A 72,089-nucleotide genomic window follows, 5' to 3' on the forward strand; every position below is an offset into this window, starting at 1 on the left:
TGGATATATATATAGTTAACATGATACTATGATAAGTAAACATATCATTAAGTATATTAACAATGAACTACATATGTAAAAACAAGACTACTAACTTAATGATTTTTAAATGAGACATATATGTAACGATTATCGTTGTAAAGACATTTAATGTATATATATCATATTAAGAGATATTCATACATGATAATATCATGATAATATAATAATTTAAAATCTCATTTGATATTATAAACATTGGGTTAACAACATTTAACAAGATCGTTAACCTAAAGGTTTCAAAACAACACTTACATGTAACGACTAACGATGACTTAACGACTCAGTTAAAATGTATATACATGTAGTGTTTTAATATGTATTTATACACTTTTGAAAGACTTCAATACACTTATCAAAATACTTCTACTTAACAAAAATGCTTACAATTACATCCTCGTTCAGTTTCATCAACAATTCTACTCGTATGCACCCGTATTCGTACTCGTACAATACACAGCTTTTAGATGTATGTACTATTGGTATATACACTCCAATGATCAGCTCTTAGCAGCCCATGTGAGTCACCTAACACATGTGGGAACCATCATTTGGCAACTAGCATGAAATATCTTATAAAATTACAAAAATATGAGTAATCATTCATGACTTATTTACATGAAAACAAAATAACATATCCTTTATATCTAATCCATACACCAACGACCAAAAACACCTACAAACACTTTCATTCTTCAATTTTCTTCATCTAATTGATCTCTCTCAAGTTCTATCTTCAAGTTCTAAGTGTTCTTCATAAATTCCAAAAGTTCTAGTTTCATAAAATCAAGAATACTTTCAAGTTTGCTAGCTCACTTCCAATCTTGTAAGGTGATCATCCAACCTCAAGAAATCTTTGTTTCTTACAGTAGGTTATCATTCTAATACAAGGTAATAATCATATTCAAACTTTGGTTCAATTTCTATAACTATAACAATCTTATTTTAAGTGATGATCTTACTTGAACTTGTTTTCGTGTCATGATTCTGCTTCAAGAACTTTGAGCCATCCAAGGATCCATTGAAGCTAGATCCATTTTTCTATTTTCCAGTAGGTTCATCCAAGGAACTTAAGGTAGTAATGATGTTCATAACATCATTCGATTCATACATATAAAGCTATCTTATTCGAAGATTTAAACTTGTAATCACTAGAACATAGTTTAGTTAATTCTAAACTTGTTCGCAAACAAAAGTTAATCCTTCTAACTTGACTTTTAAAATCAACTAAACACATGTTCTATATCTATATGATATGCTAACTTAATGATTTAAAACCTGGAAACACGAAAAACACCGTAAAACCGGATTTACGCCGTCGTAGTAACACCGCGGGCTGTTTTGGGTTAGTTAATTAAAAACTATGATAAACTTTGATTTAAAAGTTGTTATTCTGAGAAAATGATTTTTATTATGAACATGAAACTATATCCAAAAATTATGGTTAAACTCAAAGTGGAAGTATGTTTTCTAAAATGGTCATCTAGACGTCGTTCTTTCGACTGAAATGACTACCTTTACAAAAACGACTTGTAACTTATTTTTCCGACTAGAAACCTATACTTTTTTTGTTTAGATTCATAAAATAGAGTTCAATATGAAACCATAGCAATTTGATTCACTCAAAACGGATTTAAAATGAAGAAGTTATGGGTAAAACAAGATTGGATAATTTTTCTCATTTTAGCTACGTGAAAATTGGTAACAAATCTATTCCAACCATAACTTAATCAACTTGTATTATATATTATGTAATCTTGAGATACCATAGACACGTATACAATGTTTCGACCTATCATGTCGACACATCTATATATATTTCGGAACAACCATAGACACTCTATATGTGAATGTTGGAGTTAGCTATACAGGGTTGAGGTTGATTCCAAAATATATATAGTTTGAGTTGTGATCAATACTGAGATACGTATACACTGGGTCGTGGATTGATTCAAGATAATATTTATCGATTTATTTCTGTACATCTAACTGTGGACAACTAGTTGTAGGTTACTAACGAGGACAACTGACTTAATAAACTTAAAACATCAAAATCTATTAAAAGTGTTGTAAATATATTTTGAACATACTTTGATATATATGTATATATTGTTATAGGTTCGTGAATCAACCAGTGGCCAAGTCTTACTTCCCGACGAAGTAAAAATCTGTGAAAGTGAGTTATAGTCCCACTTTTAAAATCTAATATTTTTGGGATGAGAATACATGCATGTTTTATAAATGATTTACAAAATAGACACAAGTACGTGAAACTACATTCTATGGTTGAATTATCGAAATCGAATATGCCCCTTTTTATTAAGTCTGGTAATCTAAGAATTAGGGAACAGACACCCTAATTGACGCGAATCCTAAAGATAGATCTATTGGGCCTAACAAACCCCATCCAAAGTACCGGATGCTTTAGTACTTCGAAATTTATATCATATCCGAAGGGTGTCCCGGAATGATGGGGATATTCTTATATATGCATCTTGTTATTGTCGGTTACCAGGTGTTCACCATATGAATGATTTTTATCTCTATGTATGGGATGTGTATTGAAATATGAAATCTTGTGGTCTATTGTTACGATTTGATATATATAGGTTAAACCTATAACTCACCAACATTTTTGTTGACGTTTTAAGCATGTTTATTCTCAGGTGATTATTAAGAGCTTCCGCTGTCGCATATTTAAATAAGGACAAGATTTGGAGTCCATGCTTGTATGATATTGTGTAAAAACTGCATTCAAGAAACTTATTTTGTTGTAACATATTTGTATTGTAAACCATTATGTAATGGTCGTGTGTAAACATGATATATTAGATTATCATTATTTGATAATCTACGTAAAGCTTTTTAAACCTTTATTGATGAAATAAAGGTTATGGTTTGTTTAAAAATGAATGCAGTCTTTGAAAAACGTCTCATATAGAGGTCAAAACCTCGCAACGAAATCAATTAATATGGAACGTTTTTAATCAATAAGAACGGGACATTTCAGTTGGTATCAGAGCGTTGGTCTTAGAGAACCAGAAAATTTGCATTAGTGTGTCTTATCGAGTTTGTTAGGATGCATTAGTGAGTCTGGACTTCGACCGTGTTTTCTTTAAAAATGATTGCTTAACATTTTTGTTGGAAACTATATATTTTTAACATATGAATATTATGTGATATATTAATCTCTTAACGTGTTTGATATTATGTGATAGATGTCTACCTCTAGAACAAGTCCCATTGACTCACCTAATAATAATGAAGAGTCAAATGTAAATTGGAATGATTCGTGGACTGATTCACAAGTTCCCGAAGAGGAACCGGAAGAAGAGTCGGAACCGGAAGAAGAATCGGAACCGGAAGAAGAATCGGAACCGGATGAAGAAATAGAACCGGTGGGGGAAATAATAAAACGGTTAAGTAAAAGAAAATCCTCAACCAACCGACCAAGGTTAATTATGGTCAATGGTGTTTCCGCCAAGGAAGCAAAATATTGGGAGGATTACCAATTCTCCGATGAATCGGATTCCGACGAGAATTCCGATGATGTTATAGAAATTACCCCAACTGAATTTAAAAAGGCAAAAGAAAATAATAAGGGAAAGGGCATAAAAATAGAGAAATCTAATTCCAACCCCGATGAACTTTATATGTATCGTCACCCCCCGAAGTCCTTAAGTTGTAACAATGACCCGGGAACCTCTAAACCACCCGGTTTTTCTAAACCAATGTGGATAACGACGGCTCGTATTAGGGGAACATCATATATCCCTAGAAACTTGGCAAAACGAACCAAAACCGAAGAAGAAGAAACGAGCGAGTCGGAATAAGATAGTTGTATTCGTGTGGTGTAATATATGTAATATAGTGTTCTTATGCTTTATGATATATGTAAAAATTGCTTGTATTAATAAGTATTTTTTTTTATGAATCTAACTCTTGTCTATTTTACAGTTTAAAAACACAAAATGGATAGACAACCCAATATTTTAAGAGACCTACCCGGAGACATGATTGATGAAATCTTGTCTAGAGTCGGCCAGAATTCTTCGGCACAACTATTTAAGGCGAGATCAGTTTGTAAGACATTCGAAGAACGTTCCAAGAATGTCTTGGTTTATAAGAGACTTTCGTTTGAAAGATGGGGGATATCACATTGGGAAACCCATAAGTTACGATGTGTTTACTTTGACGCATATATTGCGGGGAACCCAAATGCTATTTTACGCAACGGGTTAAGAAATTATTTTGACTCAATATATCCGAATATTGGACTTCGTGATTTAGAAAAAGCGGCTAACATGCAACATAAAGAAGCATGTTATGCTTACGGATTAGTAATGTTCGCTTCTCACCAAAGTGAGAACAAGAACATCGGGCTACAACTATTAAACAAAACGTTTCCACAAGTGACGGAGTCAGTAATTGGGGTAAGAAATGAGGTTTTTAGATTATTACGGGACTGTTGGACATTACGTAACCCTCATCCCTTTGATGACGTTACAACACGCTGTCTTATCAACGGCCATAACGGTTATGTTGCACAAGACCAAGGATGGGAAGTAGTCCTAGTAAAACCAGAATGCATGACTTGTTCTGGACGTATGAATTACGTGTATTTATTGCCTTTGCTGAACGACTTGTGTACTAGCTAGAATTATCTTCACAACTATCTTGTATCAAAGTTATTGTGTGCTATATTTCATGCTTTATGTAAAATAAGCGGTATTGTAAGTTTGTAAAATATTGTATAAAAGTTTGAACGCGAAATATTATTATAATCTGTTTTTCATATAGAATTGTAGTAGTTGAATTGTATATTAGCTACTAAGTATGAACTTAACGGGTAGGTACTACCCGAATTTAAACTTATAAAACGCTAATATGAAGAAAAAGCTTTTATAAATGAGTTCATATTATGCTACGAAATACTATTAACTACTCTTAATATTCTGTATGATTAACTTGTTCCATTTAACTATTTTGAAGGAAATGGCACCGACTACTCGACACACCGTGAATATGAATGAAGAGGAATTCCGTACTTTTCTAGCTTCAAACATAGCCGCAGTACAGGCTGCGCTACATACCAACAATAACCTTGGATCTAGCAGTACAGGAAATCGTGTAGGATGCACCTACAAAGAATTCACTGCCTGCAAACCTTTGGAATTTGATGGAACCGAAGGACCGATCGGATTGAAACGGTGGACCGAGAAGGTTGAATCGGTGTTTGCCATAAGTAAGTGTACTGAAGAGGACAAAGTGAAGTACGCTACGCATACCTTCACAGGTTCTGCGTTAACATGGTGGAATACCTATCTAGAGCAAGTGGGACAAGACGATGCGTACACACTACCGTGGTCAGCATTCAAGCACTTGATGAACGAGAAGTACCGTCCCAGAACCGAGGTCAATAAGCTCAAGACAGAACTTAGAGGGTTACGAACCCAAGGATTTGATATTACCACGTACGAAAGACGATTCACAGAATTGTGCCTATTGTGTCCGGGAGCATTCGAAGATGAGGAAGAGAAGATCGACGCGTTTGTGAAAGGATTACCGGAAAGAATCCAAGAAGATATAAGTTCACACGAGCCCGCCTCCATACAACAGGCATGTAGAATGGCTCACAAACTCGTGAACCAAATTGAAGAAAGAATTAAAGAACAGACTGCTGAAGAGGCCAATGTGAAGCAAGTCAAAAGAAAGTGGGAGGAAAACGGTGATAAGAATCACCAATACAACAACAACAGCAATTACAACAATAATCGCAACAATTATCCCAACAATCGCAACATCAATCGCAACTACAACAAACGGCCCAACAACAACAACAACAACAACAACAACAACAACAACAGCAACTACAACAATCATCCCAACAACAATAATAACCGCAACAACAACAACAATCAGAAGCAGCTATGCCAAAGGTGTGAAAAGAATCACTCGGGGTTCTGCACCAAATTTTGCAACAAGTGTAAAAGAAATGGTCATAGCGCGGCGAAGTGTGAGGTCTACGGACCAGGGGTTAATAGAACGAAAGGAACAAATGGTGTCGGAATGAGTAATGGCGGAGCAAGTAGTGTCGGAGCAAGTTATGCCAATGTAGTTTGTTATAAATGTGGAAAACCAGGCCACATTATTAGAAATTGCCCGAATCAGGAGAACACGAATGGACAAGGCCGTGGAAGAGTTTTCAATATTAATGCGGCAGAGGCACAGGAAGACCCGGAGCTTGTTACGGGTACGTTTCTTATTGACAATAAATCTGCTTACGTTTTATTTGATTCGGGTGCGGATAGAAGCTATATGAGTAGAGATTTTTGTGCTAAATTAAGTTGTCCATTGACGCCTTTGGATAGTAAATTTTTACTCGAATTAGCAAATGGTAAATTAATTTCAGCAGATAATATATGTCGGAATCGAGAAATTAAACTGGTTAGCGAAACATTTAAGATTGATTTGATACCCGTAGAGTTAGGGAGTTTTGATGTGATAATCGGTATGGACTGGTTGAAAGAAGTGAAAGCGGAGATCGTTTGTTACAAAAATGCAATTCGCATTATACGAGAAAAAGGAAAACCCTTAATGGTGTACGGAGAAAAGGGCAACACGAAGCTACATCTTATTAGTAATTTGAAGGCACAAAAACTAATAAGAAAAGGTTGCTATGCTGTTCTAGCACACGTCGAGAAAGTACAAACTGAAGAAAAGAGCATCAATGATGTTCCCATTGCAAAAGAATTTCCCGATGTATTTCCGAAAGAATTACCGGGATTACCCCCACATCGATCCGTTGAATTTCAAATAGATCTTGTACCAGGAGCTGCACCAATAGCTCGTGCTCCTTACAGACTCGCACCCAGCGAGATGAAAGAACTGCAAAGCCAATTACAAGAACTTTTAGAGCGTGGTTTCATTCGACCAAGCACATCACCTTGGGGAGCTCCTGTTTTGTTTGTCAAGAAGAAAGATGGTACATTCAGGTTGTGTATCGACTACCGAGAGTTGAACAAACTTACCATCAAGAACCGCTACCCACTACCGAGAATCGACGACTTATTTGATCAACTACAAGGCTCGTCTGTTTATTCAAAGATTGACTTACGTTCCGGGTATCATCAAATGCGGGTGAAAGAAGATGATATTCCAAAGACTGCTTTCAGAACACGTTACGGTCATTACGAGTTTATGGTCATGCCGTTTGGTTTAACTAATGCACCAGCTGTGTTCATGGACCTTATGAACCGAGTGTGTGGACCATACCTTGACAAGTTTGTCATTGTTTTCATTGATGACATACTTATTTACTCAAAGAATGACCAAGAACACGGTGAACATTTGAGAAAGGTGTTAGAAGTATTGAGGAAGGAAGAATTGTACGCTAAGTTTTCAAAGTGTGCATTTTGGTTGGAAGAAGTTCAATTCCTCGGTCACATAGTGAACAAAGAAGGTATTAAGGTGGATCCGGCAAAGATAGAAACTGTTGAAAAGTGGGAAACCCCGAAAACTCCGAAACACATACGCCAGTTTTTAGGACTAGCTGGTTACTACAGAAGGTTCATCCAAGACTTTTCCAGAATAGCAAAACCCTTGACTGCATTAACGCATAAAGGGAAGAAATTTGAATGGAATGATGAACAAGAGAAAGCGTTTCAGTTATTGAAAAAAAAGCTAACTACGGCACCTATATTGTCATTGCCTGAAGGGAATGATGATTTTGTGATTTATTGTGATGCATCAAAGCAAGGTCTCGGTTGTGTATTAATGCAACGAACGAAGGTGATTGCTTATGCGTCTAGACAATTGAAGATTCACGAACAAAATTATACGACGCATGATTTGGAATTAGGCGCGGTTGTTTTTGCATTAAAGACTTGGAGGCACTACTTATATGGGGTCAAAATTATTATATATACCGACCACAAAAGTCTTCAACACATATTTAATCAGAAACAACTGAATATGAGGCAGCGTAGGTGGATTGAATTATTGAATGATTACGACTTTGAGATTCGTTACCACCCGGGGAAGGCAAATGTGGTAGCCGATGCCTTGAGCAGGAAGGACAGAGAACCCATTCGAGTAAAATCTATGAATATAATGATTCATAATAACATTACTACTCAAATAAAGGAGGCGCAACAAGGAGTTTTAAAAGAGGGAAATTTAAAGGATGAAATACCCAAAGGATCAGAGAAGCATCTTAATATTCGGGAAGACGGAACCCGGTATAGGGCTGAAAGGATTTGGGTACCAAAATTTGGAGATATGAGAGAAATGGTACTTAGAGAAGCTCATAAAACCAGATACTCAATACATCCTGGAACGGGGAAGATGTACAAGGATCTCAAGAAACATTTTTGGTGGCCGGGTATGAAAGCCGATGTTGCTAAATACGTAGGAGAATGTTTGACGTGTTCTAAGGTCAAAGCTGAGCATCAGAAACCATCAGGTCTACTTCAACAACCCGAAATCCCGGAATGGAAATGGGAAAACATTACCATGGATTTCATCACTAAATTGCCAAGGACTGCAAGTGGTTTTGATACTATTTGGGTAATAGTTGATCGTCTCACCAAATCAGCACACTTCCTACCAATAAGAGAAGATGACAAGATGGAGAAGTTAGCACGACTGTATTTGAAGGAAGTCATCTCCAGACATGGAATACCAATCTCTATTATCTCTGATAGGGATGGCAGATTTATTTCAAGATTCTGGCAGACATTACAGCAAGCATTAGGAACTCGTCTAGACATGAGTACTGCCTATCATCCACAAACTGATGGGCAGAGCGAAAGGACGATACAAACGCTTGAAGACATGCTACGAGCATGTGTTATTGATTTCGGAAACAGTTGGGATCGACATCTACCGTTAGCAGAATTTTCCTACAACAACAGCTACCATTCAAACATTGAGATGGCGCCGTTTGAAGCACTTTATGGTAGAAAGTGCAGGTCTCCGATTTGTTGGAGTGAAGTGGGGGATAGACAGATTACGGGTCCGGAGATTATACAAGAAACTACCGAGAAGATCATCCAAATTCAACAACGGTTGAAAACTATAACGACCCTCATTTTTCCATTCTATATTTTTCCAATATTAAATGCCCAAACAATATAATCAAAACTTAATGATTAAACTTTAATCAACAATTGTTAAGTATTAAGAGTTAGAAAACATATTAATTAACTTTGTGCAATAATTGACAAGTTAATAAAAGATGAAAATAATAAACTGTTAGTCGACACTCACTGCTAATTAAAATTTATGCATTTATGTAATATTATAACTGATAACCTATAAGTAATAAATAAAAATTGACATTTATATAAATAATAAAACAATTGAGAACTAAATATATACAAGTCATGAATTAGTAAAAAGAAAATAATACTTATCATGTAGTAAATGTAAAAAATAATAATAGTAATAATAGTAATAATAATGAGACTAAAGAATCTTAAACAATTACATCCTTATGTTGACTAAAAATTAAAATAATACATATATAAACTAGTACCACCTATTGTTGACTAAAAATTATAAAATAAAATAAAATCATTAATTAGAACATCCTTATGTTGACTAACACTCTAATACTTGCACTATATAAACTCCTAGTTTCTCATTCACAAATCACACCAAAATCCTCTCTCAAAAACAATCTCTCCCTCTCCCTCTCTTGTGGTATTCGGATCTTCAAGCTTGTTCTTCGTGTTCTTCAAGAATCTTCAAGGAGTTCTTCAAGATTTTCAAGGCTTTGATCTTCCATCTTCATCGTGTTCATCTTTTCTTTGTTAATTATCTTGAATCTTCAAAGGTATAACATAAACCCTAAACTATTTACATAAACTTTAATCTTTGTTAATTCATATTCATATTATAAACTTGTTATCCATAAACACACCTAGATTTATATATACATATATACATGTAAAAAAAAAAAAATATATATATATTTTTATATATACATATACATATTAAAACCTTAAACCCTAATACTACTTATACTAGTACTTAACATGTATATACTATTACTATTACTAGCACCTATAACCTACTACTTATATTGTAGCACACAAACATTTTGGGATATGTATTAGAGATGTATAGATCTTCGAACTTTCTTGACGAATGGTTTCTACGAGATTCTAGGCAGAGGGTTTGGACTTCCGATTTAAAGGGTCCTATGGCTCAAGCCCCTAGATCTAAATTAGCCATTCGAAGGGAAAGGGGTGATTGGAAGCTTATCTAATACGGCAAGTATCCTAAAATGGAAACACTCATAAAAGTAGAAACTCTCTAGTCATAGAAACTTAGTAAAATAAGAAACTTTCTAAAAATAGAAACTTTATAAAAATAGTAACTTACTAGGAATAGAAACTTAGTAAAACAAACTATACTTAAACACATACTTAAACTTAAACATGGGCAAAACACTTAACTACTCTTAAATGTCAATAGGTTGACTTTCCTGCTCACTCGTTCAACTCTCTATTCTGAGGAATAACTCTCTCTCTACTTACTAAGGTGACTTTCATAGCCCCACTCTTATTGCTATAGCACTTTTTATACTTATTGGGGTGAGACACATGCTGCTTTTACTATTTACAATTTAGACACAAGTACCAACTAAAACTATGCTATACCCGGCTATGTCCGACTAAGTCCCTACAGTGATATTTTTAGGTGCTGCGGCATGCTTAGTTATTGGGGGTAGGCCTATCGGGAGTAACGTCCCCGATACATTTGACTCAGTCTTTGTATTACTTGATAATGAAATTTAAACCGACAAGGACAGACACAACTTGTCATGGGGCAAACTTGAACGTTTAGTCTAAATATCACGCACTGGCATAACTTTTTGATCCTGCGGGAGATCAACCTTACAAATTAAATCTTGTGGTCTAAAACAAACGGTCAAACTTATTTGTTAAACCTATGAACTTCACTCAACCTTTTGGTTGACACTTTAGCATGTTTTGTCTCAGGTGCTGTTTGATTCAAGCTCTTATACTTACTGCTTATGTGATGCTACTTGGACATAGGATCAAGAGATATCGCATTTATTACTTCTGCATGTGAACATTTCCATTATTGTTACTCCTATCATTGTAACTACGTTTCATTTTCCGCTGCGTGCTCAATAAAGTTTGTTTTATCATTTAGTATTATTCTCGTATATTATAATATGTTGGTTGATTTGATATTAAGTCACATTTCACCCAGGCCCTAACTGGGGGTGTGACAGATTGGTATCAGAGCAAACCAGGCTGTTATAGAGAACCAGGATTGCATTTTTATGTGTGCCTTACTTGTTAGCTAGGGTGCCTTAGCAATCTAGGAAACTATAACCTTTCCTGCCTTGGACTTAAAGCACTTAGGATTGTCGTATAATCTTAACAATTATGCTTTAATAAACTTGACTCAAAGATTCTAATCAAGGTCTCTTTCCTAATGATAGGATGTCAAGCTCAAGCGTTAACAAGTCCAACAAAGCAACTCACAACCCTACCACCGAAGTAGGTGTTGGACACTCTTCAACTTCGAGACCAGTTCGAAGTCCTCTTTATAGTCCTACTTCACCACCACTGAATTATAGCCCGAATACTATTTTAGATTCACATGGGTCTCCTCAATACTACCCAACTCCGAGAACCCAAGATAAGGGAAAACGGCATGAAGAAGTTGGTCCATCAAGGAAGAGAGCCCGATCTCCTTTTTATGATGGTCCTAAGTATGAAATCATGAGATTACGAAACGATACCGAGAGAAACATTGGAGGTCTACTTCGCCACATGGAAAGAGTGGATCGTCGAATGAAGAAACTTATGAAAGAAAACGTCGAGCTAAGAAAGGAGTTGCTGATGCTAAAGTGCGAGGAAGAACGAAACACTCGCTGGGGAAAGCAATCACTTGCTTACCTCAAGGAGGATGTTGATGTCCGAATGAAAATGGAGAAAGGTCGAGTCGACGAACAACTTGCCATAAGAGAGTACAACACTAATGCCTTAAACAGTCGTGTTACCAACCTTTATGACAACTTCGAGTATCTCTATGAGAAACAAAAGTCGAAAAATGAGAAAGTTGAGGAGTTTATGAAGAAGGTTGGAGACGAAATATGAAGACTACTTCAATCTTAATATTTCCTAGTTATTTTTCCTATTTTCCATCTATGTAAAGGCTGTGCCTTAAACAATTTCTATTTCCGAATCGTGTAATAAAGGCTTATTTAATGCCTCGTTCTAATAATATAAAGTGTTTTATTAATATCATGCGATATCAATACTTTAGTTTATTCATACTTGTGATTACTTAAACTTATAACTTGTTAAACTTATCAAACATATGTTCACTTTTATGTAGTGACATCATGGTTCGTCCAGCTGCACCTACCGTTAACAACGTTGTGTTAACTACTGAGCAATTCCAACAGTTACTCGCTGCTGCCCAAGGCAACGCCCAAGCTAATCATGCTAATACTCAACCAAAACCTTGTTCCTACAAGGACTTTACAAACTGTCACCCTCCCGCTTTTAAGGGAAACGAAGAAGCTGTCGAACTAGTTCGTTGGTTCGAAAAGATGGAATCTATTTTCCGTATTTGCAACTGTGGTGATGATGATCGAGTAAAGTATGCCACTAGCTCGTTGGGTAGTAATGCTTTAACTTGGTGGACTGCTTATGCCAAGTCCGTAGGAATTGATAATGCTAATGCAATTCCATGGGACGAACTCAAAAGTATGATGGTCAACAAATTCTGCCCAAGGAGTCAAGTTCAGAAGCTTGAAGCTGAGTTCTGGGAACTCAGGGTCAAGGGTACTGACATTGAGAATTATACCAATCGTTATCTGGAGCTTTCTACTCTATGTCCTGAAATGTTTCCTACTGAAGCTAGAAGAATTGAGCGGTATATTGAAGGTCTTCCCGAGGATGTTCAAGGGAATGTTATTGCTGCTGAGAAGGTTACTTTGGATGCTGTGATTCTCATGGCACAAAATCTCATGTTGGCCAAGAGAAGAAGGGCGTCGGCCAATAAGCAAGTTGAAACCAAGGGTAATGATGGTAAGAGGAAGTTTGAGCCGTCTCAAGGTTCAAATCAGAATGTTAGTAAAAAGCTTATGGATAGTACAAGTACGAATTATAAGGGCACTTATCCTTTTTGTGTTCGTTGTGAAAGGCATCACCCGGGGCAGTGCACTGCCACTTGTTCGTTGTGTAAGAAAGTGGGACACGTAGCTAAGACGTGTAGGACTCCTCCAAAGAATAAATCTATTGTTCCTGCCAAAGCTCCTCCTACTTGTTATACTTGTGGGGAAAAGGGACACATTAGTCCAAATTGCCCTAAGAAGAGAGATAATCCTGCTACTGGAGCCAATACTACTGCTGCAAAGGGTCGTGCATTTGTTATTACTGCTGCTGAAGCCCGAGATGAAGATGAGGTCATCACGGGTACGTATCTCGTCAATAATTGCTACGCAACTATTTTATTCGATACTGGTGCCGACCGAAGTTACGTATCTAATGAATTTTGTACCCTATTTACTGAAAAGCCTCAACCCTTAGAAACTAAACGATTAGTAGAAGTAGCCAATGGAAAGATCATGAAAGTTGATAAAATTTATAAAAACTGCAACCTAATCTTAGCCAGCAAAGAATTTAAGATAGACCTTTTGCCGGTCGAGCTAGGAAGTTTCGATGTCATAGTTGGAATGGATTGGTTACGTCCATTAAGAGCTGCGATCATGTGTTACGATAAAACCGTTCATGTTCCATTAGGAAATGGAGAGACTCTTATTATCCAAGGTGAAAAGAGTGGTTCCAATCTCAATATTATCTCCTGTATTAAAACCCGCAAATACCTTATGAAAGGTTATCCAGCTATTCTAGCCCACGTTAATCTGATTGAATCGAAAGAGAAGCGAATTGAAGATGTACCAGTAGTTAAAGACTTTCCCGATGTGTTTCCCGAAGATCTTCCGGGTATTCCACCTCCTCGACAAGTTGAATTCCAAATTGATTTAACTCCTGGTGCTGCTCCTGTTGCTAAAGCACCATACCGTTTAGCACCTTCCGAAATGAAGGAATTATCCAACCAACTCCAAGAACTATTGGATAAAGGTTTCATTCGTCCAAGCTCGTCCCCTTGGGGAGCTCCTATTCTGTTTGTTAAAAAGAAGGATGGTACATTAAGGATGTGCATTGATTACCGCGAACTTAACAAGCTTACTATCAAGAACCGTTATCCGTTGCCACGTATTGATGATCTATTTGACCAACTTCAAGGGTCAAGTGTTTATTCAAAGATTGATTTAAGATCCGGTTATCACCAACTCAAGGTCAAGGAATCCGATATTCCTAAGACTGCTTTTCGCACTCGTTATGGGCACTATGAATTCTGTGTCATGCCTTTTGGTTTAACTAATGCTCCTGCCGTGTTCATGGACCTCATGAATCGTGTTTGTAAACCGTATCTTGACAAATTTGTCATCGTATTCATTGACGACATCTTGATCTATTCGAAGAATGAGAAAGAGCATGAGCAACATTTGCGCATGATTCTTGAACTCTTACGAAAGGAACAACTTTATGCTAAATTTTCTAAGTGCGAGTTTTGGCTCAAAACCGTACAATTTCTCGGACATGTTGTTGATAGAAACGGAATACATGTCGATCCAGCTAAGATTACTGCTATTCAGAACTGGGAGATACCAAAGACTGCAAAGCATATTCGTCAATTTTTGGGACTTGCCGGTTACTATCGAAGGTTTATAAAAGATTTTTCTCTCATTGCCAAACCTCTTACAAAGCTGACTCAAAAAGGGAAGAAATTTGAGTGGTCCGAAGAACAGGAATCTGCTTTCAAGATTCTGAAGGAGAAGTTGACCACAGCCCCGATTCTTTCTTTACCTGAAGGTACCGACGACTTTGTTGTTTACTGCGATGCCTCAAAGCATGGCTTTGGTTGTGTTTTAATGCAACGAGAGAAGGTTATCGCCTATGCATCTAGACAGTTGAAGAAACATGAAGTAAACTATACCACACATGACCTAGAGTTAGGTGCCGTGGTATTTGCATTAAAGATATGGAGACATTATCTCTATGGTAATCACTTTACGGTGTACACTGACCATAAAAGTCTTCGACACATCTTTGATCAAAAACAGCTGAATATGAGGCAAAGTCGATGGCTCGAGACATTGAACGATTATTATTGTGAGCTGAAATATCATCCTGGCAAGGCGAATGTAGTTGCCGATGCCCTTAGTCGAAAAGACGATATTAAACGTGTTCGTGCTTTAAACCTAAAAATCAAATCGAATCTTATTTCACGAATCTGTGAAGCTCAATTGGAAGCTATTAGACCGACACTTATCGAAGGTGAAGGACCTATTGGTTTTGAGAACCAACTTCAAGTGAAAGCTAATGGTACACGGTACTTTGGCAATAGAATCTGGGTTCCTCGTTTTGGTAATCTTCGCGAACTAGTCTTGGATGAAGCACATAAGACTAGATATTCTATCCATCCCGGTTCCAGTAAGATGTATCACGATGTGAAGGAATTCTACTGGTGGCCTAACATGAAAGCCGATATTGCTACTTATGTTAGTAAGTGTCTCACTTGTTTGAAAGTCAAGGCCGAACATCAAAAGCCTTCTGGTCTGTTGACACAACCCGACATTCCGCAGTGGAAGTGGGAAGGTATCACTATGGACTTCGTTACTAAGTTACCTAAGACTTCGAACGGTAACGATACTATTTGGGTCGTAGTTGATCGTCTTACTAAATCTGCACATTTCATACCAATCAAGGAAACCGACAAGATGGAGAGATTAGCACAGCTTTATATTAAAGAAATCGTCTCACGTCATGGTGTTCCTATCTCGATCATTTCTGATCGCGATAGTCGATTTGTTTCTAGATTTTGGAAAACTTTACAATCTGCTCTTGGAACTCAACTCGACATGAGTACAGCTTATCATCCGCAAACCGATGGTCAAAGTGAACGAACCATTCAAACTATGGAGGATATGCTACGTGCTTGTGCAATCGATTTCGGCAAAGGATGGGATAGACATCTACCTTTGGTTGAATTTTCTTATAATAACAGTTATCACTCCAGCATTAAGGCTGCACCTTTTGAAGCTTTATATGGACGGAAGTGTAGATCCCCTTTGTGTTGGGATGAACTTGAGGACAGACATTTAACTGGTCCTGAAATTATTCACGAAACTACCGAAAAGATCGTTCAAATCAAGCAACGTTTAGAAACTGCCCGTAGCCGACAGAAAAGCTATGCCAATAAGAAACGAAAAGACATCGAATACCAAGTTGGAGATAAAGTCATGTTGAAAGTATCCCCTTGGAAAGGTGTTGTCCGCTTCGGTAAGCGAAGTAAACTCAGTCCACGATATGTTGGACCATTCACAATCACTGAAAGAGTCGGTCCCGTGGCATACCGATTAGAACTGCCAACCGAACTTAGTCAAGTACATGATGTGTTTCATGTCTCAAATCTTAAACGGTGTCTTGCCGATGACACACTCGTTATTCCTCTGGATGATGTCCGCATTGATGAGCAAATGCACTTCGTTGAAGAACCTATAGAAATCATGGAAGGAGAGGTCAAACAAACGCGTAAAAGCAATATACCTATCGTTAAAGTCCGGTGGAATTCGCGTAGAGGCCCCGAATATACCTGGGAACGCAAAGACCATATGAAACGGAAATATCCCCATCTCTTCTCAACTGCTGATGCAAACGAGAAAACTACCTAAAAACTTCGGGACGAAGTTTTCAATAACGGGGAGGTACTATAACGACCCTCATTTTTCCATTCTATATTTTTCCAATATTAAATGCCCAAACAATATAATCAAAACTTAATGATTAAACTTTAATCAACAATTGTTAAGTATTAAGAGTTAGAAAACATATTAATTAACTTTGTGCAATAATTGACAAGTTAATAAAAGATGAAAATAATAAACTGTTAGTCGACACTCACTGCTAATTAAAATTTATGCATTTATGTAATATTATAACTGATAACCTATAAGTAATAAATAAAAATTGACATTTATATAAATAATAAAACAATTGAGAACTAAATATATACAAGTCATGAATTAGTAAAAAGAAAATAATACTTATCATGTAGTAAATGTAAAAAATAATAATAGTAATAATAGTAATAATAATGAGACTAAAGAATCTTAAACAATTACATCCTTATGTTGACTAAAAATTAAAATAATACATATATAAACTAGTACCACCTATTGTTGACTAAAAATTATAAAATAAAATAAAATCATTAATTAGAACATCCTTATGTTGACTAACACTCTAATACTTGCACTATATAAACTCCTAGTTTCTCATTCACAAATCACACCAAAATCCTCTCTCAAAAACAATCTCTCCCTCTCCCTCTCTTGTGGTATTCGGATCTTCAAGCTTGTTCTTCGTGTTCTTCAAGAATCTTCAAGGAGTTCTTCAAGATTTTCAAGGCTTTGATCTTCCATCTTCATCGTGTTCATCTTTTCTTTGTTAATTATCTTGAATCTTCAAAGGTATAACATAAACCCTAAACTATTTACATAAACTTTAATCTTTGTTAATTCATATTCATATTATAAACTTGTTATCCATAAACACACCTAGATTTATATATACATATATACATGTAAAAAAAAAAAATATATATATATTTTTATATATACATATACATATTAAAACCTTAAACCCTAATACTACTTATACTAGTACTTAACATGTATATACTATTACTATTACTAGCACCTATAACCTACTACTTATATTGTAGCACACAAACATTTTGGGATATGTATTAGAGATGTATAGATCTTCGAACTTTCTTGACGAATGGTTTCTACGAGATTCTAGGCAGAGGGTTTGGACTTCCGATTTAAAGGGTCCTATGGCTCAAGCCCCTAGATCTAAATTAGCCATTCGAAGGGAAAGGGGTGATTGGAAGCTTATCTAATACGGCAAGTATCCTAAAATGGAAACACTCATAAAAGTAGAAACTCTCTAGTCATAGAAACTTAGTAAAATAAGAAACTTTCTAAAAATAGAAACTTTATAAAAATAGTAACTTACTAGGAATAGAAACTTAGTAAAACAAACTATACTTAAACACATACTTAAACTTAAACATGGGCAAAACACTTAACTACTCTTAAATGTCAATAGGTTGACTTTCCTGCTCACTCGTTCAACTCTCTATTCTGAGGAATAACTCTCTCTCTACTTACTAAGGTGACTTTCATAGCCCCACTCTTATTGCTATAGCACTTTTTATACTTATTGGGGTGAGACACATGCTGCTTTTACTATTTACAATTTAGACACAAGTACCAACTAAAACTATGCTATACCCGGCTATGTCCGACTAAGTCCCTACAGTGATATTTTTAGGTGCTGCGGCATGCTTAGTTATTGGGGGTAGGCCTATCGGGAGTAACGTCCCCGATACATTTGACTCAGTCTTTGTATTACTTGATAATGAAATTTAAACCGACAAGGACAGACACAACTTGTCATGGGGCAAACTTGAACGTTTAGTCTAAATATCACGCACTGGCATAACTTTTTGATCCTGCGGGAGATCAACCTTACAAATTAAATCTTGTGGTCTAAAACAAACGGTCAAACTTATTTGTTAAACCTATGAACTTCACTCAACCTTTTGGTTGACACTTTAGCATGTTTTGTCTCAGGTGCTGTTTGATTCAAGCTCTTATACTTACTGCTTATGTGATGCTACTTGGACATAGGATCAAGAGATATCGCATTTATTACTTCTGCATGTGAACATTTCCATTATTGTTACTCCTATCATTGTAACTACGTTTCATTTTCCGCTGCGTGCTCAATAAAGTTTGTTTTATCATTTAGTATTGTTCTCGTATATTATAATATGTTGGTTGATTTGATATTAAGTCACATTTCACCCAGGCCCTAACTGGGGGTGTGACAAAAACCGCCCAAAGTCGACAAAAGAGCTACGCTGACATTAAAAGAAAAGATATAGAATTTGAAATTGGAGAGATGGTCATGCTTAAAGTTGCACCTTGGAAAGGCGTTGTTCGATTTGGTAAACGAGGGAAATTAAATCCAAGGTATATTGGACCATTCAAGATTATTGATCGTGTCGGACCAGTAGCTTACCGACTTGAGTTACCTCAACAACTCGCGGCTGTACATAACACTTTCCACGTCTCGAATTTGAAGAAATGTTTTGCTAAAGAAGATCTCACTATTCCGTTAGATGAAATCCAAATCAACGAAAAACTTCAATTCATCGAAGAACCCGTCGAAATAATGGATCGTGAGGTTAAAAGACTTAAGCAAAACAAGATACCAATTGTTAAGGTTCGATGGAATGCTCGTAGAGGACCCGAGTTCACCTGGGAGCGTGAAGATCAGATGAAGAAGAAATACCCGCATCTATTTCCAGAAGATTCGTCAACACCTTCAACAGCTTAAAATTTCGGGACGAAATTTATTTAACGGGTAGGTACTGTAGTGACCCGAACTTTTCCATGTTTATATATATTAATTGAGAGTGATATTTACATGATTAAATGTTTCCAACATGTTAAGCAATCAAACTTGTTAAGACTTGATTAATTGAAATATGTTTCATATAGACAATTGACCACCCAAGTTGACCGGTGATTCACGAACGTTAAAACTTGTAAAAACTATATGATGACATATATATGGATATATATATAGTTAACATGATACTATGATAAGTAAACATATCATTAAGTATATTAACAATGAACTACATATGTAAAAACAAGACTACTAACTTAATGATTTTTAAATGAGACATATATGTAACGATTATCGTTGTAAAGACATTTAATGTATATATATCATATTAAGAGATATTCATACATGATAATATCATGATAATATAATAATTTAAAATCTCATTTGATATTATAAACATTGGGTTAACAACATTTAACAAGATCGTTAACCTAAAGGTTTCAAAACAACACTTACATGTAACGACTAACGATGACTTAACGACTCAGTTAAAATGTATATACATGTAGTGTTTTAATATGTATTTATACACTTTTGAAAGACTTCAATACACTTATCAAAATACTTCTACTTAACAAAAATGCTTACAATTACATCCTCGTTCAGTTTCATCAACAATTCTACTCGTATGCACCCGTATTCGTACTCGTACAATACACAGCTTTTAGATGTATGTACTATTGGTATATACACTCCAATGATCAGCTCTTAGCAGCCCATGTGAGTCACCTAACACATGTGGGAACCATCATTTGGCAACTAGCATGAAATATCTTATAAAATTACAAAAATATGAGTAATCATTCATGACTTATTTACATGAAAACAAAATAACATATCCTTTATATCTAATCCATACACCAACGACCAAAAACACCTACAAACACTTTCATTCTTCAATTTTCTTCATCTAATTGATCTCTCTCAAGTTCTATCTTCAAGTTCTAAGTGTTCTTCATAAATTCCAAAAGTTCTAGTTTCATAAAATCAAGAATACTTTCAAGTTTGCTAGCTCACTTCCAATCTTGTAAGGTGATCATCCAACCTCAAGAAATCTTTGTTTCTTACAGTAGGTTATCATTCTAATACAAGGTAATAATCATATTCAAACTTTGGTTCAATTTCTATAACTATAACAATCTTATTTTAAGTGATGATCTTACTTGAACTTGTTTTCGTGTCATGATTCTGCTTCAAGAACTTTGAGCCATCCAAGGATCCATTGAAGCTAGATCCATTTTTCTATTTTCCAGTAGGTTCATCCAAGGAACTTAAGGTAGTAATGATGTTCATAACATCATTCGATTCATACATATAAAGCTATCTTATTCGAAGATTTAAACTTGTAATCACTAGAACATAGTTTAGTTAATTCTAAACTTGTTCGCAAACAAAAGTTAATCCTTCTAACTTGACTTTTAAAATCAACTAAACACATGTTCTATATCTATATGATATGCTAACTTAATGATTTAAAACCTGGAAACACGAAAAACACCGTAAAACCGGATTTACGCCGTCGTAGTAACACCGCGGGCTGTTTTGGGTTAGTTAATTAAAAACTATGATAAACTTTGATTTAAAAGTTGTTATTCTGAGAAAATGATTTTTATTATGAACATGAAACTATATCCAAAAATTATGGTTAAACTCAAAGTGGAAGTATGTTTTCTAAAATGGTCATCTAGACGTCGTTCTTTCGACTGAAATGACTACCTTTACAAAAACGACTTGTAACTTATTTTTCCGACTAGAAACCTATACTTTTTTTGTTTAGATTCATAAAATAGAGTTCAATATGAAACCATAGCAATTTGATTCACTCAAAACGGATTTAAAATGAAGAAGTTATGGGTAAAACAAGATTGGATAATTTTTCTCATTTTAGCTACGTGAAAATTGGTAACAAATCTATTCCAACCATAACTTAATCAACTTGTATTATATATTATGTAATCTTGAGATACCATAGACACGTATACAATGTTTCGACCTATCATGTCGACACATCTATATATATTTCGGAACAACCATAGACACTCTATATGTGAATGTTGGAGTTAGCTATACAGGGTTGAGGTTGATTCCAAAATATATATAGTTTGAGTTGTGATCAATACTGAGATACGTATACACTGGGTCGTGGATTGATTCAAGATAATATTTATCGATTTATTTCTGTACATCTAACTGTGGACAACTAGTTGTAGGTTACTAACGAGGACAGCTGACTTAATAAACTTAAAACATCAAAATCTATTAAAAGTGTTGTAAATATATTTTGAACATACTTTGATATATATGTATATATTGTTATAGGTTCGTGAATCAACCAGTGGCCAAGTCTTACTTCCCGACGAAGTAAAAATCTGTGAAAGTGAGTTATAGTCCCACTTTTAAAATCTAATATTTTTGGGATGAGAATACATGCAGGTTTTATAAATGATTTACAAAATAGACACAAGTACGTGAAACTACATTCTATGGTTGAATTATCGAAATCGAATATGCCCCTTTTTATTAAGTCTGGTAATCTAAGAATTAGGGAACAGACACCCTAATTGACGCGAATCCTAAAGATAGATCTATTGGGCCTAACAAACCCCATCCAAAGTACCGGATGCTTTAGTACTTCGAAATTTATATCATATCCGAAGGGTGTCCCGGAATGATGGGGATATTCTTATATATGCATCTTGTTATTGTCGGTTACCAGGTGTTCACCATATGAATGATTTTTATCTCTATGTATGGGATGTGTATTGAAATATGAAATCTTGTGGTCTATTGTTACGATTTGATATATATAGGTTAAACCTATAACTCACCAACATTTTTGTTGACGTTTTAAGCATGTTTATTCTCAGGTGATTATTAAGAGCTTCCGCTGTCGCATATTTAAATAAGGACAAGATTTGGAGTCCATGCTTGTATGATATTGTGTAAAAACTGCATTCAAGAAACTTATTTTGTTGTAACATATTTGTATTGTAAACCATTATGTAATGGTCGTGTGTAAACAGGATATATTAGATTATCATTATTTGATAATCTACTTAAAGCTTTTTAAACCTTTATTGATGAAATAAAGGTTATGGTTTGTTTAAAAATGAATGCAGTCTTTGAAAAACGTCTCATATAGAGGTCAAAACCTCGCAACGAAATCAATTAATATGGAACGTTTTTAATCAATAAGAACGGGACATTTCATTTTGGACCTTTGCGTCTTCAATTCGTCGAATCTGCCTTTTGTCTTCACCTTTTATTATTTAAACGAATATCACTTTTAAATAGAACAATTGCAACTAAAAGCTTGTCTTTCTTGAGGAATAATGCTATGAAATATATGTTCGTTTTTAGCATTATCATGCATCAAGGCATAAAGATGAGAGTGCAGGTATCACATTCAAGTCTTTTTACATCGGCTATCCTTTTGTTTCTCGTGCTAATAAGTTTATGTTATTGTAAGATCAGTGCATCACATATATGTTGATGTTTGTGTTTGCTATATATAAGATACTGTTTTCTAATTTCAGTTTTCAATTAATAATGATGCATTCAGCAGTATTGTCAAGTTGTATGATTTTGTTTTATGGAATTGAAAAAAGTTGTGAAGTTGATCTACATAATAAGGTAGTTTGAGGAACCTTGTCTATTGTCGATTTTTGATATAAAATCATAGCTTTTGATACTCGAACTGCATTCGTAATTTACACAAAGATGGCTGTTGTTAAAAGCCTTTATGTTCGATTAATAGGAGTTATACAAAGTATTACTCCGTACTTAAAAGCTAAAACTTTGAAATGGACCGAAATACGGCTCTAGTTATTGAGTCTAGGGGTGTTCATTAAACGGTTACACCCGAAAAACCGCCCAATCCAAATTCTTTTGGATGAAATAGGGTTGGCTAATTCGGATTTGGGTCGGATTTTTGGTGATACCCGATTTATAAAATGGTTAGTGAATTGGTCATGGATATAAAATTTATTCCATGGTTCTAAACCGAATACCCGAACTATTGGTTAACGTTTTAATTTTTAATTTTTATACTTTTATAACTTTTATAAGATATCCCTATAAGATATATGAAAATTATTTGGTCAAATACATACATAAAAGAAGAAAGCTACCAACTAAATTAGTGTCAATTCTCATAAATCAAGGATTAATTCTGTTACTCATTACATCGTAAATCAATATTTCTTTCTCAACTAATTTCATTTGAATCCTAATTAATATCATTGCCATAATCTTATCATTGATTTTCATCTATAATGCCTACACTGAATGTATTTGAGTATGATTACTATGGTTGTTGATTGTTAATTAGTACTCCAAATTATTTGTACACTATAGCGTGTTTTATATTGGTTATTTTTTTATCAGTTACTAGTCCCTAAGTTTTTTAATTGGTTTAAACGGGGAACCGACCCGAATAAACCGATCTTATAGTCGGTTGGATTGGTTTGATTTTGATATATTTGGTTTGATTATTGGTTTTCAAAACTATTATAAAAAACCGATTTATCCAAACCGTTTAAATCAAATAAACCATAAACAGCCCGAATGAACACCCCTAATTGAGTCGATAGCATGCGTCCATTTATTGGCGACTTGACTGACTCTTAGAGCCTAAATTAAATTTCAGACAGGATTTAAAACCCATGGAAATTTGATTTTACCATTTTCATTGCGTCTCAATTTTAGTTTTAATTTTAATTTTATTTTATTTTATTTTTTTAATATTTTTTTCCTACTCATTGGCCGGATATCCACCCGGAAGCAATCTCTCTATCCGTCGAATAGAGAGTCGAATAGAGAGAAGGATGAATTTCTTTACTTTTGAGAGTGTTTTCACTCTGGGTGGAGAAATGACTTGTTTTTCTCGGATAGGAAACGATTGTCTACATCTTACCTCTTCCATACACCACTCATGTGATATTGGGTGTTGTTTGAATTGGAGATCACATCACATTCACATGGATATAAAGACAAGTATAGTAAGCCTTTAGGCTTAATGTTTTTTCAATAAACATTAATAGGAAATTAATATGTGGAGAATAAGGTTGTAAAAGTCACGACTCGGGAATGGTCAATCTTGTAAGGACTAATCGTCCAAGTCAAAGACTAGTCGGGACTACTCAGATGTTACAACCTTGACTTTGACAGTTTGTGACTGACATAGCGGATTTAATTGGGTTTTTGACGATTGCGGATTTATAAGAAATTACACAAATCTCCGTTTGTATGTTAACCCCATGGAAGTAAGACAAACAAAACTTACTATTAATATTAAAAACATTAACTACCAGCATAAATGCAATATAAACTCTAGATGCATTAGTTTGCTGCTTGTCTAGCTTGTAGTCAATTTTGTGTTGTAAGTGTTGGTGTTAGATTGTGTTTGTTGTTAGGATTGGTCTTTTAGCATAGCCTTGATGTATTTTTGCTTCATGTTCTGGCTGTTTTTTTTTCATTGGTTCCGCTCGCCTTTGACAGGCTGATTGGCTTGGTTAGGTTATGTTCACTTTCTAGTTTCGGATTTATACGATGCTTTATTGGACTTATGTACTAGTTATTTATTTGTAGACGTTCAAGATACTTTTAGAAATAAAGTTACAGATGTTAAGACTTGTGCACTAGATATTATGTATTTCGAATTAGTGACAGGGGACCGACCCACCCACCCGTCATTTTCCACTCACACACGCGCTTTCGATCGGAAACTCGAACCGCATTATAGGCATCCAATCATTAAACCATCTCGAGGGGCAGGCGGAGTGGGCCGAAATCCTGGAATACGGGACGGTAAAACCTCCCCGGGATCACTCCATAAATCGGCTAAATACCTGGAATGTTTTATGGGAGGAGGGGACTCCAGCATCTTGAATGACAGTCCCATAAGTTATTGTGGCATTGAAAAACGTGCAAACAAGACAAGTAATGAAACTATCGCGATTACTATCATATCGCTGACTTAAATCATCCGATCATATCGCTGATCAGATTAAGAGATGGTTGTGCTATGGAATCCTACAAACAGAAAATCAGTTGGCATTATCATTCCAAATGTGTTACTTATGTCACACGAATATATTTATCTATTTTAGATTTTGTTCAAACACCAGTGATCCTAACCTAGTTTGTGCTATGTGTAAGTTGAAGCACGATGTTCTGAAACCATATATAAAATGTTACTCTGTTATGGCGTGTGATAATGCGATTTATAATAGAGTACTTGAGTTTAGGAAGAATGGTGAACCTATTATGGAATCGTTAGATGATTATGAAGAAGTGGCCTACTTGAAGTTTATGAACCTTGCTCAGGATATGTTAAATATTCCGGGCTAGATGAAAGTGATGGTTTATTGACTTCATGCTCCGTGAGGACCTACACGGAGACACTAGCTCTGCTTCATCAGTCATATTCATCATTCATTCTTTAATAATGACGATGATGATGATGATGATGATGATGATGATGATGCCATATCACATTCAAGTCGTTTGTTTGCTTGTTGTAGATTTCGTCTGGTTTTACTATGGTTGTGCTAGATATATGTAGCTTTTCGTCTTAGCATTGTTAGCTAGTTTAGGTTGTTATTTGTTGGTTGAATTAGGTTGAGGCTCGGTTATAGATAGTGTATCGTTGTTTGTTTGCTTTCTAGGTACGAGCCTCTCTTCTGCTTCGTTTTGTATCTTTCAGTTGAAGTAGTTTTCTTTTGGAAAACGTCTGCGTTCCAATACAGGTTTTCGTTATTTTGGCAAAAAAGAAAAAAAATCACATTCAAGTCTTAATACATTGGCTATTCATCTCATATATGCATCGATTATATGAGCAAACATCAATCATCAACATTGTTCTAAAAATATTTGCAACTCGGTATGCACAATTTGGCGTACTTCTTAGGTTACAGGAGCAGACATTAATTATCGTGACCCCCTTCTCAATTTTTGGGACGAACGAAGAAAAAAAGGCAGCGGATTTCTTGAGTTTGGTTTCTTACAGTTCCATCTTTTAATTCCTACTTCTTAATTTTATTCTCAGTCAGTACAAACTTCATTTGATTATTTCTTAAATGCGAATTATGATTTCTTGTGATTTATTTGTTTAATTGTGTGTACATATAAAATTATGGGTTATTTTGTTTATTTGCTTGGTTGATTAACACTAATTTATGAATAGTAATATATTTAGGTTTTAATTGTTCTTTAGTTGATTAATAATGTGCTAAATACCAGATCCATCGTTGTTTAGAGTTTAGGAGTTATTTAATTCTTAAAATTTAAATGGGATAAGCAGGTTTTGTATTGCAAAATGACAATCTTAACTCATCCACCTTTTATAAAATAATTGATTGATCTTGTGATAATCCTACGATGACTTTTTTTATTCTTTTTTTTTTTTAAATTTTTTTTGAAGTGCAATTGATTCACCCTGTTGGTGGGACCATTTGATATGTTACTTCAGTTTTACCATTCATTTGGCTAGATTTGGATTTCTCGATCTATCCATTATCCTTGTTAATCTTCGAATCCGTTAATGTTATCGTTTTTCAGCCGAAAAAAGATTCTCTATGCAACTCTCCTCACGGCGGCCCTCACTGCCCATAGGTACCATCTCTTCAAACATGTAGACTACCGTTCCAATTAAGACGGGTGTAACAACTTCCGTCTTTGCACATGTGTTTGTGTTTGTGGGTCTGAGTTTGTATGGTTATATCATGATAGCATGTGTTTATTCTTGGGTCAGTCTTTTGGTGATAATGTTGATGTGACGCTAATGTGACAATAAAAAAGTCCAGGATCTCAAGAGTCAAGATTGGAAGTGCACTAGTACTTAGTTGCTTATGATCATTATTCAAAATTTTACCTCGATCAAATTTTGGTTTGGGAAATTAATTATCAAGCATATGAATATACTTCAAGAATGGTGAAATTAGGCATATAATAAAAGTGTAAAGTGAGATATAATTAGACCTTGATGGATCATATAACTTCAATGTTCCTAACAGAAACAATGCAACTACAAAACTTAATATCAATGATATCGATATATACCCGGACTAGCTCATCCCTAGAGCTTTTAATGATTTGGGGTGAACTATTCAGATGGCGGAGAATATTACAAACTATCCCGGCTACATTGGAGCGGTTTTCGTACGAGTGGTTTTCGGGCATGTGTCTTCATGATCTAAAATATTGGCGATTGATTGGGCCTGCACGTTGTGGGAGTTATGGTTATCTAGAAATATATCGATGTTTTGAGGGCAAGTTACCTGCTGTTCAGCTAGCGTTTTGACATCAAACGCAAAGACTTAAATATATCGATGTTCTGCAAATTTGTCACTCAACTCAGGCGCATATATGGATGACCCAGCCTTGGTTATTTGTTATTGTGGGTATCTAGGCTCGTTATACTTTGGTCCCTTATATTCAGTAGAACAAGTAGATTAGTTTGTGTTTGATGTTTTGTAACTCAAGCTGTTATGTTCCATAAACTATGGTTCTTTTTTTTTTTTGAAAAGCAAAAAGTATTATTATTATTATAACTGGATTAAATCGTTACAAGTCCCTATAATCGACTATACAAGGATATAAACATATTGAAACAAAGGAAACAATTGGAGTATAAACTATAAGTATGGTCGGGAGCGACGCAGCCTACTTAACAAAATGAGGGAACGAACTTGAAAAGAACAAGCAGGGAGGGAGGAGACAACAGTACCGATCAAGCGGCGACAAAGTTGCCAAGCAACCAACCCTTTTAATCTACCCACATAAGCTAAATAGAGACTGCGAAACATCCCGATTTGAATAAAAGTCGTGCTAACCAATTCCCATGCGATTTGGGGACGATACCACATAAAAGACAGGGTTGAGGAGCCATTGATGCAATTCAATAGGTTTTTTCTTCCGAGAGCGGTTTGAGATCCAACTAAAACTTTGGGTTTGAATCTCGGAAATAATTATAGCTGGATTCCACATTTTATTAGAGAAGACTTTTAGATTTCTATTTTTCCATATAATATAACACGCAATCCATTTAGTAGCTTGCCATATGGAAGATCCAACGGAGTTATGTGAGAAACCTTGGTCGGAGAGGATGGCACCATTGATGTCGTAAATAGTTGTATTATTATGGTTCCACCAATCAAGAAGTTGTGTCCAGATTGAGGATACCTTAGGACAGTTAATCAACGCATGATCAGTGGTTTCGATATGATGATCGCATAAGGGACATAAAATGGTATGTAGATCAATTCCTTTTTTATTAAGTTCACTTCTAACATGGATTTTTTGTTGAATGACTCTCCATGAGAATATGAAGATCTTTTGTGGAACGAATTTGTTACGGGGAATTAAAGTGTTTTGAGAGTGGACGCCGAACTTAAGTGTGTTAATAAAATTTGATAATGATGATGTAGAGAAGATACCGGATGCGTCAAGGGAGAATTTCCATGAATCAGGGCGATCCGAAATACTTACGGATGATATTAAGTTCGAGAGTTCCGTAAGTTCATCCAAAGCCCGACCGCTAGGTGCTCGGGACCAATCCCAAGTTCCGATTGTATTGGAATTAACACTCGAAATTCTTTCGGCAACAGTAGCATCTTTTTGAGATTCCAACATGTATAATCTATGAAATAGAGTTTTGAGAGGTTCGGAACCTATCCATATGTCGTGCCAGAAACTAATCGATGTGCCATTACCGATGCGCTTTGAAATTGATGATGAGAAGAAAGTGCCAACTTTGTCTGCGACTTTTCCGGCTTTGATAATCTCTTTCCAAATGGTGCGACCTAAAATATTCCTGCATGAAACATTAGTATCCAAACCCCCCCCCCCCCCCCCAACCCATAAATACTTTTTATAATTTTAACCCATAGTGCATTATGTTCATTTTTGAAACGCCACCACCATTTACAAAGTAGTGATATGTTTTTAGCAAAAAGAGACCCTACGTTTAAACCCCCATTTTCATATGGCAAAATAATTTGATCCCATTTAATCCAATTGATTTTATTGTCTTTTGAAGAACCTCCCCAGAAAAATTTCCGTCTTTTAGATTCAAGTACCTTAAGGATAGCGGCAGGTGCATGAAATAATGAGAAATAGTACAATGGTATACTACTTAGGATGGATTTGATGATCGTAAGTCGAACCCTGAAGGAGACGGATTTGGCAGTCCAATCTGAGAGTCTCTTGTCGAATTTTTCAACGATTGGCTGCCAAGAAGAAGCGTGAGAAGTGGGTACACCAATGGGGAGACCGAGGTAAGTAAACGGTGTAGAGCCCGCTGAGCAGTTAATGTAACTAGCCATTTGCTCGGTTTCAGTGGTGGATGTTCCGATACCATAGAGCTTACTTTTGCGGAAATTGACTTTGAGGCCTGATATGTTTTCGAAACATTTTAGAAGTTTGGAGATATATTTGGTATTTCTTTTATTCCACTCACCAAAAAAGATTGTATCGTCAGCGTATTGGAGATGTGTGATGACGAGGTTGTCGTGGCCGATTTTTAAACCTTGCAGGTGACCATTGGATAGTGCTCTTTTGGCAAGTATATTAAGACCTTCGGCAACGATGATGAATAAGAACGGTGATATGGGGTCACCTTGACGAATTCCTCTTTCAGGAGTGAATTCTCTGGTTGGAGAGCCATTGATTAAGATGGAAATGGATGAAGAGGAGAGACATGCACGAATGAAATTAATCCATTTTGACCCAAAGCCCATGAATTTCATGTTGTTGAATAGAAAGTCCCATTCAATGCAGTCGAATGCCTTTTAAAAATCGACTTTGAAGATTAGGCCTTTTTGTTTTTTACGTTTTAATTCATCAATTATTTCGTTAGCGATTAAAACACTGTCAAGGATGTTGCGACCCTTGAGAAAAGCGGATTGTTCGGAGCCTATGACTTTGTGGATGACTTTGGCAAGGCGGTTGGAAAGAATTTTTGTGAGAATTTTATAATAACTACCTATTAGACAGATTGGGTGGTATTCGTTAAGATTGATAAGATTAATTTTTTTCGGGATTAAGGTGAAGAAAGAAGCGTTACATCCTTTGGATATTTCCGATTTGTCCCAGAACCAATCGAGAGATTTTATGAGATCGTTTTTTATCAGTTCCCAGTGTTTTTTAAAGAATTTCATGTTGAAGCCGTCCGGGCCAGGTGCCTTTGAGCTATCACAATTAGATATGGCTTCCCATATTTCATTTTCGCTGAATTTAGATTCTAAGAATTGATTGTCCGAAGAGGTGATATATTCGAGGTGTGAAGCGTTGTCGAAGGGACATTCCTCACGAAGATGTTTGGATTGGAAGAGGTTTTTAAAATAGGAATAAGCTTCTTGTTTTAGAAGGGTGGGATCTTCGGACCATGTACCGTTTATTGACATACCGTGAATATTATTTTTGCTTGTTCTGCGTTTGATGTAGTTGTGGAAGTATTTAGAGTTTTCATCACCCTCGAGTGCCCATTTAATTCTTGATTTTTGTTTAAGCATTTTTGTTTTCTTTTTTTCTTTAACGATATATTGCATTTTTTCATCAATCCAGTTTTGTTTTTCCAATTCGGATAATGGTCTGGTTTCTGCAATTTGTTCCCAGTTATTACATTCGGTTAAGTGTCCAAGGATTTGTGAATCAATGTTATCAAGTTGGCTACTATGTTTTTTAAGTTCTACTTTAACATTTTTTAGCTTATTACGGAAGATGCAATCAGGTCTATTACCAGCGGTAGGAATCGACCAAGCCCTTTCTATGACGGTATCGGCATCTTTGAGGTTAAGCCATGTATCAAACACACGAATAGGTTTAGGGCCAAAATCGAGCGGGTTGTTCTTTAGGATGATAGGACAGTGATCAGAAAGATCACGATCAAGGGTTTTGGAGGATGTGTTAGGCCAAAGTGTAAAAATGCTATCGGAGACCAGAAATCGATCCAGTTTACTAAATTTCATTGTTTTTTCGCATATCCTTGTAAATCTTTTACCACCCAGAGGGAGATCAATTAAACCCAAGTTATTAATGAAATTATTAAAGTTGTTCGCCCAGTGTTGATTAAATTCTGTATTCATACGTTCTGTTTTGTTTCGGACTTCATTGAAATCACCAAAAATAATGTGAGGAATGGTGAGGGAATTAATGAGAGATGATAGTTCATTCCAGAATCTGTGTTTTTTGGAGCTGGAGTGAGGTCCATAAACATTAATGAAAGCAATTTCTGAATCGTATCCCGCCCATGATCCGCAAATTGCTAAGAAAAATTCACCCTCGATAGCATATTTAAACGCGAAGATATTGGTGTCCCAAATAGTTAGGATACCACCGGATGCACCAACCGAATCCTTTTGGATGAATTTAAAATCAGAATTACCCCAGAAAGATTCAATGGTGTTGTCATTTGTGTGTCCACATTTGGTTTCATGGAGACCTAAAATCGTAGGTTTTTCTTTATTGCAAATTCTTTTTAGCCAGCTTATTTTACCCGTTTGCCCAATACCCCGAATATTTAGAGAAATCGTACACATGAGAAAAAAAACTTACAAATAACGAAACGATGCAACGGAGAGTGAAATCACTGGATGTTGCGACGGATCCCGATACGTTTTTCGAATTCATTCGTATCTAAGCTGCTACTAGTAGAAGAACCTATTTTATTGTTATCTTTGACACGCTTCGAATCGTTATCAGACCCTCTAGAATAATGCGATGTGTTACCACCAACAGTATTTGAGGATTTACAACGTTTAGCCAAATGTGAGATTCTAAGTTTTTGTCCGCTTCTAGCCAGATGTTTAATATATAGCATGTTGGACCTTGGCCTTATTTTTTCAGAAACGAGGGAGGTGTCATGAGGGGTTTTAGAATTGCCATCTCTGCTAACCCTTTTAAAGGTATTTGAGGATAATTTTGGGTTAGGAATAGGATTGGTTGCATTGTTGGTGCTTTTTTTCTTTTTAGCTAAAACTTTTCCGGTAAAGAGTAGTGCATCAAGCTCAAAAGGGTCGGAATTAGTTTGTTGTGTAACGTTTGGAGCATGCATAAAATCAATCGGCGAGGTTGGTTGGAGGGGGGATAAAGGTTTAGTAGGATCATCGTGTGGGTTATGGGAACTGTATGAAACCTGATCAGTTTCTTTAGTAACAATGTTGTCATGAGATGAGTTGCAAGGTGTATTATGTGTAGTGGGGTCAGGAACCGTGGGATTGGGTCTTATTTTTTCATTTTCATCGAATACCTGGGTTGGAGTGGGAGGGGCTTCGGTACTAGGCTGTGGAATGACATCAGTTTCGATGCCAACAGTTTCGGTGATAGGCTGTGAGAAGTCCCCAGGTCTGATATCAGTAGGATCGACATTAGTATGGCAAGAAGTGGTGGTATGAGTCACGTGGTCAGAAAATATAGGGATGGGGGGTGGCTCGCTTGACATGGGATCGTATAAAGGGTGGTAATTATGTGGGGATTTGTTGTTTTCGGGAGTAGAAGTGTCGGGAGAGGGTTTATGCGTGTGTAAGTTTGTGGTATCATCATAATTGGTGGAAGTCGATGTAAGACCCTATTTCTGTTTCTGACATTTTAGTTATTCGGGACGCCGTCCAAAACTTCGGGACGCCGTCCAGCAAAGAAGGACGGGACGCCGTCTAAGAATTTGGGACGCCGTCCCATGTGTCTGTCGGGCCAGCTGTGGGATTTCAAGATTTTTAGAGGGGTATGTTGGTCTTTTCACGTGGTGGCCGGTTTTAAGCCACAAATGGGCAAATGTTGAGCTCATTCAACCCTATCTTCACCAACAAAACACTCTCAACCATTTTTAGTGAGAGAGCAAGGGTTTTAGAGAGAGAGAGAGGTTGATTTGGAGAAGAAGGAGTCGGATTCTCGCAAAAGCTCGGGTTCTAAAGTTGTTCATCTCGCTCCTAGCTATGTTGTGGTGGTATTGGTAAGCTCAAACTCTGAATTTCATTTGTTAAATTTGATATTCAAGTTAGGGTTTTGAGTTAGTTTGTTATGAAACCCTTTTAGATGATGAAATGGGTTTATGGTGACTTGTTGTTCTTGTCACTTGGCGGGTTTTGGGTCGGTTGATGATTTGGCCTTGTTTAGGGTTTGATGGTGAGTTTAATCACTAGGTTTAGTGATTATGGAAGTGTTGGAACACTTTTGGGTGTGTTTGGTTGCTTAATTTTGAAATGGGTCAAATTAGGGTTTTGGTGTCAAAATGGGTATGACACGTGTTTAACACTTGTGTTCGGGTTTAATTGGTGTGTTAGGACCATTTTTACTCGTGTTAGTGATTATTGGTTAGTTTTGGGCGCGGTTTGTACTTGGAAGTGCATTTGGGTCGAATTTGCACTAAGTGTCATATGGGTTGGTTTGTAAGTCAACCCTAATCGTGTTATTGTATTTGTGATAATGGAATATGTACTTTCCATTGGCGCGTTGCGGATTATTCGGAAGCATTCATCAAGACGACGAGGTGAGTGTTAATATCCTATGTGCATATGTATGTGTAGGATGGGTGCGGGTCGGGGTGAAGTGTTTCTTGGTTATAGAGCTCACTTCACATATAGGTGGATTTGATGGACTTGTGTATAGGTCCAATTGGCACGGTTGTGCGTTTTGGTTGGCCACCTTTGGCGGGGTACACAATTTGTGTGTACATTATCACACGCGGTATGATGTGGATTATATAACCCCGATGGCGAAGGGTTAATATTGTGATGCGGACTTAGATATAACCCCAATGGCGAAGGGTAGTTTTGTGAGTGGAATAATTATACGCATGTGTATATGGCGTATTTATTTGTGAATGTTATGGTATGTACCATCGAGTCGGTAGTGCCATAATGTGTGTGTGTGATCGAGTGTGAACCACGAGCCGGTAGCACTTTAAAATAATTGATGTGAACCAAGAGCCGGTAGCATCGAGTGTGAACCACGAGCCGGTAGCACTATAAAATAATTGATGTGAACCACGAGCCGGTAGCATCGAGTGTGAACCACGAGCCGGTAGCACTATAAAAGAGTATGACTCAATTGCGTATGGTGTGAACCACGAGCCGGTAGCACCATAGCGTTATGGTTAACCTTGGGAGTTTTACGCGTTGTTATATATATATATTGTATACGTATAATGTCGTATTGACGTGATGTAGCTAACCTTCTGGTTGTAGCTTATTGGCATTGTTCGCAACGTTGTTTGCGAACTTACTATATTGTTGGTGTTGATAGCTTGTGCTTAGTGAACGTACGGTATGCTAGGTTTAGCTTGCCTTATACTTGGATGCTTCGGTATGCGCTATTTGATTATTATTGTGGCGTGTCCATTTTATACATATATATGTATGTAGTATATTTTCACTCACTAAGCGTTAGCTTACCCTCTCGTTGTTTACATTTTTATAGATTGCACGGATGCGGTGGTTCGGGTAAGCGCGGGGACTAGTGGACTTGCGTAGTTGCTTTAGAAGACTTGCTTTTGGATTTGATTAGGATTGGGTAGCGTGTCCCCAATCCCATGCTCGGTCTATGTTTTTGTATAAACTAATGGGTCGAAATAGTCACTTATGGTATTTTGGGTCGATGTGGGCCCGGTGTCGTAAAACTCGGTTTTTATTGTGAAAAACTCTTAGTTTAAACTATTGTAAAATATTGTGAAAGTGTTTTGGTTTAAAAGTGTCGGGAAGCGGGTTTTCGCCCGCGTGAGTTCGAAAAACTGATCAGAATGTTTTAGTACATCTGGACGCCGTCCCAGATGTCTGGACACCGTCCCAGTCTTAAGAGCTGGACGCCGTCCAAGCTTTTGGACGCCGTCCAGATCAACTGTTTCAGAAATTTTTTTTCGAGGCACGTTTTCGGATGGTTAACGGGTTGGGTCGTTACAAGTGGTATCAGAGCATGGTCTAAGGGATTTAGGTGACTTGAGATAGGTGCCTAGACTTAGACTTTTGTGTGTGCTTATTTGTTGCGGGAGTTGTAGGATTACGGGTCGGAATGGGAATTTGGTTAGTGCCTTAATTGATAGGTGGACTAACGTGTATATTAATACGTGGATATTATTAATATACGATTGTGTTATGTTTATGTTTATGTTGCGTTGCGAATATCATCGAGCAAGATGCTCGTTGTACTAACGAGGGGATACGATGTGTGTGCGTAATAAGGACTTGCAAACCTTATTACGGGTGCAAATCGTGTTTAACAAGTGATGTACGACGAGTGTTCAGCAAGATGGGGCGGTGTTATGCGCGTTGTTTTATACGTTCGTGGACTAATCGTTTTGCATTCTTTAGAATGACGACGCGAAACGTGTAACACCCCAGGTAAAACGTTCCCGTAGCATGATATTGTCCGCTTTGCAGAGATAGGGACGTACCCTTGTCTCCCCCGTAGGTTGCTCACGGATTTTTCTTGGCGACCAAACATGACGAGCACTTTCCCAGTAGGTCACGCATCCTGGTAGTGCTCTCGCCTGAGCACGCTTAACTGCAGAGTTCTCATGGGATCTGCTGCGCTTGTGGTCCCAAAACGCGTCATGCTAGGAAAGGTCTCCACACCCTTATAAGGCATGCTTCGTTCCCCTCTCCAACCGATGTGGGACGGATGTAACACGGATGTTACAATCCTCCCCCCTAATGGGACACAGCGTCCTCGCTGTGCACGTTTGGTCTGGGGCCTGGCTCTGATACCATTCTGTAACACCCCAGGTAAAACGTTCCCGTAGCATGATATTGTCCGCTTTGCAGAGATAGGGACGTACCCTTGTCTCCCCCGTAGGTTGCTCACGGATTTTTCTTGGCGACCAAACATGACGAGCACTTTCCCAGTAGGTCACCCATCCTGGTAGTGCTCTCGCCTGAGCACGCTTAACTGTAGAGTTCTCATGGGATCTGCTGCGCTTGTGGTCCCAAAACGCGTCATGCTAGGAAAGGTCTCCACACCCTTATAAGGCATGCTTCGTTCCCCTCTCCAACCGATGTGGGACGGATGTAACATGGATGTTACAAAACGAGATCGAGACGAATGACGAGGAGTTTAACTCTAGAGTTGCAGCCGCCGTTGTGGAGCAAATGAGTGCGTTTCGAGAAGAAATGGATAGAAAGTATTCCGAATTTCGGGGTAGCAGTGAAATGGAGCGTTGTCTTAAGAGCTTCATGAGGACTAAACCCCCGATGTATGACGGAAAACTGGATCCTTTGGTAAGCACAACTGGGATTTCGGATGTCGAAGGGTGTTTTCGTACTATTGATTGCCCTCCCGAGAAAAAGACGAGACTCGCTACTAGTCTGTTGCGGGGCAGGGCAAGGGATTGGTTGGATGGTAAGATCGATCTTGTCGGTGGCGAAACGTTTATGGCATTATCGTGGAATGAGTTTAAGGAGGAATTCTTCGAGGAGTTCCGGATTTCGACCGATTTGTGGGAATTACGTAATGACTTGCGAAATTTGCGACAAGGATCTATGGACTTGAATACTCTCAAGACGACCTTTATGTCGAAGGCTCGTTTTTGCCCGGAGTATTTGGGAAACGATCGCTTGTTGATGGGGGATTTCTATCGGACCTTGAATGATGACTTGAAAAATAAAATTAGCCGGGGTCAAAAGAAATCGTTTGCGGAATTATACTACTTGGCTAGAGGTTTCGAGTCGTATACGCGATCAAAGATGTGTGAACCTTCAAGTAAGGTTCGGGTTGATTCGTACGGCGCCCCGGGTAAGAAAGATAAGGGTGCAAGTGCGAGTACGGGTAATGTGGGAAAAGGCACGGTGGATTCTCGTGCACCTAGATGTTTCAATTGTGGTATTAGGGGCCACAAGTTGCGGGAGTGCACAATGCCGAGAAGTGATGACGGGATGTGCTACTATTGTCGTAAGGAGGGGCATCGCAAGCCGGATTGTCCCGAGTTGGCGGCGAATGCCGCAAGGAGACGTTGAGGTATGTTTCATTTTAATAAATATGTCAATTGAATATTTATTTATGTGGCGTCTAAGTTCGGATTTGTTATTGCATTGTGTTGTGCATGTTATTGTTAAGGGTGACGTTCCTAATGGAAGTACCCTATGGTAATGATTGATTTTTGGACGAAGGGCGTAAGACTTGGTGTAACCAAGCATTCCTTAATATTTGGAAAATGTTTCTACCAAACCATAGAAATGGGTTTTGGTGTTCGGTTGATAAGCGCGTGTACGCTTTTGTGTTGAGATTGATGAACTATGAGGTTCTTCGGGTGGTTGGAACCCTTGAAATCGAGTGCTTTGAATCTCAATGTATGTTGGTAATGGAGTTTATATGATGCGACATTAGGTGCCTCTTTTATACCTACTAGCGTGGTGTTCAACTCCGATTGTGTTGCGGTTACATTGTACTTAGGGTACCGAAGTGAAACCCTTAGGTACATGAGTGACTAGGTTGAAATTGACAAACTAGAGAAATTGGATGATTGCGAGGGTGTGGTTTGTGTAATTGTAGTACACTTTTCGTTCAGGGTGTTTGAGGATTGATTTAAATCCTTCGTGTGCTCTCGGTTGGAGCAAGATGTGGTGATGGGTCGTGTGAACCCAATTGTTTGTAAAGTCTACCCTTGGTAGCATTATACGGTTGTACGAGTTGTGGAGATGGAACGTAGTTCCAAGTGGGGGAGTTACACTCCCGCACGAGGAGGCCTTAGGGTGAGATTTCGGATGACGTTTTAGTAGGTCCGAAAATTGTGTTGGGACCTAGTTTTGGTCGGTTTGTGGTAGAGTACAATTTTGGTTAACTTGTACTTATGATATTGGATTTGTAAATTATCACCGAGGTGGTATGTTGGTGAATCTCGTTGAGAGATAATGGACGTGTTTGGCGAGCAAGGTAAAATCCCTCGGTTAAGGGATGTGTGTGAGTCGGGTTCTCTTTTGGAGAATTATTGTTTGGTACCTATGTTCGATATAGGTGGTTCTTGCTCGATTGTAGATGGTTAGTGGTATCCGCTAGGGTTCACTAAAGTGTAACTGAGCGCGATTTTGCACTACTCGTTGTTTGAGGCCGAAAGTGCGTATGTGATTGATGAAGCATGACCTTCGGGGTCCGCTGACTTCATCGTGGTATTGATGAATGATGAAGCATGACTTTCGGAGTCCGCTGACTTCATCATGGGAGTATGCGATTGGTGAAGCATGATCTTCGGGTCCGCTGACTTCATCATGAGCGAGGTGATATATCGGTGAAGCATGACTTTTGGGTCCGCTGACTTCATCCGGTGTTGAGATTGGTGAAGCACGGCCTTCGGGGTCCGCTGACTTCATCAGGAGAGTAGTGTTACGTCGGCATGGCATAACATTATCGGGAAATGCGAGTACCGGTGGGAAATGAGAGTACCATTCTTGAGTTGTGTTGTGGGAACTATCGGTTGTTTTATACGCCGATGGTGGGGTCGTGAGGACCGTGTGGTGTGATTTGTGATGCGATAGCCGTGTTTCGCTCACATGTTATCACGGGTGTGACAATAGCCGATTTTGTACACCTTAGGACTAGCGTTGCCATAGTCGTTTTGGGCGCTATCGGTTTTAACCGTTTGTGATGATGTTACGGTAGTTGCGTATGGGTCGTATTGCGCACTACAAGGGATGTTTAGTGATTGGTGTTATCCGTAAGGATTCGTTCAGATCAGTCTTCATCGTTTCGGGTTGTTGACCTTGGATTGAGACTTGGTTGCTTTTAGCATTGTACTCGGTAAGGGTACGCTAAGGGGTTGATATCTCGGTTCGAGATTTGGTCGAGTTCTTCCCGATGTTAGGGAATGAGCATGGTTTAGTGCTCGGGATTGTGAATTGATAAATCGCGTGTGACGATTTAGTTGTTAATGGCGATTCATTGGGAAGGATTGCTTAGGAAGGTCGGATTGGGGCTATGTTTGAGGACCGTTGAGTGAGGTCTGTTCGGTTACGTGTTGCGGATCACGAGGACGCGATCGTGTTTAAGTGGGGGAGAGTTGTAAGACCCTATTTCTGTTTCTGACATTTTAGTTATTCGGGACGCCGTCCAAAACTTCGGGACGCCGTCCAGCAAAGAAGGACGGGACGCCGTCCAAGAATTTGGGACGCCGTCCCATGTGTCTGTCGGGCCAGCTGTGGGATTTCAAGATTTTTAGAGGGGTATGTTGGTCTTTTTACGTGGTGGCCGGTTTTAAGCCACAAATGGGCAAATGTTGAGCTCATTTAACCCTATCTTCACCAACAAAACACTCTCAACCATTTTTAGTGAGAGAGCAAGGGTTTTAGAGAGAGAGAGGTTGATTTGGAGAAGAAGGAGTCGGATTCTCGCAAAAGCTCGGGTTCTAAAGTTGTTCATCTCGCTCCTAGCTACGTTGTGGTGGTATTGGTAAGCTCAAACTCCGAATTTCATTTGTTAAATTTGATATTCAAGTTAGGGTTTTGAGTTAGTTTGTTATGAAACCCTTTTAGATGATGAAATAGGTTTATGGTGACTTGTTGTTCTTGTCACTTGGCGGGTTTTGGGTCGGTTGATGATTTGGCCTTGTTTGGGTTTGATGGTGAGTTTAATCACTAGGTTTAGTGATTATGGAAGTGTTGGAACACTTTTGGGTGTGTTTGGTTGCCTAATTTTGAAATGGGTCAAATTAGGGTTTTGGTGTCAAAATGGGTATGACACGTGTTTAACACTTGTGTTCGGGTTTAATTGGTGTGTTAGGACCATTTTCACTCGTGTTAGTGATTATTGGTTAGTTTTGGGCGCGGTTTGTACTTGGAAGTGCATTTGGGTCGAATTTGCACTAAGTGTCATATGGGTTGGTTTGTAAGTCAACCCTAATCATGTTATTGTATTTGTGATAATGGAATAGGTACTTTCCATTGGCGCGTTGCGGATTATTCAAAAGCATTCATCAAGACGACGAGGTGAGTGTTAATATCCTATGTGCATATGTATGTGTAGGATGGGTGCGGGTCGGGGTGAAGTGTTTCTTGGTTATAGAGCTCACTTCACATATAGGTGGATTTGATGGACTTGTGTATAGGTCCAATTGGCACGGTTGTGCGTTTTGGTTGGCCACCTTTGGCGGGGTACACAATTTGTGTGTACATTATCACACGCGGTATGATGTGGATTATATAACCCCGATGGCGAAGGGTTAATATTGTGATGCGGACTTAGATATAACCCCAATGGCGAAGGGTAGTATTGTGAGTGGAATAATTATACGCATGTGTATATGGCGTATTTATTTGTGAATGTTATGGTATGAACCATCGAGCCGGTAGTGCCATAATGTGTGTGTGTGTGATCGAGTGTGAACCACGAGCCGGTAGCACTATAAAATAATTGATGTGAACCACGAGCCGGTAGCATCGAGTGTGAACCAAGAACCGGTAGCACTATAAAATAATTGATGTGAACCACGAGCCGGTAGCATCGAGTGTGAACCACGAGCTGGTAGCATTATAAAAGAGTATGACTCAATTGCGTATGGTGTGAACCACGAGCCGGTAGCACCATAGCGTTATGGTTAACCTTGGGAGTTTTACGCGTTGTTATATATATATATATTGTATACGTATAATGTTGTATTGACGTGATGTAGCTAACCTTCTGGTTGTAGCTTATTGGCATTGTTCGCAACGTTGTTTGTGAACTTACTATATTGTTGGTGTTGATAGCTTGTGCTTAGTGAACGTACGGTATGCTAGGTTTAGCTTGCCTTATACTTGGATGCTTCGGTATGCGCTATTTGATTATTATTGTGGCGTGTCCATGTTATACATATATATGTATGTAGTATATTTTCACTCACTAAGCGTTAGCTTACCCTCTCGTTGTTTACATTTTTATAGATTGCACGAATGCGGTGGCTCGGGTAAGCGCGGGGACTAGTGGACTTGCGTAGTTGCTTTAGAAGACTTGCTTTTGGATTTGATTAGGATTGGGTAGCGTGTCCCCAATCCCATGCTCGGTCTATGTTTTTGTATAAACTAATGGGTCGAAATAGTCACTTATGGTATTTTGGGTCGATGTGGGCCCGGTGTCGTAAAACTCGGTTTTTATTGTGAAAAACTCTTAGTGTAAACTATTGTAAAATATTGTGAAAGTGTTTTTGTTTAAAAGTGTCGGGAAGCGGGTTTTCGCCCGCGTGAGTTCGAAAAACTGATCAGAATGTTTTAGTACATCTGGACGCCGTCCCAGATGTCTGGACGCCGTCCCAGTCTTAAGAGCTGGACGCCGTCCAAGCTTTTGGACGCCGTCCAGATCAACTGTTTCAGAAATTTTTTTTTGAGGCATGTTTTCGGATGGTTAACGGGTTGGGTCGTTACCGTCGAGTTGTTTGGTGATTGTTGAGATATGTTATCGAGATTTTGTTGGAGATGAATAGTATCCATTCGTTTGGAAGAATTGGGTGAAGTGTGGTTTTCGGATGAGGTGACATTATGGGATTGGACGGGGTTGTGATTAGTTGTTTGGTTGTTCATAATATCCTTTCCTTCAACAAAATTATCACAATCTAGATAGGATTCTTCGTCCGATATTTGATCATCCGATAGACTTTCATCATCCCAATTTGATGAATTGTCAATGTCTCCGTAAAGATTAAACATGAAAAAGTTTTGTACTTCGGTGATGTAAACCATAGATTGGTTGATGTCTCCTGGATTAATAAGAGCTTATCCATTTATCGGGGAGAAATTGTTTGTTTTGACGATAACCGATCCATGTGATAGGTCTTGATTGTTTTCGTTGGTGATCGAACAATTAATCGTTTCAATAACATCTCCCCAATTTTTGGCAATATCTATAAAAGTCGTTTCTAACCAACAAGTAATAGGGACCCCAAATATGTTAATATAGGCAATTCGCCCAGAGGATTTATAAACTTCGGGGTCCCATGGATTAATATCCTCAAGCCATTTCCAAAGAGGGTGTTCCGAATTATTTATCAAATCAAGGGCCGGTTCGGACTCATCAAAAATAAGCATAATATCGTGACCACCCAAGTACTTGATTGTAAATCCACTAAGATTTTCGCTTTCACAAATGTCACTAAAGTATTCTAAATATTCAAGGTCTTTGACTTTGGCAATTACGGATTGACCAAGGATTTGAATAAGTTCGGCGTTAGAGTTTACCTTAATCGAAGGGATGCTATTATTCGTGGCCTGCCGATTGAGAATCACATCTTTGAAATTCCTATCATCAACCCGGGAAAATGAAGTAGTAGGAGCTTTGGTTTCATAATCTGCCCGAGAGGAGTTTTGATTCCCAACATGTTTCTTGTCGGCTAAATCACGAGCTTTATAGACCTTAAGCATTTAGTCACCAACCACGATGAGATTGAGCCTTCTTGCAAGTGATTCTTTGTGGTATTCGGGTACATCAAGAAACCTAACGAATCCGAATTTCCTACTATTTTTTAGTGTCTTCTTTGGTATATATACCTCATGAATGTTCCCATATTTTTTGAATATATCCCAAAAATCAAAGGAACGCCAATTTTCAGGGAAATTGTGAAAGAGGTAGGAGGTTATCCTAGATTTGTCGATCGGCTCAGGGTTAGGTTTGGTTCTAGGGTTAGTCGAGGCATGATTAGGATTGCCAAAACGTTTTATAAGGTTGATGGATGTTTCACGATGTTTAAAATTGTTGTAGATCTGATGGAACGATGAGTTAAGTCTAGATGCATTAGAATTAGGGTTGTGAGGGTGACGGCTGTGATGATGCTTATGGACTTGCTGATTATGGGAATTAGGGTTAGGGTTCTTAGGAGAAGAATGTTGCTTATTATGATCTACCTTTACCCAGATACCTTCATTGATAGGTCTGTATGAGATATTGTTGTTATCAGGGAAGAAAACGGTTTTCGGATGTGACTGAGTATTCTGAGATTTAGGGGTGAATGGAGATACATGGATCTGATACATATTTAATATGGAGAAGAAGATGCAAAACACAAAAGAAAAATAAAATAGAAACAAAGATATGAAGAAACAAAGAGATGCAGGTTACCGGAATAAAGTTACCGGCGATGGAGATGAAGAGGCAACGAGAGCGTCGAGAGCATTTTTTTCACATTTATTGATATTGATATTGATCTCTTTTAAACTATGGTTCTGTCTACAGCTCTTATGTTGTTTCAGTGTGGCAAGGTTTTAAGTCTTGTGCACTCTTTTGTAACTTTGCATCATCATCTTTTGTAACTTTGCATCAAACTACCATAAATTATGAATTTTGAGCTTAACAAGCTTATGTGGTCATGTGTACTTTAATCGCTTAAAGATGGTCAATTTATTGCATGGACTCTGCTCACCGCCTTCCGTAGCCTTCCCTTGGCTATCATCAGACTCTGCTAAAATCACTAACAGAAACAAATTAGCATTTTGAACAAGTATAACAGTTATAAACAGAGATATGTGCATTATCAAGAACGAGCAGAATGGACATACTTTTTCTGCGTTTTTGCTTTTGGCTCCCCTCTGTATTCTTCGCCCTCTTAGAGCCTATGCTCTTCTTCCTTGTCTTTTGGGTTGGAGGAGGAGTGGGGTTTGTTTCACCTGTGATGTGAACTGAACCTGATGTCTGCTGCTCGGCGGTGGTGGTGTCATCCGATGTCCGTTCAGTGTCTGTCTGTTCAGACTCAGATGCACTATCAGAACTACTGACAATGATTTCTTCCCCCTTTTCAGCAGCAGCAGCATCAGCAGCAGCTTTAGCCTCAGCTGCAACTCTCTCTGCCTCTAGCTCTTCAGCAGTTTTGTCACGAGCAGTGACCTCCACTTCATCATCAAGATCGACGGATAAAAGAGAAGAACGAACCTGCATCACGGAGTTGGCTGCAAAAAATTAAACATAGACAGCAATATAAGCAAACATGACAAACAATAGACACGCATTTATATATATAATAGGATGATCATATCACATCTTACCCTGGTTCTTCTCACGGAGTACTGGCACAGAAGTGCTAGGCCATTCTTGACTCACTCTGCACAGCACAAGAATTCCCTCATACCTCTCGTATGATCTGGGCGGAAGGCGGAGCTCTTTCAAACTATTTACTATCCGCTGCTCTGCGGCAGAAATCTTAACACCCTTTCCCACACCAGCATCAATAGCACCCCATTCCTGGATAACGGAGTAATCCTCCGGAATAACAGTCTCATCAACAAAGAAAAATGGACTTTTTCAGTCCTTCAAATTTGAAACTCTGTTTGTACCAAAAAAATGAGTATTTCGTTTACTATCAATAGTAAGCCAGCAGTCACTAATTGTGCGAATTCTAAACAAAGAGATAAAAGCTTTAATGTGAGGCTTAATATTAGTAGCATTGCAGTACATTTCAAAAAGGATGATTTTTTGAAGGCCATGGGGATGCATTTGACTAAGGCAGGCCTTATAATATCTAAGAAGGCGAAGGAGAAAGTTAGTAAGGGGAACACGGAGGTTGCCGTGGGTAATTTGTAAGGCGTATAAAGTAATTTTTCTGTCAGGAGGGTTGTCAGCAGTTTGTTTGTTGGTAGGAAGAACATGGTTGTATTGATTAAGATGGCAGAAGACAATCTTTAAACCGTCTAAGTATTCACTTGTCAGTGATGAAGCCATCGTGCTAACTTCTGGAATGTTAGCAGTATTTGACGAAGAAGGCTTTGCGTGTTCTTGGCCAGTACTCGGAGTAGAAGCCATGATAGTACAGTAAAAAGATATCAACAAGAAGAAAATAGCAGAAGGATGAAGTATAACTGACCTTGGAAGATGCTAAACCTTAAAAAGTTGAAAATTGAAGAATGCGATGAAGATTTGGGGAGAAATGTGCTTTTCAGATCTTGGCAAAGGTAAAAAAGTGAAGGTAAAAGGGTTATGACGGCTTATATAGGAGTTCATCGATGCAATTTTTATGGCCATGATTGAGATACGTGTACGGGCGAGTTTAAACGTGGGGTACGAAATAACACTTTTTACAGCTGGAGGCGCGTGGAGGATCTCAACCGTACAAAATTAATCATAACAGCGTCAGTAAAATTCGTCTGCATTTAATGCCTGTAATGTTTTTTCCGATGCAAATGGGCAATGAGCAGGCTAGTTTGGCATGCATTATCAAAAGTTTAATAACTTAAACATTTTTCAAATGCTTAAGTCATTAAACTGGGGGACTTAATGGTGTATCCTATCGTATACACGCATAAAAGTCGTAATGGTTGCATAAAAGTAACATCAGGAAGGCTGGAAACAACAGTTTTGTGGAGTTATCCGTCCAGCGTTCTCCGCTGTACAGGCTGCTCCGTCATGCGTAAGCCCTGATGGCCGCCTAGCGCGTAAGCCCTGGCCGGAGAACGCCACCTTTAGCGTAAATTTCGGATCACAAGTAACAGAACGTATAATCATCTGACACGTGTTCCCGAGCAATCTGGTGGATCTGACACTATAAATAGACCCCTTGGGTCGTCATTTTACAGGGTTCAGACATTCTGACAAATTCGAGAGCTGTGACTTCACTTCTCTCTCTCTCTAGCACTTTCTCTCACTAGAAGTCATCCGGCTAGCACTTTACGCTCTACGGACGACAGATTGATTAAGCCACCCCACAAGTTTCTACACTTGTGAACCGGGTCTGCATGGATTATTTCCCAAGGGTAAACATCAATCGGCAACACTCCGCCCTCCTAAAGCTAGATTACTTCTAGTATTGTGTTGACATACTAAGTCTTACCTCATAAGAAAATAGGTGTTAACATACTACATCATAGCCTAAGATAAGCAAGATGAGAAGTTGAGGGGGTTATTACATTATATAACTACAGTCTGTGTCCTATATTATCTTTATAGTAGTGGATATCCATACGACCATACAAGAAATGAAGTGACCTATATACTCGTAGGCTTGTAAAACAGATCAATTTCACAGCTTTATTCAAAACGATATACCAAAAACATATGAACTTTACTGTGAGCAAGACAATGGTGTTTAGTGTTCACGCAAATGTCAGATTCATCGTTATCAATTGAAATTAGATAACCTTGATCTTATAGTAGAGTACACAAGCATCAATGTATATATGATGCACCAAGCTTTATTATAACCTAAACTAACATCAATAAATGATAGAATCTGACTGATGAAGTAAAGCTAGCGTCTCTGTGTAGGAGGTCACGGTGTATGACGTCGATCTATCATTGAATCCCTCAAGATATTTGACTTGTCCTGAGCAAGGTTCATATATTTCAACAAAGTGTTGACCATAAAAATCTAACACTTCCATAACAAGTTCACCGTTCTTACTGAACTCAAGTACGAGATTAATAATCGCACTATCAGCCTTAACGGTGTAAAGTTTTGTACATGATTTCAAAACATCGTGATTAATCTTCCAAACAGCACGAACTGGTTCTCCAGCCTTCATGTAGCTTTCAATCACAACAAGAGAATCCATCAGTTTCGAGAAGGACAAATCTCCGGTGGAAGATACTAAACTATTTGATAGAAAACACTTCACCAAATTTTTCACTTTTCAAATCAAACGAAATAATCCGATGATGTGTATTTTCACTATCCACAGCAATCCTATCATAACCAAGCCAATAAATAACCCCGTTTATAAAAACTTGGCTCCAGAACAATTCAACCAGTTTAAAAGGTGTAATGATAGATATACTTCTCCAAGCCCCTACACTTAAAGTAAACACCTCAACTTCCCAAAAATCACAATTTATAGTTTCAGTTCCAAAGATTGTATTATGTGTAATCTTAACAAGCTTAGGATCACTAGTATTTGGACAAACTCCAAAACCAATAACAATACGTCTGTGTAACACTTTTGTAATAACAATACCAACAGATTTCCTGATTGTAGGATTCCACAACACAACCATGTCTGTTCCATAGTCTATATCTTTATAGAAACGGTAAAAACATACTATTCCATGAGATGAACCGACTTTTGATGCGTGATGAAGTCGCTTAAGAATTACAGGAACAGTAGGGCAAAACTTTTGTTGTGGAATACTATCATCATCATCTAAAAACGAAACATATTTTACCACTGAACGTAATACATACCTTACGAGTAGATGATGCGGTGGATTATCGCGCAGGCAGTTGTCATGAATAAATGTGTGGCTGTCGATTAGTGATTTCCATGGTTTAGATACGGATGAGTCTAATCAGTGATTTGATTGGAAGCTTTTTGATGATCTCCGTTTGTATGTCGAATGGTACAAGATCAGACATACTGATTTGGATTTTGGATTTGGGAATGCTTATTACTCCGTATTAGGGTTTTAAACATAAAGTTTAATCTGAGTGCCAAACTGATATTGGATATAGAAGTTGAAATTTTGCGTACATCAGAATGTCCCATTACAAGTAAAATGGTGACGTATGGGATAAAATTTGGGCTTTTTAAGTCTTTGTAATCCAAATAAGAGATCAAGCGGAGTTTTAGATGACAAGCTTTAATCTTGTCTTTTTTTCATTCTTTTACTAGCTTAAGACCCGCGAATTCGCGGAATTTTTTTAAGGACGAATCAAAAGTTGAATTGTCAGAATAATTATATTTTATATATTATTTATTAGATTGTTTTGAAACCAAAATAGTTTGCGTAGTAATGTTGATTGTAACCTGAAAAAAACAAATAACACAATTGAAAACACTAATGAAGGTTTACGTTGTAGCTAACATTTTGGTCGAGTTTGACACATATTACTCCATGATTGTAATCTCTTAACATGATGAATTGTATAGAGTTGAAATGCTAGTTGTTTTATTATGAGTATCCTCTGAAATTCCCTCAAGGCAAAAGCGCATAATCTATCTGCCCGTAAAATTAAATAAATAGCATTAGAACATTCTAAAACATATATAAACATGTGTGTAAAAAAAAAAAGAATAGATGAAAAATACAGCAGATGCCAAAATGAAAATTTACATACTACATAGCACCAAAAATGGAAGCTATTACAACTACTTCACATACAAATGGAACTTATAAATATGTCATATCCTCAAGTAATGATGTTAGTATGGAAGCATGAGCTATCTGTAAAAGATGGTCCAAATTAGTTTGAGGAACACCAATGATTCAAGAGATTGATGAAAATTACACGTCCACCACGTGAAGTAACAAGGAACTACGTGAAGTTATAAAGAACTCTACAGATAGTACCAATCACTTAATAACTAATACAATTGAAGTATAGTTGTATTGCAATTTGTAAACAATCTCAAGATATCCTCGTGGTTGGGGCCTATGTATCCTCACAAGAGGTCTAAGTAAGCCTCGCAAGAAGCATATCTTGGCCAGAAAGGGTCAAAAACGGTCACGGGATAACTTGGTTAGGCCGCATATATCTGAGTATACTACCTTCCCCGAGTAGCATACACATGGAAAACTTTATCTGTGTACCCATTTATATTGTGCATTGCACTGAGTTTACCCTAACTATGAATGACAAGCAAATTGAATAAACTTTTATTGCATCCGGGAGCTTGTTTTCTGAAAATTCGTATACACTACAATCGGCGACGGAGCTTCATTAGGGCAGAAGGGGGCCATGGTCCCCCCAAAATATTTTCTTCTTAGTAGTAGTTACTTGTTTACTTTAATTTTAGGGATTAATATATGAGACAAGTTGTAATCTCGGCCCCTAAATAAAAGTTAGGACACGGATCATCAGTTTTTTAATTATAAACTTATTGGGCTTCTGACCATTTCCCATAATTCGCATATGTTATCCAATTTTAACTTACATGGTCAATAAAAACATGTTTTATTTATTAAATTGTATATCGTTAAATGTCTGTATTAAAGAGTATTTACTATTTACTATAAGAGACACTACATGTTTTGCTTGAATTTTTTGGCCCCCTCAACCTTACTATTCAAGCTCCGTCACTGACTACAATAACGAAGTCGGCACATGCCATCATAAGGTCAATCACACTAACACTGCCATTAGGTCTCTATGCACCATTTTATATCACAAGATACAAACAGACTTTGAAACTATTGTCGTTAAAATAAGAGACTTCAATACAGTTGAATCAATATATCTAACATATACCAACGAGCAGTAGCTCAGTTGGTACCCGTTGCTAATGATCCCTGGGCCCACAGGAATATGCCCTAATGCAATAAATGGGTGCAGGTTCGATTCTTCAGCCTGCAAGTTCCTTGTGGCTATTAGGGGGAGGTATTTTACAAGGCATACTTAGCCCTTACGGGGTGGGCGGTATGGGTGCCAAAGGCACACGGGGTCAGGGTTTCTCCGCCAGTCCAAACCTTTTTTTGCAATATATCTAACATATTTCATATTAAATCCATACAACTCACCTTAATTGTATGGGCTTTAGATACACTTCATGTAAGATATGATGCATAAAACTGGTCTACTTTTTGAGAACTGAGACCTCTGAAATTCAAGCAAATCCTATTGAGCAATTTCATCAAGCACGAGCAAGTCAACCGTCTATTTCGAAATTTATAAATTGAACTTAGAATCACTTACATTGTGACTTACTTATATCACTTGTCATAATAAACAGCTACAATAAAAGTCCTAAGACGCCCGATGAAAAGCGTACCCATTGGTTAGGAGAGACTTATGGTCTACCATATCGTGAATTACCTTCGTGCATAGTATCCTAGGCTGCTAAAATCACAACCGTCACGATTTGCGTCCCAAGACCTCTCCTTAACAGGAGTTCCTCTATGCCAATCCCATTTATCATGCTCATAAAGGTCAAAATTTCAAAAATTACCTCCTGCAATAAACATCAGTATTTCATAAGCTACCACTTAATGCGCATACTTGCATACAACAACTATCCAATTATATTAAACCATATAGAGATTCACGAATTTAGAAAACAATAATAATCAAAGATAAAGGTTGGGGTATCACTCACCATGAACTGGGGACCCACTTATCATCCATATACTAACATCCATATTTCTACAATAGTGATATCAAAGCTTGATTAGTTTATTCATTTTTTGAAATAAAGACACATATAGTAGTACATTTATGTAACCTTTATTATGAATGGAAAATATCAACTTACATTTTTGGACACTCTCTAACTATACAGCATCCCATATTCTTCTAGTGATGGACCAGTGTAACGTTTTGAATTCGACTTCAAATTTACGTACGTCATTTCAAGTTTGTTATACTAATATACTAAAATAGTCAAAACAAGTTTGTTATGTTCTTATAAGAGTAATACTTGGGTTTCAGTGCAGACCCATTTTGCCATGTTAGATAAAGGTTCATTCAAGAATACATCCCTCTCCTATACCAAATTAGTCAAAAACTTCAAGTTGTTACCTCGGCATTTAAATACTTAAATACCCAGAATACTAAGCAGAATGGGCTATAAACACAATTAAAACCCATAGTAAATCAAACATCCACGAGTAATACACCATCCGAGTAATACACAGAACCAATTTAACTGCTAAATTTGTCAACATCCTCAAACCCATGCAAACACAAAATATAAGTGTATTACCAAAAATAAATATATCTGGAATTGACAAGCAAGAAGAACATAAACATCCAAAACTATTTATAGCATGAGTAATATTATGTTAACTTCATCTCCCCATTTACACTCCACATTAGGAAAATTATATCATAACTATATCGTTCAATTTAAATCAAACTAAAATCAACAATAAAGAATCCTCAATTACTTACCATGCTCAATTAGTTATCTAGGTGATAGGTTTCGATGTCAGAACTCCCATAAGCCATAACTAAATCTTCCACTTACAATTAGTACCTGAATAATTGTGTTGAATCCTTCTCAAACAATGCAAAAACTCCCATTTTTTGTGACTGAATTTTCTTATTTCCTCGAACGCATTACTTGATCTTTATATCTTATGTGCAAGAATGTCAATGAATCCTTGGTACTTATAAGAGTGCATTAGTAGCTGCTGCATACAGAAATAAAAAATAGCAATCCAACTCAAAAAAACTTACACGCTAAACTATACCTCAATCGTAGCTATTATCGATATATTTTCGTTAAAACTTATGATTTAAATCGTTAACACAATAAATTTTAAATCATTAATGCAATGATTTTCAGAAAGTATAAAAGTTTAAATTAGCTCGTCACAACGAATATTCGATCTTATCAAATACCGATTCATCTGAAGCAGGTTCTGTAAACGCAGGTAAACAAACAAAAGCAGGAGCCCATGCCAATTAATCAAAATCAGGTTCTGTACATTACTTTCCAAGTATTCTTATGCAAACCAGGTTATGTAATCAAAAGCAACGAAACACCTAAAAAATAAAATTACTTATAACGATTCGATTGCTCAGATTTTAAATCTTGAGATTCAACGGCAATCACTGACCATAGCAGGGGCTCATGCCGGAGTATGAAAAATACAAGCTTTGAGTTCTAATTCTATTCTAATTAAAATAAAATCCTAATCAATATCCCTATTTTAATTGAGATTGTTAAATACTTACCTTGATTTCCTAATTCAGGGCTATGAAGACGTCGTCAACAATAATGTAGTGGTCAGTGAACACTTCATATAGATCGAAGGATTGACTATCGGATTGTATATATACCTCTTGAAAAAACCTCCATTTATTGATTTTAGGATGCAATCAAGTATCATCTTGAGAGAAACCTAGGGTTTTTTTTTGGTGTGAAAATGGTGGATGATCGTGAATTAGGGATTGTCTATCCCGTGTGTTTTCTAATTTGAGGGGTAATTTGGTATTTTTTGATGTATTGGTATTGATTATGAGTCATCAAAATTAAGGGTTATGATTAATTAGTAGTTAACTAATGAATGGTTAGGATTAAAAGTTATAGATTTATATGACCTATTTTTGTGTTTATTTCAATATATAGTATAGATATAGATATAGATATAGATTTTTGTAATTATATTATATATATTATATTATTATTATATGTGGTAGGATCAAGAGGGAAGTAATCAATCGGGGGGAAGCGGGGGAAGCAAATGTTTTTTTTCTTTTTTGAAAAAACTTTGTTCACGAATATTATAGATTGGATGAAAATATGAACATTTAATAAAGACACTTTGTGATAAATGTTTTTATTTTGGTGGAAAAACGCTCGAAAAAGTAATATATAACAATTATCATGTTTTTTGAGCGTATGTTGAGGTTTTAGATATTAGGGTTTAGATATTATGGTTTAGATATTAGGGTTTAGGGTTTAGATTTAGGGTTTAGATTTAGAATTTAGATTGAGTTTTTAACACGAACGGTTTAGAGTTTAGGGTTTAGGGTATGGTGTTTTGGGTTTATGGAATAAACCCAAAACACTAAACCCTAAACTCTAAATCGGGCTAAATTTTACTTCACAAAACATGAAGAAAAAAAATGTTAACATTCTTCACGAACAATATTATCTTGAATGTTATTTTTGTTGATCGTTTTTCCGCCAAAATAATAACATTCATCACGAAGTGTCTTTTTTAAATGTTCATATTTTCATCCAATCTATAATGTTCGTGAACAAAGTTTTTTCAAAAAATGAAAAAAATTTTTTGCTTCCCCCCGCTTTCACCGATTGGTTACTTCCCCATTGATCCTGCCCCATTATTATATTATATTATATTATTTTATTTTTTTACTTTTGCTTATTCTTATTTTATTTCTTGGCGTGCCTTTGTGAACTCACAAGAATCTGATATTAAAATGAAAAATAGCTCGAAAAAGTAATATAAGTTACACAGTTTCACAATAAAAGTACTCCTTAATATGAATTTTGCTGATACCTGAAAAAGACTCTATACTTTAATTTGAAACAAAAAATGACTAGATTTCAAAAAGTATAAAATTGGGGTAATATTGTCTGACGCATTGACGATCGTTAATTTCGTTAAGCACTCACATGTGCTTGACATGTGAGACTATAATTGTCCTTTCAGTTTTCTTCTTTACAAATTTATCTTGTTCAATTGTCAAGCTTTTTTCCATAAAATAAATCTCTTTGAAACCCTAATCAAACCCTAACATCTAACCAAATCCATATCCAAAATCATATACAATCTTCATTACCTTCGATTGCGTCGGTCGTCGGGATATATAACCCAAAATACATACAAGTTGTAACGACCCTGGTTTTTCCAACGTTTAATTATTAATAATTTATTATTAATGCTTGCGTTTTAATAAACGTGTTCTTATACGTGTTACTTATTACCGTATTTAACTTTACATGCCCGCTTTGTCTTTGTGACACACGTACATTTCACGAATAATATTTTTGAATATTATTTACATTCATGATTAGTTATTATTAATCATTTTAATTAACTAAGGTTACTAGTTAGTTACTTGGGCTTTGTTATTTAATTTGCTACTTATTTAGACTTGGGCTTTTATTAATGTACATGAACTTGGAAGCCCACCCTACTTCTCTTAATGGATTAATTAGGAGCCCAACATTATGCTAATGACTTGCTAAGGACTTAACTTAGATTAATTAGTGAAGGAATCTAGTTACATGCACACTTACACCACTTTCCCATACCAATTTGCTTTAATACCATTTCAAGCTAACACCATTCTCCCATGTTGGAAAGTAGATTTTGACCCTTCCCTTTGTGTTGATAAAACCGTCCACTTTAGGTGGTGATGGGGAGTTCCATTTCAAACTTTTCTTTGTTACTTATTACTTGTATTTCCTCACATTTACACACACACAAAAATACTTACAACTTTCTCTCATTTTTTTCTCTCAAGACTTGTAAGTAACAAACTTCATACTTCTTTCTTTTTCTTTATTAAAACCGAAATATATCAACAAGAATATCATCATTCTTACTTGTTAATTACTTGATCTTTGTTTGTTGATTACTTACTTGTTGTTTGTTGTTGTTAAGAATCAAACTTTCTAGTTTGTTCTTCATATTATCTTGTTCATTCAAGAACATACAAGAACCAAGGAGAATCAAGTTTATACTTTGATTCTTCCATTAAACTTGTTAAAGAAAGTTCATGAGTTGTAAAAACCATACTTGTGTTCATGTTTGTAAACTTAAGGTTTACTTTCTTAAAGATCAAAGCCTTGGCTTGAATCTTTAAAGTATGAACAACCATGAACTTGTCACTTGCAAATTTAACTTATTTCTTCCTTTTGTACATGCTTTAAATTCGTGATTATTGTTAAGCTTGGTCAAGTGTTACTAGTTAATCTTGATCTCATTTGTCTTGAACTAAAGTTAACTTTATAAGTTCAAGAACATGGAAGTATAACTTTCTAGTTATAACTTCATATACTTATGTTGGATCTAAGTTTATATAACTTATGGTCTTCTAAATTATTTGTAAACAAGAGCTTACAAGCTTACATACATTTTTTCAAGTTGAGAATCTAAGTTTCATAACTTATGGTTTCATTAAAGTGTAGATCCAAGTTTTGTAACTTAGGATTTAACTTAAGAACACTAGATCTAGACTTTCTAGTCTAGGATCTTTAAGATCTAACTAAGAACTAAGTTCTACAACTTAAGATCTTGATTATTTAGTTTACTTTCAAGTTTGTAGCTTAATATTACTTTTGTAACTCATGTATGTGTCGGATCTAAGATCTTGATGTAACTTTGGTTCATCAAACTACATACAACTCTTAAGTGAGTTGTGCAACTTATATTACACTTGCACTAGTGTTATGATGGTCAAACCTTGGTTAAGATGATACAAACCCATCAACGAGGTGTACACTTCAGGCTTTACGCATCAAGGATGAGAACCGTGATGCGCATCAAGCACCAAGAACCCACCAGAACACATTTCTTACTATTTCGGGAACTGATCAGACTACCTTGGCTACTGGAATGTTGATTTTCAGTTATTTCAGTTCGATTAGATGATTTTCTATTTAGACCTCGTCTTAATCCGAGTTACGGTTTAGGATCTATGGCCTGCCGAAAATCACTACACCCTATTAACGTTGTGCTGAAATTTCTGACCTACTCGCACTTAAACCGTCACCACGGTCAAACGAAGACGAGTTTGGTTATTTAAATTGGTCAGCCTCTAGGGGACTCATATATGGAGCCATGGCCACTGGCCTCACCTTATTTCAGTTTGTATAGAGGTTATAGCGGCTGAACGAAGTCAGCCTTTGTTTTAAACTCTTTTCTTGAACGAAACTTACTTTACACTTTTTGTTTAATAATGGATGATGATGATACTTAAGACCTAATTTACATACATTTAAACCTTTGGGAACAATTTACTAACTTAGTAACTTTTGACTTAGGTTGAGGACCTTTCGGACCAACCACTTGCTTACTATTCCCGCGTATCGACTTTTACTACTTTTCACTGTGAGTTATAGCATCCCTTTTTACTTTAACTATTTTGGGAACTGAGAATACATGCGCATTTTATGTTTTACATACTAGGCACGAGTACTTAAACTTTATATATGTGTGGGTTATAAAACGGCATAAACTTTCCCCTTAGCTCGGTAACGTTTAGTCATTGGTCTTTGAACCGGTGAACGCGAATCTTAGATATGGATCCATAGGGTTTGACATCCCCACTCGGGCTAGTAGCGCTAGCATTTAACGGGTGTTTAATACTTCGTAAACTTACGCACTCGCCAAGTGTACTTTTAGGGGGTGTTATTTACGTTAAGTTAGTTACCAAGTGCCCACGGTTATACATATACTTTTCATACTGTTTTGAAATGCTGTTGAAGCATTGAAATCTCGTGGCCAACATTACATTACTGTTATACTTAAACTATAGCTCACCAACCTTTGTGTTGACGTTTTTAAGCATGTTTTTCTCAGGTGCTTAAGGTTTGCTTGCTTCCGCTGTACTAGTCATGCTTTGTAGACACCCGCTGCGCTTATTAGAGATGTCACCGCATGAAACGTTTATTTTGCATTCAAACTATATTAATTTTGAAATGATGTATTTGTAACGACCTATGGGTCACGTACTATTATTGCTTGATATTCGTAGAAGCATACTTTTGGTTGTTAAACATTCGATGTTGGTTAAGACATCACCTTTTATTATGAATGTAAACTTATTTTGAAACAGCATATAGTATTTGACCTTGTAATGATCCTGTTGTTGATGGTTCGTACACGATGGTTTTGTACGAGGCATCACATTTGGTATCAGAGCCTTGGTTGTAGGGAATTTGGTTGCATTAGTGAGTCTAGACCGGACCGAGTAGGATTCACTAATAGGACTAATCTACAACTTGTTAGTTTACTTGTTTCTGCGGAACTTGCTGCATGCTGCTGCTTACTTTTACTGCTATATGTCGTATGCTACTACATGATTTCACTACTGCATGCTATTATCTGCTTTTGATTGCATGATACTTGTCGTTATTTCCATGTTATTTACTGCTATACATGATCTAGACTGTCGTAGTTACTTTTCCTAATACATGCTTGCTTTATGACTTACTGACATGGAAAAATTTATTTTTCCTTGTCCAGATGTCGGATATTCCACTTGTCATCATTTTGGAGAGCAGTTCAGACTCGTCTGCCACCTCGCCTGCCATTGTTGCCGATTCTCATATCCTGTCGTCGATACCCTCCAGTGACTCAGGCGCTTCGTCCTCCGGAGCCAGTAGCCATGCACCCGGCCCAGTGATCACCTCAGACGGAGCCGAGGACCTACAGGAGATTCCAGCTCCACTTGTCCCAGGACCCTCGGAGACACAGCACCATTCCAGTGGTGCTGTGATTCCCGCGGAACTTGAAATGTTCCGTTCTTATTGATTAAAAACGTTCCATATTAATTGATTTCGTTGCGAGGTTTTGACCTCTATATGAGACGTTTTTCAAAGACTGCATTCATTTTTAAAACAAACCATAACCTTTATTTCATAAATAAAGGTTTAAAAAGCTTTACGTAGATTATCAAATAATGATAATCTAAAATATCCTGTTTACACACGACCATTACATAATGGTTTACAATACAAATATGTTACATCGAAATCAGTTTCTTGAATGCAGTTTTTACACAATATCATACAAACATGGACTCCAAATCTTGTCCTTATTTTAGTATGCAACAGCGGAAGCTCTTAATATTCACCTGAGAATAAACATGCTTTAAACGTCAACAAAAATGTTGGTGAGTTATAGGTTTAACCTATATATATCAAATCGTAACAATAGACCACAAGATTTCATATTTCAATACACATCCCATACATAGAGATAAAAATCATTCATATGGTGAACACCTGGTAACCGACATTAACAAGATGCATATATAAGAATATCCCCATCATTCCGGGATCCTCCATCGGACATGATATAAATTTCGAAGTACTAAAGCATCCAGTACTTTGGATGGGGCTTGTTGGGCCCGATAGATCTATCTTTAGAGTTCGCGTCAATTAGGGTGTCTGTTCCCTAATTCTTAGATTACCAGACTTAATAAAAAGGGGCATATTCGATTTCGATAATTCAACCATAGAATGTAGTTTCACTTACTTGTGTCTATTTTGTAAATCATTTATAAAACCTGCATGTATTCTCATCCCAAAAATATTAGATTTTAAAAGTGGGACTATAACTCACTTTCACAGATTTTTACTTTATCGAGAAGTATGACTTGGCCACTGGTTGATTCACGAACCTATAACAATATATACATATATATCAAAGTATGTTTAAAATATATTTACAACACTTTTAATATATTTTGATGTTTTAAGTTTATTAAGTCAGCTGTCCTCGTTAGTAACCTACAACTAGTTGTCCACAGTTAAATGTACAGAAATAAATCGATAAATATTATCTTAAATCAATCCACGACCCAGTGTATACGTATCTCAGTATTGATCACAACTCAAACTATATATATTTTGGAATCAACCTCAACCCTGTATAGCTAACTCCAACATTCACATATAGAGTGCCTATGGTTGTTCCGAAATATATATAGATGTGTCGACATGATAGGTCGAAACATTGTATACGTGTCTATGGTATCTCAAGATTACATAATATACAATACAAGTTGATTAAGTTATGGTTGGAATAGATTTGTTACCAATTTTCACGTAGCTAAAATGAGAAAAATTATCCAATCTTGTTTTACCCATAACTTCTTCATTTTAAATCCGTTTTGAGTGAATCAAATTGCTATGGTTTCATATTGAACTCTATTTTATGAATCTAAACAGAAAAAGTATAGGTTTATAGTCAGAAAAATAAGTTACAAGTCGTTTTTGTAAAGGTAGTCATTTCAGTCGAAAGAGCGACGTCTAGATGACCATTTTAGAAAACATACTTCCACTTTGAGTTTAACCATAATTTTTTGATATAGTTTCATGTTCATAATAAAAATCATTTTATCAGAATAACAACTTTTAAATCAAAGTTTATCATAATTTTTAATTAACTAACCCAAAACAGCCCGCGGTGTTACTACGACGGCGTAAATCCGGTTTTACGGTGTTTTTCGTGTTTCCAGGTTTTAAATCATTAAGTTAGCATATCATATAGATATAGAACATGTGTTTAGTTAATTTTAAAAGTCAAGTTAGAAGGATTAACTTTTGTTTGCGAACAAGTTTAGAATTAACTAAACTATGTTCTAGTGATTACGAGTTTAAACCTTCGAATAAGATAGTTTTATATATATGAATCGAATGATGTTATGAACATCATTACTACCTCAAGTTTAGTAGGTAAACCTACTGGAAGTGACAAGAAATGATGTAGCTTCAAAGGATCTTGGATGGCTTGAAAGTTCTTGAAGTAGGATCATGACACAAAAACAAGTTCAAGTAAGATTTTTACTCGAATTAAGATAGTTTATAGTTATAGAAATTGAATCAAAGTTTGAATATGAATATTACCTTGAATAAGAAAGATAACCTACTATATATAACAAAGGTTTCTTGATCTTAGATGATTACTTGGAATGGATTAGAAAGCTTGGAAGTAAATTAGTAAACTTGAAGGGATTTTTGAAGTGTTCTTGAAGTGTTCTTCCTATGATGATTATAGCTTGATTCTAGAAGTAATTTTTGATGAAGATGATGATTAACTACTGGAAAAATACGTTCATAATAGTGTGTGTGTGTTGAGAGAGAATTAGAAAGAGAATTGGAAGTGAAATGGAGTGAATGATGAGTGGTAATTGGTGAGTGGTGAGTAGGGTTAAAAGGAGTTCTAGTTAGTTGACTAGCTCATGATAGAAGTTAAAATTGATTAGTCATACATGACATAATCAAGAGTGGAATCCCATGCTAGTTCCTATTGTTATATACCCATAGTAAGTACGTTTTGAAGCTGTGTATAATACGGGTAAGAATACGACTATAATTCTTGATGAAAGAAAAGAATGGGAAAGTAACTGTAACCATTTTCGTTAAGTATGAGTGTTTTGATATATGTCTTGAAGTCTTCCAAAAGTATTTTAATACATCTAAATACACTACATGTATATACATTTTAACTGAGTCGTTAAGTCATCGTTAGTCGTTACATGTAAGTGTTGTTTTGAAACCTTTAAGTTAACGATCTCAATTAATGTTGTTAACCCATTGTTTATTATATCTAATGAGATGTTAAATTATTATATTATCATGATATTATGATATATTAATATATCTTAATATGATATATATACATTTAAATGTCGTTACAACGATAATCGTTACATACATGTCTCGTTTCGAAATCCTTAAGTTAGTAGTCTTGTTTATATGTATATAACTCATTGTTAATATACTTATGGAGATACTTACTTATCATAATCTCATGTTAACCATATGTATATCCATATATATATCGTCATGTCGTTTTTACAAGTTTTAACGTTCGTGAATCGCCGGTCAACTTGGGTGGTCAATTGTCTATATGAAACATATTTCAATTAATCAAGTCTTAACAAGTTTGATTGCTTAACATGTTGGAAACATTTAATCATGTAAATATCAATATCAATTAATATATATAAACATGGAAAAGTTCGGGTCACTACAGTACCTACCCGTTAAATAAATTTCGTCCCGAAATTTTAAACTGTTGAAGGTGTTGACGAATCTTCTGGAAATAGATGCGGGTATTTCTTCTTCATCTGATCTTCACGCTCCCAGGTGAACTCGGGTCCTCTACAAGCATTCCATCGAACCTTAACAATTGGTATCTTGTTTTGCTTAAGTCTTTTAACCTCACGATCCATTATTTCGACGGGTTCTTCAATGAATTGGAGTTTTTGGCTGATTTAGATTTCATCTAACGGAATAGTGAGATCTTCTTTAGCAAAACATTTCTTCAAATTCGAGACGTGGAAAGTGTTATGTACAGCCGCGAGTTGTTGAGGTAACTCAAGTCGGTAAGCTACTGGTCCGACACGATCAATAATCTTGAATGGTCCAATATTCCTTGGATTTAATTTCCCTCGTTTACCAAATCGAACAACGCCTTTCCAAGGTGCAACTTTAAGCATGACCATCTCTCCAATTTCAAATTCTATATCTTTTCTTTTAATGTCAGCGTAGCTCTTTTGTCGACTTTGGGCGGTTTTCAACCGTTGTTGAATTTGGATGATCTTCTCGGTAGTTTCTTGTATAATCTCCGAACCCATAATCTGTCTATCCCCCACTTCATTCCAACAAATCGGAGACCTGCACTTTCTACCATAAAGTGCTTCAAACGGCGCCATCTCAATGCTTGAATGGTAGCTGTTGTTGTAGGAAAATTCTGCTAATGGTAGATGTTGATCCCAACTGTTTCCGAAATCAATAACACATGCTCGTAGCATGTCTTCAAGCGTTTGTATCGTCCTTTCACTCTGCCCATCAGTTTGTTGATGATAGGCGGTACTCATGTCTAGACGAGTTCCTAATGCTTGCTGTAATGTCTGCCAGAATCTTGAAATAAATCTGCCATCCCTATCAAAGATAATAGAGATTGGTATTCCATGTCTGGAGACGACTTCCTTCAAATACAGTCGTGCTAACTTCTCCATCTTGTCATCTTCTCTTATTGGCAGGAAATGTGCTGATTTGGTGAGACGATCAACTATTACCCAAATAGTATCAAAACCACTTGCAGTCCTTGGCAATTTAGTGATGAAATCCATGGTAAATTTTCCCATTTCCATTTCGGGATTTCGGGTTGTTGAAGTAGACCTGATGGTTTCTGATGCTCAGCTTTGACCTTAGAACACGTCAAACATTCTCCTACGTATTTAGCAACATCGGCTTTCATACCCGGCCACCAAAAATATTTCCTGAGATCCTTGTACATCTTCCCCATTCCAGGATGTATTGAGTATCTGGTTTTATGAGCTTCTCTAAGTACTATTTCTCTCATATCTCCAAATTTTGGTACCCAAATCCTTTCAGCCCTATACCGGGTTCCGTCTTTCCGAATATTAAGATGCTTCTCCGATCCTTTGGGTATTTCATCCTTTAAATTTCCCTCTTTTAAAACTCCTTGTTGCGCCTCCTTTATTTGAGTAGTAAGGTTATTATGAATCATTATATTCATAGATTTTACTCGAATGGGTTCACTGTCCTTTCTGCTCAAGGCATCGGCTACCACATTTGCCTTCCCCGGGTGGTAATGAATCTCAAAGTCGTAATCATTCAATAATTCAATCCACCTACGCTGCCTCATATTTAGTTGTTTCTGATTAAATATGTGTTGAATACTTTTGTGGTCGGTATATATAATACTTTTGACCCCATATAAGTAGTGCCTCCAAGTCTTTAATGCAAAAAAAACCGCGCCTAATTCCAAATCATGCGTCGTATAATTTTGTTCGTGAATCTTCAATTGTCTAGACGCATAAGCAATCACCTTCGTTCGTTGCATTAATACACAACCGAGACCTTACTTTGATGCGTCACAATAAATCACAAAATCATTATTCCCTTCAGGCAATGACAATATAAGTGCCGTAGTTAGCTTTTTCTTCAATAACTGAAACGCTTTCTCTTGTTCATCATTCCATTCAAATTTCTTCCCTTTATGCGTTAATGCAGTCAAGGGTTTTGCTATTCTGGAAAAGTCTTGGATGAACCTTCTGTAGTAAACAGCTAGTCCTAATAACTGGCGTATGTGTTTCGGAGTTTTCGGGGTTTCCCACTTTTCAACAGTTTCTATCTTTGCCGGTCCACCTTAATACCTTCTTTGTTCACTATGTGACCGAGGAATTGAACTTCTTCCAACCAAAATGCACACTTTGAAAACTTAGCGTACAATTCTTCCTTCCTCAATACTTCTTACACCTTTCTCAAATGTTCACCGTGTTCTTGGTCATTCTTTGAGTAAATAAGTATGTCATCAATGAAAACAATGACAAACTTGTCAAGGTATGGTCCACACACTCAGTTCATAAGGTCCATGAACACAGCTGGTGCATTAGTTAAACCAAACGGCATGACCATAAACTCGTAATGACCGTAACGTGTTCTGAAAGAAGTCTTTGGAATATCATCTTCTTTCACCCGCATTTGATGATACCCGGAACGTAAGTCAATCTTTGAATAAACAGACGAGCCTTGTAGTTGATCAAATAAATCGTCGATTCTCGGTAGTGGGTAGCGGTTCTTGATGGTAAGTTTGTTCAACTCTCGGTAGTTGATACACAACCTGAATGTACCATCTTTCTTCTTGACAAACAAAACAGGAGCTCCCCACGGTGATGTGCTTGGTCGAATGAAATCACGCTCTAAAAGTTCTTGTAATTGGCTTTGCAGTTCTTTCATCTCGCTGGGTGCGAGTCTGTAAGGAGCACGAGCTATTGGTGCAGCTCCTGGTACAAGATCTATTTGAAATTCAACGGATCGCTGTGGGGGTAATCCCGGTAATTCTTTCGAAAATACATCGGGAAATTCTTTTGCAATGGGAACATCATTGATGCTCTTTTCTTCAGTTTGTACTTTCTCGACGTGTGCTAGAACAGCATAGCAACCTTTTCTTATTAGTTTTTGTGCCTTCAAATTACTAATAATATGTAGCTTCGTGTTGCCCTTTTCTCCGTACACCATTAAGGGTTTTCCTTTTTCTCGTATAATGCGAATTGCATTTTTGTAACAAACGATCTCTGCTTTCACTTCTTTCAACCAGTCCATACCGATTATCACATCAAAACTCCCTAACTCTACTGGTATCAAATCAATCTTAAATGTTTCGCTAACCAGTTTAATTTCTCGATTCCGACATATATTATCTGCTGAAATTAATTTACCATTTGCTAATTCGAGTAAAAATTTACTATCCAAAGGCGTCAATGGACAACTTAATTTAGCACAAAAATCTCTACTCATATAGCTTCTATCCGCACCCGAATCAAATAAAACGTAAGCAGATTTATTGTCAATAAGAAACGTACCCGTAACAAGCTCCGGGTCTTCCTATGCCTCTGCCGCATTAATATTGAAAACTCTTTCGCGGCCTTGTCCATTCGTGTTCTCCTGGTTCGGGAAATTTCTAATAATGTGGCCCGGTTTTCCACATTTATAACAAACTACATTGGCATAACTTGCTCCGACACTACTTGCTCCGCCATTACTCGTTCCGACACCATTTGTTCCTTTCGTTCTATTAACCCCTGGTCCGTAGACCTCACACTTATCCGCGCTATGACCATTTCTTTTACACTTGTTGCAAAATTTGGTGCAGAACCCCGAGTGATACTTTTCACACCTTTGGCATAGCTGCTTCTGATTGTTATTGTTGTTGTTGTTGCGGTTATTATTGTAGTTGGGATGATTGTTGTAGTTGCTGTTGTTGTTGTTGTTGTTGTTGTTGTTGGGCCGTTTGTTGTAGTTGCGATTGATGTTGCGATTGTTGGGATAATTGTTGCGATTATTATTGTAATTGCTATTGTTGTTGTATTGGTGATTCTTATCACCGTTTTCCTCCCACTTTATTTTGACTTGCTTCACATTGGCCTCTTCAGCAGTATGTTCTTTAATTCTTTCTTCAATCTGGTTCACTAGTTTGTGAGCCATTCTACATGCCTGTTGTATGGAGGTGGGCTCGTGTGAACTTATATCTTCTTGGATTCTTTCCGGTAATCCTTTCACAAATGCGTCGATCTTCTCTTCCTCATCTTCGAATGCTCCCGGACACAATAGGCACAATTTTGTGAAGCGTCTTTCGTACGTGGTAATATCAAATCCTTGGGTTCGTAACCCTCTAAGTTCTGTCTTGAGCTTATTGACCTCGGTTCTGGGACGGTACTTCTCGTTCATCAAGTGCTTGAATGCTGACCACGGTAGTGCGTACGCATCGTCTTGTCCCACTTGCTCTAGATAGGTATTCCACCATGTTAACGCAGAACCTGTGAAGGTATGCGTAGCGTACTTCACTTTGTCCTCTTCAGTACACTTACTTATGGCAAACACCGATTCGACCTTCTCGGTCCACCGTTTCAATCCAATCGGTCCTTCGGTTCCATCAAATTCCAAAGGTTTGCAGGCAGTGAATTCTTTGTAGGTGCATCCTACACGATTTCCTGTACTGCTAGATCCAAGGTTATTGTTGGTATGTAGCGCAGCCTGTACTGCGGCTATGTTTGAAGCTAGAAAAGTACGGAATTCCTCTTCATTCATATTCACGGTGTGTCGAGTAGTCGGTGCCATTTCCTTCAAAATAGTTAAATGGAACAAGTTAATCATACAGAATATTAAGAGTAGTTAATAGTATTTTGTAGCATAATATGAACTCATTTATAAAAGCTTTTTCTTCATAATAGCATTTTATAAGTTTAAATTCGGGTAGTACCTACCCGTTAAGTTCATACTTAGTAGCTAATATACAATTCAACTACTACAATTCTATATGAAAAACTGATTATAATAATATTTCGCGTTCAAACTTTTACACAATATTTTACAAACTTACAATACCGCTTATTTTACATATAGCATGAAATATAGCACATAATAAATTTGATACAAGATGGTTGTGAAGATAATTCTAGCTAGTACACAAGTCGTTCAGGAAAGGCAATAAAGACACGTAATTCATATGTCCAGAAACAAGTCATGCATTCTGGTTTTACTAGGATTACTTCCCATCCTTGGTCTTGTGGAACATAACCGTTATGGCCGTTGATAAGACAGCGTGTTGTAACATCGTCAAAGGGACGAGGGTTACGTAATGTCCAACAGTCCCGTAACAATCTAAAAACCTCATTTCTTACCCCAATTACCGACTCCGTCACTTGTGGAAACGTTTTGTTTAATAGTTGTAGCCCGATGTTCTTGTTCTCACTTTGGTGAGAAGCGAACATTACTAATCCGTAAGCATAACATGCTTCTTTATGTTGCATGTTAGCCGCTTTTTCTAAATCACGAAGTCCAATATTCGGATATATTGAGTCAAAATAATTTCTTAACCCGTTGCGTAAAATAGCATTTGGGTTCCCCGCAATATATGCGTCAAAGTAAACACATCGTAACTTATGGGTTTCCCAATGTGATATCCCCCATCTTTCAAACGAAAGTCTCTTATAAACCAAGACATTCTTGGAACGTTCTTCGAATGTCTTACAAACTGATCTCGCCTTAAATAGTTGTGCCGAGGAATTCTGACCGACTCTAGACAAGATTTCATCAATCATGTCTCCGAGTAGGTCTCTTAAAATATTGGGTTGTCTATCCATTTTGTGTTTTTAAACTGTAAAATAGACAAGAGTTAGATTCATAAAAAAATACTTATTAATACAAGTAATTTTTACATATATCATAAAGCATAAGCACACTATATTACATATATTACACCACACGAATACAACTATCTTATTCCGACTCGCTCGTTTCTTCTTCTTCGGTTTTGGTTCGTTTTTCCAAGTTTCTAGGGATATATGATGTTCCCCTAATAAGAGCCGTCGTTTTCCACATTGGTTTAGAAAAACCTGGTGGTTTAGAGGTTCCCGGGTCATTGTTACAACTTAAGGACTTCGGGGGTTGACGATACATATAAAGTTCATCGGGGTTGGAATTAGATTTCTCTATTTTTATGCCCTTTCCCTTATTATTTTCTTTTGCCTTTTTAAATTCAGTTGGGGTAATTTCTATAACATCATCGGAATTCTCGTCGGAATCCGATTCATCGGAGAATTGGTAATCCTCCCAATATTTTGCTTCCTTGGCGGAAACACCATTGACCATAATTAACCTTGGTCGGTTGGTTGAGGATTTTCTTTTACTTAACCGTTTTATTATTTCCCCCACAGGTTCTATTTCTTCATCCGGTTCCGATTCTTCTTCCGGTTCCGATTCTTCTTCTGGTTCTGACTCTTCTTCCGGTTCCTCTTCGGGAACTTGTGAATCAGTCCACGAATCATTCCAATTTACATTTGACTCTTCATTATTATTAGGTGAGTCAATGGGACTTGTTCTAGAGGTAGACATCTATCACATAATATCAAACGCCTTAAGAGATTAATATATCACATAATATTCACATGTTAAAAATATATAGTTTCCAACAAAATTTGTTAAGCAATCATTTTTCAAGTAAACACGGTCGAAGTCCAGACTCACTAATGCATCCTAACAAACTCGATAAGACACACTAATGCAAAATTCTGGTTCTCTAAGACCAACGCTCGGATACCAACTGAAATGTTCCGTTCTTATTGATTAAAAACGTTCCATATTAATTGATTTCGTTGCGAGGTTTTGACCTCTATATGAGACGTTTTTCAAAGACTGCATTCATTTTTAAAACAAACCATAACCTTTATTTCATAAATAAAGGTTTAAAAAGCTTTACGTAGATTATCAAATAATGATAATCTAAAATATCCTGTTTACACACGACCATTACATAATGGTTTACAATACAAATATGTTACATCGAAATCAGTTTCTTGAATGCAGTTTTTACACAATATCATACAAACATGGACTCCAAATCTTGTCCTTATTTTAGTATGCAACAGCGGAAGCTCTTAATATTCACCTGAGAATAAACATGCTTTAAACGTCAACAAAAATGTTGGTGAGTTATAGGTTTAACCTATATATATCAAATCGTAACAATAGACCACAAGATTTCATATTTCAATACACATCCCATACATAGAGATAAAAATCATTCATATGGTGAACACCTGGTAACCGACATTAACAAGATGCATATATAAGAATATCCCCATCATTCCGGGATCCTCCATCGAACATGATATAAATTTCGAAGTACTAAAGCATCCAGTACTTTGGATGGGGCTTGTTGGGCCCGATAGATCTATCTTTAGAGTTCGCGTCAATTAGGGTGTCTGTTCCCTAATTCTTAGATTACCAGACTTAATAAAAAGGGGCATATTCGATTTCGATAATTCAACCATAGAATGTAGTTTCACTTACTTGTGTCTATTTTGTAAATCATTTATAAAACCTGCATGTATTCTCATCCCAAAAATATTAGATTTTAAAAGTGGGACTATAACTCACTTTCACAGATTTTTACTTTATCGGGAAGTATGACTTGGCCACTGGTTGATTCACGAACCTATAACAATATATACATATATATCAAAGTATGTTTAAAATATATTTACAACACTTTTAATATATTTTGATGTTTTAAGTTTATTAAGTCAGCTGTCCTCGTTAGTAACCTACAACTAGTTGTCCACAGTTAGATGTACAGAAATAAATCGATAAATATTATCTTGAATCAATCCACGACCCAGTGTATACGTATCTCAGTATTGATCACAACTCAAACTATATATATTTTGGAATCAACCTCAACCCTGTATAGCTAACTCCAACATTCACATATAGAGTGTCTATGGTTGTTCCGAAATATATATAGATGTGTCGACATGATAGGTCGAAACATTGTATACGTGTCTATGGTATCTCAAGATTACATAATATACAATACAAGTTGATTAAGTTATGGTTGGAATAGATTTGTTACCAATTTTCACGTAGCTAAAATGAGAAAAATTATCCAATCTTGTTTTACCCATAACTTCTTCATTTTAAATCCGTTTTGAGTGAATCAAATTGCTATGGTTTCATATTGAACTCTATTTTATGAATCTAAACAGAAAAAGTATAGGTTTATAGTCAGAAAAATAAGTTACAAGTCGTTTTTGTAAAGGTAGTCATTTCAGTCGAAAGAGCGACGTCTAGATGACCATTTTAGAAAACATACTTCCACTTTGAGTTTAACCATAATTTTTTGATATAGTTTCATGTTCATAATAAAAATCATTTTCTCAGAATAACAACTTTTAAATCAAAGTTTATCATAATTTTTAATTAACTAACCCAAAACAGCCCGCGGTGTTACTACGACGGCGTAAATCCGGTTTTACGGTGTTTTTTGTGTTTCCAGGTTTTAAATCATTAAGTTAGCATATCATATAGATATAGAACATGTGTTTAGTTAATTTTAAAAGTCAAGTTAGAAGGATTAACTTTTGTTTGCGAACAAGTTTAGAATTAACTAAACTATGTTCTAGTGATTACGAGTTTAAACCTTCGAATAAGATAGTTTTATATATATGAATCGAATGATGTTATGAACATCATTACTACCTCAAGTTTAGTAGGTAAACCTACTGGAAGTGACAAGAAATGATCTAGCTTCAAAGGATCTTGGATGGCTTGAAAGTTCTTGAAGTAGGATCATGACACAAAAACAAGTTCAAGTAAGATTTTTACTCGAATTAAGATAGTTTATAGTTATAGAAATTGAATCAAAGTTTGAATATGAATATTACCTTGAATAAGAAAGATAACCTACTATATATAACAAAGGTTTCTTGATCTTAGATGATTACTTGGAATGGATTAGAAAGCTTGGAAGTAAATTAGTAAACTTGAAGGGATTTTTGAAGTGTTCTTGAAGTGTTCTTCCTATGATGATTATAGCTTGATTCTTGAAGTAATTTTTGATGAAGATGATGATTAAATACTGGAAAAACACGTTCATAATAGTGTGTGTGTGTGTTGAGAGAGAATTAGAAAGAGAATTGGAAGTGAAATGGAGTGAATGATGAGTGGTAATTGGTGAGTGGTGAGTGGGGTTAAAAGGAGTTCTAGTTAGTTGACTAGCTCATGGTAGAAGTTAAAATTGATTAGTCATACATGACATAATCAAGAGTGGAATCCCATGCTAGTTCCTATTGGTATATACCCATAGTAAGTACGTTTTGAAGCTGTGTATAATACGAGTAAGAATACGACTAGAATTCTTGATGAAAGAAAAGAATGGGAAAGTAACTGTAACCATTTTCGTTAAGTATGAGTGTTTTGATATATGTCTTGAAGTCTTCCAAAAGTATTTTAATACATCTAAATACACTACATGTATATACATTTTAACTGAGTCGTTAAGTCATCGTTAGTCGTTACATGTAAGTGTTGTTTTGAAACCTTTAAGTTAACGATCTCAATTAATGTTGTTAACCCATTGTTTATTATATCTAATGAGATGTTAAATTACTATATTATCATGATATTATGATATATTAATATATCTTAATATGATATATATACATTTAAATGTCGTTACAACGATAATCGTTACATACATGTCTCGTTTCGAAATCCTTAAGTTAGTAGTCTTGTTTATATGTATATAACTCATTGTTAATATACTTATGGAGATACTTACTTATCATAATCTCATTTTAACCATATGTATATCCATATATATATCGTCATGTCGTTTTTACAAGTTTTAACGTTCGTGAATCGCCGGTCAACTTGTGTGGTCAATTGTCTATATGAAACATATTTCAATTAATCAAGTCTTAACAAGTTTGATTGCTTAACATGTTGGAAACATTTAATCATGTAAATATCAATCTCAATTAATATATATAAACATGGAAAAGTTCGGGTCACTACAGAACTTGGGGAAGGTCCGGTCCGTAATGAGCATAACCATTGGTGCCGACGCCTTCCCGATGGACGTTTAGTGCGATCCCGCCGTTTAGACACCGAATGATGATGGCCGACCAAGGAGAGCCACCCATGCAGCCACCCCCAGCCGATTTAGACAACCCATCATCCACCGACTCTTCATCCGACGACTCATCCTCTGAAGACACTAGTGACGAGGATTCCGATGAGGACCCGGATGAGACACATGTGCAGCCACCCTCCACCCCGCCGAAGAAGCGGTACCGTTTCGATGGTACCGTTATTCCAGGGATTAATGGAGGTCGACCATTCATTAATGCACATAGACTGAGGTCTAGGGTCACCGCCCGTAAGCGGGTTGTGCCTTACCCTGTTGATCCTTTTGTGCGTAAGCCTTACCGCTTTGCAGCCTCTACTTCTGGAGCCGGACCGTCTGCACCACCTGCACCACCTGCACCTCCTACCCCACCATCTCCCTCTGTCGAGGAACTGACAAGGGAAGTGGAGATCCTCCGTGCTCGGGTAACTGAGCTCGAGGACCAGATGTCCCACATAATGGACATCATTACAGTACGAACCTATGTGGATGTATGCAACTTATTATTAATGAATGGAACTTTGTGTTGTTTAATTCTTGCAAAGTGTTCTATTTACATTACTATATGATGACTTTGTGGTATCTGTATCTATTTGCGTTACTTAATTAGCATGTGTTGTGTTGATTCCATGCTGGTTACCATATACTGTATTATTACTATTTGAATACTGGATTTTGACTTGAGTCAAAAATTTTGTTTAGAATATCAATGGCCAATGGAAGATCAACGCCAATCGTGGCACAAATCGAGGAAATGATCGCTGAACGTGTGGCCGCAGCTTTAGCGGAAATGAACCCCCCAAGCTCCACCGCCACTGGTTATCCAACCCATTCTTAATGGGTGCACATACAAAGAGTTTCAAAGCTGCAAGCCTCACAACTTTAGTGGAACTGAGGGGCCAGTTGGTCTCACTAGGTGGTTTGAGAAATTAGAATCTGTGTTCCGAGTTAGTAACTACTCAGAGGCGAACAAAACCAAGTATGCTTCATGTACGCTGTCAGACGGCGCACTAACTTGGTGGAACACTCTGGCTCAAGCAAAGGGTATTGATGAGGCGTATGCCACTCCATGGGAAGAGTTTAAGGGGGCCATGATTGAGGAATATTGCCCTAGGACAGAGATCCAGAAAATGGCGATTGAGTTTATGCAGTTGAAGGTTGTGGGAAACGATCTCGATGGTTACAACCATAGGTATCTTGAATTAGCCCTGATGTGTCCTACCATGGTTACCCCAGAGTTTAAGCGTATGGAAAGGTATTTGTGGGGACTTCCTAAGTCCATTAAGGGAAATGTCACCTCGTCTAAGCTACCTAACATCCCGGAAGCAATGCGCATGGCGCACACCTTAATGAACCAAATTATCAGCGATGAACCGGAGAAGGCCAAATCCGAAGCGGGTAGTAGTGATAAGCGTAAGTGGGACAACAACAAGGGGAGAGACTGTGATGACCTGGAAATTTCTAACCAAATTTAAACTTAATCTTTATATGATT

At 36.9% G+C, this 72,089-nt stretch overlaps 1 protein-coding gene and 1 long non-coding RNA gene across 2 annotated transcripts; both read right to left on the bottom strand.

Moving 5' to 3' along the window:
- Nucleotides 1-47,105: 47,105 nt before the first annotated feature.
- Nucleotides 47,106-47,862, bottom strand: LOC139875308 (F-box protein At2g21930-like). Its single transcript, XM_071862651.1, has 2 exons — nt 47,784-47,862; nt 47,106-47,650 (listed from the first exon to the last, which is right to left on the bottom strand). Exons 1-2 carry the CDS (start codon nt 47,860-47,862, stop codon nt 47,106-47,108), a joined length of 624 nt encoding a protein of 207 aa, XP_071718752.1.
- Nucleotides 47,863-50,065: 2,203 nt separating this feature from the next.
- LOC139877531 (uncharacterized) lies at nt 50,066-52,325 on the bottom strand. The gene is made up of 3 exons (XR_011768643.1): nt 52,123-52,325; nt 50,540-51,575; nt 50,066-50,395 (listed from the first exon to the last, which is right to left on the bottom strand). It is a non-coding gene; the product is annotated as an uncharacterized lncRNA (long non-coding RNA).
- Nucleotides 52,326-72,089: the final 19,764 nt, after the last annotated feature.

Source organism: Rutidosis leptorrhynchoides, chromosome 11 (genome assembly GCF_046630445.1).
Source record: "Rutidosis leptorrhynchoides isolate AG116_Rl617_1_P2 chromosome 11, CSIRO_AGI_Rlap_v1, whole genome shotgun sequence".
NCBI classification, from domain to species: Eukaryota; Viridiplantae; Streptophyta; class Magnoliopsida; order Asterales; family Asteraceae; genus Rutidosis; species Rutidosis leptorrhynchoides.

Excerpts from the sequence above, each read along its gene's own strand:
- LOC139875308 (XM_071862651.1), bottom strand. The coding sequence starts at position 47,862 with ATGTCTGATCTTGTACCATTCGACATACAAACGGAGATCATCAAAAAG. Across the intron at positions 47,651-47,783 it reads ATCACTGATTAGACTCATCC|ATGATGATGATAGTATTCCA; the intron begins GTATCTAAACCA and ends TTTCGTTTTTAG.